The sequence below is a fragment of the Myotis nattereri genome, assembly GCF_964212035.1.
Source record: "Myotis nattereri genome assembly, chromosome: 1".
Taxonomy (NCBI): Eukaryota; Metazoa; Chordata; class Mammalia; order Chiroptera; family Vespertilionidae; genus Myotis; species Myotis nattereri.
In genome coordinates this window covers 21,841,986-21,912,822 of record NC_138075.1, presented here as the reverse complement: position 1 = coordinate 21,912,822, position 70,837 = coordinate 21,841,986, and the positions used below count along the sequence as shown (strand labels likewise).

The 70,837-nt window shown below is 49.8% G+C and overlaps 3 protein-coding genes across 3 annotated transcripts in view; 2 read left to right on the top strand and 1 right to left on the bottom strand.

The window, feature by feature from the left end:
• Positions 1–4,495, top strand: part of VASH1 (vasohibin 1) — a 14,858-nt gene extending 10,363 nt beyond the window's left edge. Inside the window, exons 5-7 of the mRNA XM_081093785.1 lie at positions 693–1,074; positions 2,963–3,075; positions 4,181–4,495. Of these exons, the coding sequence (XP_080949911.1) occupies positions 693–1,074; positions 2,963–3,075; positions 4,181–4,253 (568 nt within the window). The 3' untranslated portion in view covers positions 4,254–4,495. The remainder of the gene's footprint in view (positions 1–692; positions 1,075–2,962; positions 3,076–4,180) is intronic.
• A 6,896-nt stretch (positions 4,496–11,391) lies between these two features.
• ANGEL1 (angel homolog 1) lies at positions 11,392–34,311 on the bottom strand (the record flags this gene model as incomplete). Its single annotated transcript, XM_081091748.1, has 10 exons — positions 11,392–13,447; positions 14,193–14,356; positions 14,862–14,943; positions 23,506–23,616; positions 23,915–24,041; positions 26,195–26,628; positions 27,958–28,027; positions 28,447–28,673; positions 29,804–30,379; positions 34,236–34,311. The coding sequence occupies 10 exons, from the start codon at positions 34,309–34,311 to the stop codon at positions 13,287–13,289; spliced, it is 2,028 nt and encodes a 675-aa protein (XP_080947874.1). The 3' UTR covers positions 11,392–13,286.
• An 8,556-nt stretch (positions 34,312–42,867) lies between these two features.
• Positions 42,868–67,976, top strand: LRRC74A (leucine rich repeat containing 74A; the record flags this gene model as incomplete). The annotated part of the gene is made up of 14 exons (XM_081111358.1): positions 42,868–42,904; positions 44,340–44,468; positions 47,092–47,264; positions 49,677–49,784; positions 51,002–51,098; positions 55,123–55,172; positions 55,538–55,619; positions 58,986–59,071; positions 59,535–59,729; positions 60,521–60,616; positions 63,278–63,424; positions 65,422–65,529; positions 65,677–65,759; positions 67,111–67,976. The coding sequence occupies 14 exons, from the start codon at positions 42,868–42,870 to the stop codon at positions 67,133–67,135; spliced, it is 1,416 nt and encodes a 471-aa protein (XP_080967484.1). The 3' UTR covers positions 67,136–67,976.
• Between the last annotated feature and the right edge of the window lie 2,861 nt (positions 67,977–70,837).

The window sequence follows — 70,837 nt, the reverse complement described above, 5'->3', positions numbered from 1 at the left end:
CCATTTCCAAGGACCAAACAGCCTGGGAAAGCAGGCTGAATGCCAGCATGCTGGCATTTCCAGGGTATGGTGATTTGTGAGGTTGACGGGTGGGATCTTTGGAACGGAGCTTCCTTCCTTTAAAAAGCAAAGCAAATAGGGGTTCTCAGTCATTCCTCCCAAAGGGCAGAGCTGGGACCTATGGCTGGGCCCCAAGGTGGGCAGATAAGCCTCCAGTTAGGGCAGGGTGGGGAGGCAGGTGCATATGGCCAGTTCTCTGACCTGATTGGTTCATGCAGGAGCCTTGTCCCTTTTTTGTCATTTTCTTTTATTATAGAAAAATTTAAGCTGGTGTGAACATAGAACAATATAATAAATCCCATGTGCCCAGACTCATTAGAGAACCCTGAGGTTTGGAGTGAAGGACTTGCTATTAGCTATTATTCTGTGAACGGTGCTTGACGTCATAGCAGCAGCCACTAGTCACTGAGAGCCCTGCCCCTTAGAGATTCAGTTTAGTGAGCACCTACTGTATGCCAGGCTCAAGGCTGGACAACAGGATATGGAGGTGAGCAAGGCATGGTGTCAGGAAGGGGCGGGGGGAGGCTCACCCAGACCGCCCCTGGGGTGGAGGGCGTGCAGCCCCAGTCCTGCCCCCACGTGTTGGCCCTGCGCCTCACCGGGCCGTTCCTTAGCTGAGCTGACATGGCCAGTTACCTCACCAACAGCATGCCCACCCTGGAACGCTTCCCCATCAGCTTCAAGAGCTACTTCTCAGGGAACTACTTCCGCCACATTGTGCTGGGGGTGAACTTCGGGGGCCGCTACGGGGCCCTGGGCATGAGCCGGCGCGAGGACCTGATGTACAAGCCCCCCGCCTTCCGCACGCTCAGCGACCTCGTGCTGGACTACGAGGCCGCCTACGGCCGCTGCTGGCACGTGCTGAAGAAGGTGAAGCTGGGCCAGTGCGTGTCCCACGACCCGCACAGCGTGGAGCAGATCGAGTGGAAGCATTCGGTGCTGGACGTGGACAGGCTGGGCCGCGAGGACTTGCGCAAGGAGCTGGAGCGGCACGCCCGCGACATGCGGCTCAAGGTCAGTGTGGCGCCGCCCTGCCGCGCAAAAGGCCCTCTCCCCGGGGTGGAGATACAGGGGCCGCCGCTGCCTAGAGCAGTGGTTCCCAAACTTATTTGGCCTACCGCCCCCCTTCCAGAAAAAATATTACTCAGCGCCCCCTGGAAATTAATTTTTTTAAAATTTTAATAGCAATTAAACAGAAAGATATATGTATTAATGTTTCTACCTTTTTCGTAAAATATAGTAAAGAAAGGTGTAAATTAGAAACATTGAAGTTTGAAATTATGAAACTATTTATTGAACTCAGAATAGAAAGGTAATACAAAAAAAGTTAAAACAAATGCACCTGTGGCCATCACCACCACCACCACCACCCCCCCGCACCTCCACCCCCCCCCCCCCCCGCCCCCGGATCGCTGCAGCGCCCACCAGGGGGTGGTAGCGCCCACTTTGGGAATCACTGGCCTAGAGGGACACTCCTCCAAGGAATACCATCACCCCTCACCCACCCGGCTGTCACCCCAGCGGAGGTGGGAGGAGCTGGTGGGTGAGAAGTTTCAACAGTGTCTTCGCTCCGCTCAGAGGTCATTGTTGTTGACAGTCCCTCAGGCGGGCAGGCCGGGGAAGGCCCCAGGAGGCAGCGGCCTTGACACTTGGGGGGTGTGGGGTGCGCTCCAGGAGGAGGATAACGATCTCTGAGTAAAGATCCACTGGTGGGAAGTCAGGGCCTGTCTGGAGCGACTGGTGGGTTGGGTACAAGTGGCACCATCACCCCTGTGCATCCTCTTTTTTTTTTTCCTCCCCTACATTTTAAAAAATATATTTTTTTATTGATTTCAGAGAGGAATGGAGAGGGAGAGAGAAGTATCAATGATGAGAGAGAATCATTAACTAGCTGCCTCCTGCATGCTCCCTACTGGGGACTGAGCCCTCAACCCAGGCATGTGCCCTGACCGGGAATCGAACCCTGACCTCCTGGTTCATAGGTCGACACTCAACCACCGAGCCATCCTGACTCTTGACCCCTCGCACACACCCGCCCTCCAGAAAAGGACCAGGAGGAAGTCAGAAAAAGAAGGAAGTCAGACCATGGGAAGATAATGAGATAGTAGTTCCTTCTGCTCTCCCCGCAGTGAGCAGGAGTGGGAGGGGCTGCTGCCCCCTGAGCAGGGGGGCTGAGCTGCTGCGGAGTTTGCCCCCTGAGCTTGACAGTGGACAGAATCATGGCCTCTCCTTCGGTCCCCCTGGACTGAGGGTGCCTCGCCTGGGGCCTGCCAGGCCCTTCCTGGGGTTCAGCCCCTCCCCATTGCTCAGTCACTGCTGTGCTGTGATCTGCCCCTCCCCGCAGCCTGGTGCCAAAACCATGACCTCAGTGCTTTCACATCCACAGATGCTCCCCACAGCCCGCCCTGCCAGCCCGAGGCCATGACCTTATGGGTGACGGACCTTCCCCCAGGGCAGGAGCAGGCGGCAGCCAGCCTGCGGCTTCCTAGCGCTGGTTGCCCAGCTCCCTGGCTCCTGCTGCTGGAGGTCTTCACACCTTCAAGGGAGCAGTAGAATCCCAGCCCAAAGCTCAGACATGGGCTGCTTCCCCAGCTGGCATGTCTGCCTGGCATGGGTAAATGGCCCTTTTCTCGGGGTCTCTTACCACGAAAGCTCAGTGACACCCCCCCACATCCACACTATCTTAGGGGTAACTGGGATTGAGCAGCCGGCTGAGGACCCCCTGCCCTGGCAGCGTTAGTGCCCAGACAACAGGTTTGGGGAGACTGGGCAGAGTGGTGGTTTGAGCTTCCTGGGTCCACCCAGTGCAGCCTCGGGGCATGTGCTCCACAGAGCGGGCCAGGCCAGGCTCTGCGGCAGCCCTGGAACAAGTGTTGCTTCCCCCCCGCCCCCGCCCCCCCAGATCGGCAAAGGGACCGGCCCTCCCTCCCCGACCAAGGACCGGAAAAAGGATGTGTCGTCCCCACAGCGGGGCCAGTCCAGCCCCCTCCGCAGAAACAGCCGCAGTGAAAGGCGGTGAGTGACGGGGGCCAGGAAAAGGCTCTCTCCTTCCCTCTCATCTTCTGGATCCCACCTCTTTTCACCCCACTTTTCTCATTCCCACTGTTCTCTTTGCCCCCGCTGAAGAGAGATGATTTGGGGTGGTGGGTGGGTGTGTTTATGTGTTGACACCTCCCAGCAGCGATGCAGTCCCATTTCCCCAGAGAAAGCAGCACTCACTGGTCCACTGGTCACCCTGGCCCCTGGCGAGAGGTCTGAGGCCAGCGCCTGTGGGAGGGAGAAGAGGAGGGCTGGGCCCTGCCAGACAGAGGTTCTCCCAGAATATTGCTGGGAAAGGTGTGAACACCAGACAGCAGCGGCTTTGGACGTAACCTTTGCCCCTGTGAGCCTGTGGTTTTACCTCTCTCTAGATCAGTGATGGCGAACCTATGACACGCGTGTCAGAGGTGACACACGAACTCATTTTTTTGGTAGATTTTTCTTTGTTAAATGGCATTTAAATATATAAAATAAATATCAAAAAAGATAAGTCTTTGTTTTCCTATGGTTGCAAATATCAAAAAATTTCTATATGTGACATGGCACCAGAGTTAAGTTAGGGTTTTTCAAAATGCTGACACGCCGAGCTCAAAAGGTTCGCCATCACTGCTCTAATGGCAGAAATATCCCAGTAAAATGCCAGGCCACCACCTCTGATTTGTCTCCTACCTGTCAGACTGGTTCTTGCTTTCACTACCCTTGTCATTCAGGAGCCACCTGTCTGGTAGGATTTAGGGGCACCAAGCAGGCTTCCGATATCCAGCATCTTTCGTTTCCATCTAAAGAACTGGGTCCCCTCACAGAGGTTTACACATGAAGCTTTTACAGCCAACTGTGGCCGGATTAGCTGACCTCCAGCAAAGGGCAGCCGCCTGTAAGGGATCTCAGGGACCACACTCTGGACAGCACCGGCCGCCCGGGACTCCAGAAGCAACTCCCACGCGGACTCTGCTGCTGCATTCGGGCACCGTGAAGAACGGAGCAGGGCAGTCCCAGGGGCAGCCTCCACTTGCTCCCTCCTCCCCCACATCCCTGAGGGACCACTCACCCTTCTCCTTCCTCTGCTCTCTCCTCCCTGCAGGCCTTCGGGTGAGAAGAAGCCTTCCGAGCCCAAAGCCATGCCAGACCTCAATGGGTACCAGATCCGGGTGTGAAGTGGGTGGCAGCACCCGGCCTTGTGCACTCCGGGGGGCCAGGATCGCCTGCCAGAACCAGCCTGGCTCCTGGGGAAGGCAGGGCTGGTGATGGGGCAGGTGAGCAGCGGCAGGACGAGTGTGTTCCAGCTCAGCCACTCAGGCTGCTGCCCCTCCCACGGGGCCACGCTCCTAACTTTGGGCGAGAGGCAGTGTTCTATTTGGAGTTTTTAACTTGACAACTACAGCTTACGGTATTTGGGAAAAACTAAAAATGTGACGGACCTGCCACTGGCTGGCAGGCCTGTGCTTGGGAGAACTAACTGCCATGTGCCTGAGGGAGGGGGGTGGGGGTGCTGGCTCTGCTGGTTCCCCTGCCCCTGGCGACTCTGGGATGTGGGTCCATCCCACGTATGGGAAATCTCCCAGCCCACAAGGCCTGTGGCAGGACGGCAGAGGGTGGAGGTGTTTCTCCACGTCCGCCTGCCCTGGCAGCATCTTGACACAGGGAAAAGGAAGCAGGGTAGGAAGCATCCTGGGAGAGTTCTGTGGCCCATCTCATGACACAGGTGACATCTCCCCAAGGGTGCGAGTCCACGGCCCAGGAGAGCCTTCTGACCTTGCAGCCTAGACAGATGGTGCTCTGAGGACTGACACCACTGGCACGCCCCCTGCTGGGGGGCTGAGGGAGAGCCCAGGAGAGAACCACTGGGGGAAGAGTTCCCGAGCCCTCACCCCTTCTTGCTCAGCCCAGATCTGCCTCTTGCTGAAGCTGGGCTCCCTGCAGAGGGCTGGGCTGTGCCGAGGGCCCAGATCTGCACTGGGCTCAGAGTGATTGTGGGGACTGAACAGAGCTGGCAGGCCCAGGAGCTGTGGCTGGGGACAGGGTGGTACACTCAGGCCTGGGTCTGTCCCTTTTCCTCCCCCCTTCCATTACCTCAGCCCTTGTTGGGGAAATGAAGACCTGGTCAGAATGCTTGTGCCCAGGTCCACCTCCCCTCATCTAGCAGCCTGTTAGGGTTGGGGGTCCCAGTGATGATCAGGCCTGTTGTCAGGGAAGAACCTGAACAGCCGATTTGCACAGCCCTCCCATCTGGCATGAGAGAACTGGCGGGCAGGTGAGAGGTAGTAGAAAGAAGCTGGTAGCGTTGGGGGAAGGTTCTAGAGTTTTAAGCAACCAGGAGGTGGAGGGCAAGGGTGCATTGTGGCCCCTGAGGAGGGGCAGAGTCTGAGAACTGGGCGGTGTAAGTGAGAAAAGGATTTGGGGAGAATTTAGAGTCAGGCTGCCTTGGGGAGCAGTGAGTTCCCTATTGCTGGAGGGATTTAGGCAATGACTAGATGGCTACTTGTCTGAAAGCGGTTGAGAGGATTCAGGTTATGGAAAGGTAGCTGGATGGGAGGACCATTAAGGTTACTTTTAACTGAGAGGCTCTGATTCAGCTAGAGGCAGCTGTCATAAGGCTGCAGAGAGGCTGGGAGCCTGGAAAAGGGAGGACCAGAACTAGAGTTGTAAACTCAGATAACCTCACAGGGCCAGGCAGGTGATGAAAAGGAGGACTGCAGGGCTGGGTGGGGACTGTGGCAAACTAAAGAGGGCGTAGGCCCCATTAAAGCGGCCACTGCTGCTCAGTTGTTCTCAGAGTGCAGGCCCTGCATGGCCAGATTTTCTGAGATTTTCAGAGGCCAGAACTCTGAATTTTCATGTGAAATATCCTGATTTTTAAATGTTGGCAATCAGTTCGGGGAATTTTAAAAACCAACATGAAAGAGAATGCCTATTTGTAATCTCTGAAGAGGAGAGCTTGTGCTGGGAAGGAGTGCAGGGACGTGCTTTGAGGAGGGAAATGTGAAAGTCCTAGGCTCCCCAGGGCTGGCCAGGCCAGGGCAGGGGCCTCGCTGCTGCAGCTCCGGAGTGGGCAGCGTCCCATGTTCCTCACTCTCCCTGCAGACCAGACACTCACCAGAGACTCCATGGCTGCTGTGTCACCAGAGGGGGTGGAGGGGAGTAGGGGGAGTGCAGTTCTCAACCTGCTCCGGAAGCAAAGAAAGAAGAAGGGAGGGAGCAGATCTTTGCTAATGGGAGCATCCATCAGGAGTGGCACCAGGGGCTGGCAGCTCTTCAAACCAGCAGCTCTTAGCCCAGAGCCAGGCCCAGCAGGGAGGCCAGCTGGTCAGTCCCTGGGGTTCCTCGTGGATCACTGGTCCCTGGCGAGGTACTTAACCTGCCCCCTGGTTACACCTCAGCCAGAGCAAGTCAAGGGCTACTGTGACCCCTGGCTCACCGTCCCATCCCAACTCTCAGGGAGTGGGGTGGTGGTCCTAATGTCGCCACGTTCACCTGAGACGGGGACGGCTCACTCGGGAGGCATGAGGCTGAAAACGAGGCCATTTCCGGGTCTGGGTGTGAGTGCCTCGTGCAGGCCGCTCAGCAGAGAAGTGGCCCCACCTGCCCCAGTGGACCACTGGGCTTGAGACACACGAGAGGGAGCTGGGAGCTGGAAGCTTGGGTCAGGAAAACAGGGAAGCTGCTTCCAGCACAGAAGCCTAGAAGGATGCTCCAACCCACGGGTTCCACCACAGAGCCCTCTGGGAAGAAGGAAGCAGAATGAAATCCCTACCCAACTGCTGTCTGATCATTCTAGCTGACAATCCCCGGCACTCCCCCTCCTGGCTGAGGCCTGGGGCCTGTGGAGACCACCAGGGATACAGGGGATGTGGATACAGTGGTGCTTTTAATTTATTTTTACCTTTCTCATATGTAGCAACCCCTCCGGGCATGTTTACACAGGCTCTGCTTCCTGGGGCTGGCCTGGCTGCAGTTTCTGGCTGCAGAGGCAGGGACTTTGAGGCCTTAGTCACCATCCTCAGTATCACCTCATCTCACTTCCTGTGGGGACCAGCAGCCTGGCTCCCCCTGACTCAGGACTGCCTTCCAGCTCTCAGTGTGGGCTCCTCTGCCCCTGGGGTGTGGGCTGCTGGCTGAGGGGTCAAGGTGAGGTCAGAAAGAGCTGCTGGATGAAGGTGGGTCAGGTGGGGTGGGGGGTGATTGCTCCCCAAGCCTGGCTCCTTGTGTTTGGTGCCAGGAAACTGGGTTTAGAGAGCCTGCCCACCCCCCTAACTGCCAGTCCTCTCCCTCCCATGGCCTCGACACATAGTCACCCTCACCCATCACACCAGCCACCCCATCCTTCCCAGGCCTGGCTAAGTGGGGAGCGCAGTAGCCCCAGCCCCGGTACAGTGGTGAAGCCTAGGGCCAGGGGGCTGAGGAGCCGAGCCCAGAGGAGCCGTGTCTGCTTTCGGCCCTGTCATCTCACACCCCACCCCTCCCAGCTGGGACTGACTTCCTGGCTGGGGGACGGGTCTGAGTCAGGTCAGTAGCCTTCCCAGAGGCCTGTGCGCGCCGGGGCCTCTTGTCTGGGTGGTTTTCTGGCTTAGCCACAGAGCATCCCCGGCCCACCCTCTGGCCCCAGAGCGCAGGGAGGTGAGAGCCGGGCCGGCCTATTGACTGCGTGGTCAGCTCCGTGTGTTCACAGCCCCACTTCCCTGGCTCCCAGTGAGAAACGGGGAGGTCCTCCGAGGCGTGTGGGGAGGAGGGTGGGCCTGGGGCGGGGAGGGCTGCCCAGGCCGCCGGGCCCCGTGGTGCTAGCTGCAGGCCCGTCAGTATTGACCTTCTCGCCCGTCTCGGTGCTCCAGTGCCCCAGGCGCACTCTTCCATCAGACCTGATGAGAGGAAACCGGGTGTGCGTGGCCCGGGCCCGGAGATGGCGGCCGACCTTTTCCCTCGAGTTTGTGTTGCGCTGCGTGTTGTACTAGCTTTGTCTTTCTTCTCATATCAGTATTGCGCCTCCCCGTCCACTCTTACGCTTTGTCTCATTCCTGTTCTCATCCTCGCACCGAATGAATAAAGTCTCCCCAGCTCCGGCTGCATGGGCTGGGCGGAACCGGGACCTGCAAGCCTGTCTCCTTTCCTCTGGAGCCGGGGCTGGAGCCACCCGCCACCACTGTCGGCCTCGGCGTCTCCGGCAAGAACCTGACCAGAGGTGAGGGCAGCCCCACAGCCAGGATGAAACTTCAGGGTTCCTAGGCTGCCCCCTCAGCCTGCTGAAGCCACAGAGCTTGTCAATCCTAACTGGGGAGACCTTTCCCGCTGGCTGTAAGTGAACCCCTTCTCCTTGGCACAGCCAGCCTGGTCCCCGCAGGGAGGATACGCTCCATTCGAGCCCTGCTCTTCCTCTCCTCGTCCCCAGCAGTCAGTCCCTCCAGAACAGAGGAAGGGTGAATGTCCTCCTGGGAGATGAGGTTATTTCAGGAAACCATAGCAACAGGGGCCTGAAGTCCTTCTCATCACAGTTACCAGTGCAGACTCTCTGGCAGTTAAAGCCACAGCTTTGGAAGACACGCCTGGGTCCCTCCGTCACCCATGCCGCTGCATCGTCCCTCGGCTCTGGGCCTCTCCCCACGCTTTCAGATCAGCCCCAACAGTTGCAAGCAGCTTGCGCAGAAATATCTTTCAGACCCGGAAGCATTTTTACCGTTAACCCTTCCTGCTCTCCTTTCATTCAGCTTGAGAGTAAAACCTAGACTTATAAGGGGTGGAATGCTCCCTACTTCTTACCCCAGCCAATCCCCACAAAGTCCCAACTACAAGTGCAGTTGGGCACAGCAAGCGCCCTCCCTTGCAGCGTGTGCTGGTGAGGCATGGCAGCTGGGAAGAGGAGAGGCCGTCCATTGGAACCCACAAACGCCTCAGACACCACAGCATTAAATAGGCGCAGTGTTGTTACTTACAGGCTCAGATAAATCAGGTTAATACCAAAAGGTAACAGAACTTGGGACTAACGAGGACCATACACCTTTACCCAAAGGCAATGTCATTTACACATTCAATCCAGTAAAATACCTTTGAGTAAGGGCCTCGCGGGTGGGCTCCAGCGAGATGGACTCGCAGCGGGCCCTGGGCTGCTCTCTTGCAAATGAAAGCTGGGTAGGGGCTGGGGGAGCATGTCGAGTCGAGGCTCGTACTGGAGACGCTTGGCTGCTTAGAGCTGCTGCAGAGGTAAATGCCGCGGCTCCAGGAGGGTGAGAACCCAGCCTGCCGGGGGCTCGGCGTGGCCTGCCGCCCTGCTGCTGCCAGGCTCCCAGCAGGTGCCTGCCGGCTTTTGGCACACGATCTGGGGGGGCCTTTGGATGGAGGTAGCACTTCTCAGAGTCCTGAACGTGAGGAGGCTGAAGTTCTGCCACCCTATCTGCCAGGACCTGACATCTCGACCAATGTGCCGAGGGCAGGGATGATGACAGGCAGTGGTAGTCAGACCACAGAGTGGCCAGGTGCAGGCTGCCTGGCAATCCTTAGTGTTTGCCACGGGGGTGAGGGGACGTGCTGCTGGGGCCTGGCAGCTGGTAGAGATGGGCCACCTCAGGTCAGCGGAAGGGACAGCTCTCTGTGGGAGCGTGTCCTCTCGAACCTGCAGCCAGAAAGGACTTAGTCGTAGGAAAGACAAAACCTCCAAGAATTTAAGAGTAGAGGCTCCGTCCTCTCCACCGCTGGGTGAGGCCTCAGGCCTGAGGGGCAGAGGCAGGGTTCCCTTCAAAACACTAAGTTTACATTCTCCTAACCCAGGTGAGAGCGGCACCCCAAGCTCTCATCAGGCTGACCTTGTGCACATTTGCTCAGGAGGGGACGCAGACAGGAGGTGCACCAGGATGAGCCTAGAAGTGCAGGGCTATAGGTCAGCTCCCTGCCCTGGCTCCCTCCTACACCAGGAAGGAGAGAAGCCACACTTTGCATTAAGTAACCAATCAAAAAACAATCCGTTAGTAGCTACACTGGGGCAAGAACTGGAGAGAAAAACAAAACTTGAGTTTAAACATAAAAGCACACCAGTTGCAGCCTGGTGGGTGGTTTCCCTTCTCCCCCCACCAGCGGGTCTGCTCTGAAAGATAGCCTCTCCCCTACTCCTGGAAAGGCTGTGTGCTGAGGAGCACGGGGTGGCAAGAAATACAGCAAAGGAGACTCGCAATTTACCTCTTTGGGATTTCTGTTTCCTCGGGTGTAAAGGTAATACCTGAACACCTGAACTGCCCATCGCAGTGCTGTGATCTATGCATGGCGGGCATGAGTACTGGCTGACAAAGTGCGATAGGGAACCCTCTAGGCCAGGAAAGGGGTCTCTGGGATACACCCCAAAGCTGAGGAGGTATGAAACAATCCCAGCCCATGGGCCAATCGTCCAGCCTGGCTGGGGAGAACTACCCACCCGCACCTCCCACCAATACTCGGGAATCCTCAGCAGCCCTTGCTTGTCAACGCCCAAACAATACAATTTCAGATCTGAAAATTCCTCACAAGTGGAAAAGATTATTGCTTTAATTTTCATTTCACCAAGATATGTGACTGAAACACAAGTGTTAACTTACCCACAGTCACCAGGCCAAGATGACCAGCGGTGTTCCTAATCCCTCGTGCCCTCTCCACGGACTCCCAACCCAGGTGGTGCAACAGAAGCACCCTGGCAGCTTTAAGTAACTCAGATTCTCAGCGGCTGACTCACAGGTGTGGGGTCTGGGAATCTGGTCAGGTAAGGCAGAAAACCACCCCCGTTTCAGAGCTTCCCACGCGCATGCGGGCTTGGTGGGCTTGCGGCTTAAGGAGGCTGGAGACAAAAGCACCAGCGGAGTGCGGCCCAGGAAGAAGAGAAACCTTTCCAGCAACAGATGGCCCACAGCTCAGCTCTGGCTGCAGAACGCAAAAGGGATTATCAGAAATAGCAGCTCAGCAAGAGGCATCCGCCGCACGCACCAGGCCTCATGCAGCTGCCATAGGAAACATTTCTCGTCCCACTTTCCACACAGACCCTCTTGAAATGCAGTCTGGACGGGTGGGGGGCGGGGAGCAACGGATGGAACAGAACAACAGCGGCTGAGAGAGCTCTTCTCTCTGGCTGGGCGAGGATGGAGAAGGGAGCTGCCCACGGAAAGTCCCGGCAGAGGCTTCACCCCCGGCTTCAGTGATCAGAGGGAGAGTCCCTCACTTTTCTCCCCTGCAGATTTAGGACTTGAGACCCCACCACAAAGCCAGTCTCCTCCTCTCGGCCCACCTCGTTCTCCAGGCCTTCTCTCCCCCGTGCCCTGCAAGATCCTAATAAAATGACCAACCGGAGGGGGGGAAAGTAAACCTTTATTTGGAAAAGAGAATTTAAAGCCCCATTGTGTTTCCAAAACAGAAACAAATAACAAAACAAAAATGATTATCAGGCTACCTGCCCTCTGCCATCTTCAGCCATTTTTAAACTGCATTTCCTGGCAGAGAACAGGGAAGGGCAATCGTCTTAGAAAACAACAGGGCACTGTTATCTCCGGAGGTGCCCAGAGAGAGACAAACAGAGTGTACGGTGGGGATGGACAGGCAGACCTGGGGCTCAGACAGGCACATGCCCACTACCCAGGAAACACTGTTTAAGAATACACGCATATTTAAATTTCCGAGAACCTAGGTGTGGAAAGTTTATAACCATGAGCACAGCAGCAGAATTCAAGCTGGGTCTTTGGCTTTCAGAAGAAGGAGAGATCATTAAATTCACCTCTGGCTAACCGCCCATCTCCGGCTTCTCGCCATCCCTTCAGTCCTGTGCTGGAGGGCAAGTGGGCAACAGCAAGTCAAATCCACCAGGGCCAGCAGCCGTCTGAGTTAAGGGATATGAGGAACAGCTGACCTAGAACCCCCGGGGCCACCCCCAGCAACAGAAGATTAAGGCAGGCAGGTGACACGTATGGGCACGGAAGCCCCCTGGATGGGCCAGGTACCCAGCGCGAGGAGGGACAGCAGAGGCAATGAGCGCAAGGCCTTGCTGGCCTGAACAACTCCTCAAGCACTTGTGCCCAAGGCCACCTTTTCACTGAGAAGGTTTGGCCTGAGCTAAATAGCAGGCTTTTCTAGGGAGAAAACGGAAGGGGATGAGGGAGGCAGCAAACAGTAAAAGTGGTGGAGGGAAAAGAATAGGTCCCTGAGGTCCTGAGTCCCAGCTGAGGCAGCTGCAGAGCCCGCCTGCTCTCTCCCTACGGGACATGCCCACTTCGCCCTAGCTCTGTGGGCTACAGCAGCGGTCGCCAACCAGTGGTCCGTGAGGTCCGAAAGGTTGGCGACCGCTGGGCTACGGAATCCAGTGGGCCCACTGTTTCTTGAAGGTTCTTTCTCCTCACCCTTAAGGAGTTTTAAATCTCAAGTCACTATCCCAGCCCACAGACCCCACACAAGCTTGCACCCTCCTCGGGGACAAGCCTAGGGAAAGCACACCAGGCCTTGGGGAGCTCGGGGGTGGAGGCCCAGAGGCCTCTGGGGCAGGTACTGCGTCCCCCATTGTGCTGCTCCAGGCTGGGACCCTTTCATTCCCAGAGCTCAGTGATGAGTATGCCCTGGCTGGCATGATGAACACCTAATGAAACAGAGGATAAGAGGAGAAAGGCCCGTGCCCCCGCTGCCTGGCAGCACACAGGCACCAGGTGGTGCTCTCAACCTGCCCCTAGGCCGGCAGCCCCAGTGTGGACAGCAGGCTGATCGAGGCAGGTATGGCCGCACAGAGCAGTCCCACCTTGAGAGGATGCACACACACTATACACATTTCACACGTGTGTCCCTGGCAAGAGGGCTGGGCACAGAGGTTGTGAGGACGGGGAGGAGGTCGGATCAGAAAGTACCACCAAGAAACGGCCTGAAAGCAAATAACAAATGAGATCAATAGCTCCCACAACCCTGGTAATTAAAAATCAAGAGGAGCGCTGGATACATGGAAGGAAGGGGGAAGCCCCCCTTCCGCCTCTCCCAGGGCCACCAAGCATGTGGCACAAGAGGATTAGGAAGAGGTTGGGGCAGGGAAGGGACCACAGGCAGAGAGCCTGGACAGGCCCACAGAAAATCTAACCATGGGAAAAGGGAACAGGAGGGGAGGGGAGGGGCTGTAAGTTTCTTGGATCTAAGTTTCCAGAAGCATGGGATATTTCCAGTCTCTGACCCAGTGGGCTCTTCTAGAAGAGCGGCTCTCTTCCCTTGGGAGCCCATCATGGGGCGGTCACTTCCATCCCGAAGCTGGCCAGCAGGCAGAGGTGGTCTGAAGAGCAGAAGGGGTTGGGTAAGCCATTGGCAGCCCAGAGAATCTCTTCAGAGAGGAGGGAGAGACGGCCCAGGAGCTTGAGCGTTCCATCTTGATATAGCCTGTGATCTGGGGCACAAAGCGAAAGCCAGAGGGCAGAGGGTATGAGAGTCAGTCACACTGCATGCAGAGGGCGGGGCCTATGGAAGCTATGCCTTACGGAGGCTCCATCCCCTTGGCTGCCCACCCTCCTTCCCCTCCTGCTGCCTCTCGGAGAGGCCTTGTTTTTCTCAGATACTCCATGACATATCAAATGAGCAGGGTGGGTTCCAGGGAACTGTGGCAAAATGGAGAGCGTATGCCCAGGCCCAACATTACAAGATCTTGCTTTCCAAGAGAAACTGGAAATCCAGATTTTCTACACAAAAATCTGATTTTTAAACATAGGCAATCAATTTAAACATTTTAAAAGACATGCTTTAAACAAACTGACCCGGGGCTTAGAGACTGCGACACTGTGACCACCAGTGTGGGTGAGGAGATAGGACACAGGGTCTCTAACCCGACAAGTTCCTCACTAACCAGACCCACTGAACAGATGCAGTCATCTCCTGCATCTGTTCTCCAAACCAGGGAGGGACAGTGCTTGTTCTGCCCACCTCTCTCTAATGCTACGAGGATCAAAAGAGAAGTCAGACAAGTGGCCGAAGAGAAGGATGATGAGGATGAGCAGTGCTAGCTAGGCATGAAATCTGCTCTTTTGCTGGTCAAGTCCCAGCAGCCCCAGCCATGCCACCAAATGCCTGACCTACCATCAGCTGTCTCAGGGACTCATGTGGATGGCTCCTAGGAACCCAGGACCCACCAGGCTTACCAGTCCTGTTCCCATTCTCGCAGGACTCAGCTGAGAAGAAGATGTAATCCACTGTTGCTCCAATACCCAAGGGCATTGTGGTGACCTCTGGGCGGCAATGCTGGGGCAGGAAGTGAGTATATACCGAGGTCAGGTGGAGGCAGTGCTGGATGGTGCCTACGGTCCTACAGGGATGGAGAGGACAATTTCAGTCAGCAAACATTATTGAGCTTTTCTCAAGGTTACTTCCTCTGTGGGTTTTAAGAATTATTTTTAATGAATGATCCCAAATAACAGTCTCAACAAAAATTCCTCCCCATGCTAATAAGAGGCTGACAGTCTTAGCTAAAATTAGCCTAGAAACAGCACATGCATTCTCATGCCCCCTGACGTTCCTCACCCCCACCCCTCGCTTGCCCCCTGACGAAGCGAACCCTGTCCATGCGTCAGCAAGCTCTTCTGGGAGGCCTCCCTCCATTGAGGAAAAGTGTGTGGGCTTTTCCTCTGCAGGCACCTGGGTGGGTCACCTCTGGCCTCCGTTCACTTGTATGCCCTTCCATAAGCTTAGCAGGTATTGGGGGGAAGGAGAGCTCAATAAAAAATGCTCCCCCAAATTAGCCTTAGGAAGGCCAACAGGAATCTCTCTCCTATACTGGAATGCAAGCTGAAGGGCACTAGCAGGAGGATTACCTGGGGGAGACGGGCTCGGGCTCGGGCTCGGGCTCAGACATGTCTTCCTCAAGAACGGACTCGGCCCAGCCAGCAGGTCGTTCTGTAGAAGTCAGGAGAGAAAGATGTTTTTTCATTAGCAGACAGTGAACAGGGTCAGAACCTTGCACCCTGAAATCCTTCTCAGATCCATGATGGGACTGCTCCAAAAGGGAAAAAGGAAAAATAGTGAAGGGTGGGAAAAACAATGGACCGAAGTCAGGAACCGCAGAAAGGCAGACAGAGGCCTCTAGCATAGACATTTATCGTCCGTGACTCAGCAACTGTTCTTAAAATTTAAATTTATTTTTAAAAGGTGATATAGTCAGCTCAGGCTGGTGTTGCTCAATGGTTAGAGCATTGGCCCACACACCAAAGGGTCTTGGGTTCGATTCCCAGTCAAGGGCATGCACCTCACTGCAGGTTCCATTCCCAGCCCATTGGAGTAGGTGGGGGAAGCAACCGGCAATGTGTCTCTCTCACATTGATGTCTCTCTCTCTCTTTTCCCCTCACCCCCTCTACTCTCTCTCAAAAAATCAATGGAAAAAATATCCTCAAATGAGGATTAACAACAACAAAAAGTTTTGGGAAGGTAATATAGTCACATGGTAAAAAAAACCAAAATGTTGAAAAAAAAAAATCAGTGAAAAGTCTCCCTCCCATTTTAGGTCCCTTGCCACACAATTCTCTCCAGAGGCAACGAATGGTACCAAATTTCTGGTATATTCCTCCAGAGATTTTCTATCACACACCATCTAGTGTGTGTGTGTGTACACATATATGTGCATATACACATGTACACATATACATGCTTTTTTACACACGTTTATATAAACATACACACAAAGAAAAAGGCACATTATCAATATCAGGAAAGAAAGGGGATATTATTACAGATCCTATTGACATTAATGGGTGTTATGGACTGAATGTTTGTGTCACTCCAAAATATGTTGAAATCCTAAGACCCCAATGGGATGGCATTGGGAGCTGGGGCCTTTGGGAGTAATTAGGTCATGAGGGTGGAGACCTTATGAATGGAATTAATGTCCTGTGAAGGGATCCCAGAGAGCAAATATCATACTTAATAGTGAAAACAATAACTAAGTTACAGGTCTTACAGTTCTCTGTTTCAAACTTATACAGAGTTAAGATAATCAAGACAGTGTGGTACTGGCCTAAAGATAGACATATAGGTGAATGGAATATAATTTAGAGTCCAAAAACCCATATGTCCATGGTCAATTGATTTTTCCTGAGAGGGGTGAATGGAAAGTGACTGCTAATGGATATAGGGTTCCTTTTGGGGGTGATGATTTTGGTGTTGATTACACAACTCTGAATATACTAAAAGTCACTGAATTGTATACTTTAAGTGGGTGGATTTTATGGTATGTGTATTTAATCTCAATAAAGGTCTTTTAAAAAAAAGGACAAGGAAATGTTATAATTTCATACCAATAAATTTGATCATTCAGATGAAATGAAATATTCCTTTATATATCTTACATTTCCATGTTAATTTGTTTTTTATTTTTGTTGCTATTATAAAGAGTTTTTTCATTATACCTCTTTTGTTGTTGTTAATCCTCACCTGAAAATATTTTTTCCATTGATTTTTAGAGAGAGTAAAAGGAGGAGAAAAGAGAGGGAGAGAGAGAGAGAGAAACATTGATGTGAGAGACACACATTGCCTGGTTGCCTCCTATACATGCCCCAACTGGGCCCGGGGATCGAACCTACAACCCAGGTGCATGCCCTTGACTAGGAATCAAACCTCGACCCTTTGGTGCATGAGCCAGTACTAACCATTAGGCAACACCAGCCAGGGCTTCATTATATTTCTTAACAAATATGTAATTATTTTTATATATGACTACTATGGCTTTCTGTATATTAATATTGTACCCAGCTACTTTCCAGAATTATCTCAATGCTTATGACAGTTGTTAGTTGATTCTCTTAGGTCATCAGTTATATAAGATATTAACAGCAAATAATAATTTACCCCCTCCTTTCCATTTTTCACTTCTATTTTCTTACCTGTATTTCTATTTCCTACTTCTAATTATGGTATCTCTGAACTCAGTTGAATAATAGCGATCATACTTGTCTTGTTCCTGACTTTGCTACTAGAGTGTTTTCTTTAAGCAAGATCCTGATTTTTGGAGCAGAGATAAACTTCTTTTTCAGGCCCATGGCAAATCTATGCCCTCCTCCCACTCCTCACAGCCTCAGAGCCTAGTTCCTCACCGCCACAACATGTTCCGACTAAAATAAATGTATTTGAATGGTGTAAGGATTATCTACTTTTTCCTTAATTTAAGAGGGCTCTTTTTACAAGAATACAGAATAGATGCTGAATTTTAACAAAATGTCTCTGACATCTATAGGATGCTTTTCTTTTTTAAAATATATTTTTATTGATTTCAGAAAGGAAGGGAGAGGGAGAGATAGAAACAACGATGAGAGAGAATCATTGATTGGCTGCATCCTGCACGCCCTCTACTGGGGATTGATCCTGCAAACTGGGCATGTGTCCTGACTGGGAATGGATCCGTGCTGGTTTATATGTTGACACTCAACCACTGAGCCGCATCAGCTGACTAGGATGATATAGATGATAGATAGATAGATAGATAGATAGATAGATAAATAGATCTATATATATAAATTTTATTAAGAGACTTTGAATATCAAACTAACTTTATATTTCTGATCGACTCCATTTGGTCATGATCTATTGCTCTTTAAATATGCTGCTAGATTGTTTCCTGATCTTCTATTTAAATTTTTTTGTATCAATATTCATAAGGGAGAATATTAGTCTGTAGTTTTCCTTTTTTGTGTAATTGTCAGGTGTTGGTGTCAAAATACTTGCTTCATAAAATAACTTGGCCCCATTCTTCCTCTGTATTCTGTAACAATTTAAGTAGTAGTAGAATTATAAGTTCTTTAAAAGGTTTGATGACATTCTCCTATCAATCTGAGTCTGATGTTTTTCTGGGACTGCAACTCAGAAAACTTTTTAAACTTTTTTCCTTCTGTGGTAATTTATTTAGATTATCACTCTCCTGCAATCTCTTTTTAGTAAATTACTTTCTAAAATTAGTATTTGCAGCTAAGTTTTCAATTTGTTTGCACTTAGTTGAGCAAAGAACCCCCTTATAATCCTACTAGAGGTCGCTTGGCCTGGCCTGAGGGATCAGGCCGAAAACCAGCTCTCCGACATCTCCCGAGGGGCCAGATTGCGAGAGGGTGCAGGCCAGGTCGAGGGACCCAACCAGTGCGTGATTGGGTCCGGGGAAGGACGCTGGAGGTTGGCCAGCTGGGGAGGGACTGTGGGAGGGCTCCAGGGTGTGTCCAGCCCGTCTCACTCTGTCCCTATTGGCCAGACCCCAGCAGCAAGCTAATCTACTGGTCAGAGCGTCTTCCCCCTGGTGGTCAGTGCACGTCATAGCGAGCAGTTGAGCGGCCTTACCATGTCATTAGCATATTATGCTTTGATTGGTTGAATGATGAACACTGGACACTTAGCATATTAGACTTTTATTATATAGGATTAATTCCTGTGCACCTGGACACTTTTGCCTACTCCTTAAATAGGTCAGCAAATGGGCTTATCTAATTGACAGCTGTTTTTCACCCAAACCATCAACTCTTAGCATTTACTAGTTCTATTTTTCTGTTTTCTAAATTATTTTCATTTTTACCTTCTTTCCTTCTGCTTTCGTTCAGTTTGTTCTTTTTTCTAACTTCTTAAGTTGGATGCTTAATGTACTTACTTCCATCTTTTTTATTAATATAATTCTGTGATTCTAAATATTCTATATTCTTCTATGTTTTTTTTCATTGAATGGTTCCAGCTATAATCCTAAAAATATATGGTAGTTTCATTATTATTTTTAGATATTCTGCAGTTTCAGTTTAAATTTTACCTTTGACTTAAAAGTTTTTTAAATTTTTTAAATGTTCAAGCAGTAGTATTTTTTTTTCCATTTCTATTTTTATTGCATGTGTGATCAGAGAAAGTTGACAATACTATTTTACTGTTTAAAATTGATTAAGTTTTTTAGGTGGTCTAATACAGCGGTCGCCAACCTTTCGGACCTCATGGACCACCAGTGGTCCACAGACCACCAGTTGGCGACCGCTGGTCTAATATATGGTTAACTCTTAAGAATCTCCTATGGATACTCAAAAAGATGTCTTTGCTCTGCTTTCAGTGTTCAGAGTTTGATATGTACCAATCAGATTTACCTTATAACATGTTTATAAGTCTTCTATATTTTTAGTTATCTTTTATCTACTTCATCTGTTACAGAGTAAGAAAGATGAGTTAAAACCTTTTCCATTAGTTATCTTCTGACTATTATTCCTTGTTAAATCCTGAAGTTTCACGTTGTGATTGTGGATGTAATGTTCTTTGGAGCATAAATATTCACAACACTAATATCTTCATTTTGAGTCACATCCTTTATCATTATGATATGCCAGAAAAATCACTGACCAGCAGGACATTGAAAATGGTTTCCCTCAACACCAGGCTCTGTCCATGCAGCACTGTGCACAGGCAGCACTAGTACATGGGCCCGCCTCTACCTGTGCTGCAACATCTTCTAGGCCCATTCAGCACCAAGTAAGCAAGTGGAAGCCAAGCAAGTAAGTTCTTCTGCAAGTATCAGGGAAGGGGATAATAAATTGTGCCATGCATGGGCTAGAGGAGAAGCTGGATTCAGAACTTTCCTGGTTCGAAACTGATCAGACAGCTTTTGCTCTATGGCCCTCTGGTCAGTTTGTAAATAGTGGTTTATGAATATCACCTATTAATAATTGTTTTTTTTTCATATAATGCACTTAATTGGGCACATAGTTTGTGGTTAAGTGATAAAAGACCTGAAGAGTTCAATGTAAGTTCAAAGCTCCAGAGTTAATTTAATGCAAGCACTCGTTAGGAAGAAAACATAGTAACCCCTTTAAGTGTCTTTATGAACCACATTGGGAAGATAAATAATAATTCAAAAAATAAATAAGAGGGGAACTTAAAGTTTAGATTCCCTTCTTATTAATTACTCCCTCACAAAGGGAATCACAATGTTTTTTTGTTTTAAATATGTTTTTATTTATCTTAGAGAGAGAGGAAGAGAGAAACATTGATGTGAGAAATATGAATCAGCTGCCTCCTGCATGCACCCTGACCAGGGATGAAGCCCGCAACCCAGGCATGTGTCCTGACCGGAAATCGAACCCTTCAGGGCACAGGTTGACGTTCAATCAACCGAGCCACTTAGGGAAAGGCCACAATGTTTATTACACAACTTGGGTGATGTAGAACGCTCCAGTGCGACACAATGTCAACTTGTGGGTAAGTTACAGCATCACTACCTAGCACTGCAGTTCCTTTTGCAACTCAGATGCTTCTCATTAAAGTCAGTGTCAGAGCCAAGTTGACAAGTTTTGATGTGCACAGTGGGTTGGATGACTCGTATTGGACTGGAAACATTATTCAGTAGGATATTTAAACCAGTGGTCACCAACCTTTTGGGCCTCACGAACCACCAGTTGGCGACCGCTGATTTAAACATATCCTCTAAAAAAAAGATCACCCACTATGATCTCATTGTGCTGCACTTCAGTCTTTCTATTCATGGTCTAAAAATGGTTTTCAGATTTGGAGTCTTTAAAAGAGATTCAGGAGAAGCCCGTTCAGCCCTAGGTGGGGGCATGTTCACAGTATGTGGTGAATGGGTGTGTTTACCCAAATTTGATCTCAACTTTTTTAAATCCTCACCTGAGGATATTTTTCCATTTAGACTAAATTTTAGAGAGAGTGAAAGGGAGGGAGAGGGGGAAGAGAAAAACATCAATGTGAGAGAGATACATCAATTAGTTGCCTCCTGCACATGCCCAACCAGAAGTGGGGAGGGAATCACAACCCAGGTACCTGTCCTTGACTGGGAATCAAACCCACAACCCCTCAGTGTGCAGACCCATGTTCTAACCCAGCCGTGGGCAAACTACGGCCCGTCTGAAATGAATAAAACTATTGAAAAAAAAGACCGTACCCTTTTATGTAATGATGTTTACTTTGAATTTATATTAGTTCACACAAACACTCCATCCATGCTTTTGTTCCGGCCCTCTGGTCCAGTTTAAGAACCCATTGTGGCCCTCGAGTCAAAAAGTTTGCCCACCCCTGTTCTAACCACTGAACACACCAGCCAGGGCTAATCTCAATTTTGAAAATAAATACTGTTATTATTTTGCATTGTTAGTGAACTGGGTATTTCCCCCCTATATAATGATTCTACTTACGAAGTGATTGTATGTATTTTAAAAGATTCTTGGTTTTAATTTTGTTAAAACTGAAGTATTTATTTTATGCTTCAAGTATAGCATGATTTTTTTTTTTAAATAATAGCCTATTCTTAACATAAAATTGCCTATGTGGGATCCTACTACTGTTTAACCTTAGGATTTTATAATCTTAAAACACTGAGCCCCTGTTTCCCTGCCTGAGCTCAACTGATACAAGCCCTATCCCAGTTCCAACACACGCCATCATCATTATTATTATATGTTGCTACAGTTGTAATAATACATTTACCTTTGCAATTAAAATAACTGAGCCATTGAAATGTTTGCTGCTCTGTGCAAAATGCCAATTTAAATTAAATCCCAACAAGAAAAAAATAAATTCATTGCTTACCACCAGTCCTTTTACTACCGTTTTTTTCCAGTCGCTGCTTGGTTGTCATAAGTTAGTCTTCTGGCATCTCTTCAAGAAAGGCTTTCGGGGGAGTATAAAATTCATGAGCCATACCTTCTTTCCTTGAAGCTTTGCTCCCATCTTCTAGAGGTGAATGTTAAGAAATCAGACGCCAACCTCATTATTTTTATTCTTAAAAGTAGCCCGATCTTTTTGGTTCAACTGTCCAAAGGATTTTTTTTTCTTTGACTTCTGGTAACTTCACTAGGAAGTTAGTGTTGCTTCTCCTATATCATTTTTTTTTTTTTTTTTTTACTGAGACATGGCATATCCTCTCAATCTGAAGATTCAGATCTTTTCATCTTTGGGAAATCTTCCCTGAATCACACCTTTAAATATTCCTTTTGTGCCATTATATTGGTTTTCTTCTTTGTTAACTCCAATTATATGTTGCCTTGCCTTATCTTTCACTACTGCATTTCTCTCTAGTCCTTTTTATCCTTTTACTTTCTTGTTATTTTGCGGCCCCCCCCACACACTCCTCTTTGCCTGTCTCATCTTGTTTTCAAAATATCTATTCTTTCTTATGCTGCATCCAATTTTGTCTTCATTTTATGTGATTTTTAAATCTTTTATTCCATTTCTTTCCTCAGCTCTGCAGCTTATATTTCATCTTCTGATGTCTTGCCATGTGCCTGAACTTATGTCTAAAAGGCAATGGTTTTATTTTTGTGCTCTTATTTTATAAAGGCAATTGCTTCATATTTTTATTCATGGAAAAATAATTATAATTTTCATATGCTCCATGCAAGAATTTTTATCTTTGAAGTCAGGATTCTTTATCTGCCTTTCATTTTTCCTGTTCCTTCCACCTTTTTTTCTTTTAGTATTTTAGTGCAGATCTCATGCTGGTTTCTTCTGGGCAGCCCAGCTTTGAATTAGTTGAGGTTTCGCTACCAGTTATTTAGACAAAGTTTATATAAGAGAATTAAATATGCATCCCAAGTAAAAGAATTTTCCTTATGACACAGGGTGAGTATGAGTCCTTTTAATCTTTGCTTCTCCCTAGGCAAAAGATATGTAGCCCTGAGTACCCCTCTGCCATTTAGACTGCTTGATGCAAATATGCTTGATTCCTTAATCAGTCTTCCATCCACTGCCTCTTAGGACTAAAACAGGTTGAGATAATGTCCTATCACCGCCTGGGCATCCTATCCTTATTGATGAAACAAGGATTTTGGTCTCGTGCCTCAGGTACACGCCTCACCTTGGAGGAAGGCACTGTGCTGGTTCTTTTTGGAATCCATACGCCTCACAGGTAAGTCTCTCCACACCTCCTCCAATACCCCTGCATGATCTCTAGTGCTCTCGCAGCCATTCCACTGTGTGTGGTTTATGGTTTCAGATACCTTAGATCTTGTGTTCTTAAAGATGGAGTTTACGTTTCTTTATTCCATTTTCCTTGTTGCTTCAAAGTGGTTTCAGAGTCGAGAAGAGTAGAATGTCAAGTATGCTCTGCTACGTTCGGTCTGGAAGTTCCCAGTAGGACTAACTTTTTATTACAGCCAAGGCTACTGTCACCTTTTGATTCTCAAAGCCCTGGCATGTGAATCTTCTCTCCCATATATGCTGTCTACGTGCTAGTTAGTAGCAACTTTAGCCTAAAAAGGGTAACGGCTTCCTTAAGGTCTCAGAGCTGGTTAGAACCCAGGTCTGATTCCTGGTCCATGTTCTCATGACACTGCACATCAATGCATATGTCTGGCCACTCAACTCCACTGACCTTCCTGCTAAGCCTGCTTATAACCAGAAGCTGACCTCTAAGAATTATGCCGAGGAAAGACTGAGAAATCATATAAGTGACAAATATCAGGGGTAAAGAGGTTTTAAACATAAAACAACTTAGTTCCCATTACCTGGCTTGGTATCTGTCACTCCCTCCATAAGAACCAGTCCTACTGGTCGCTGACAGGCAATACTGCAGAAGCGGAAACGTAGCAGGAAGTCTCGGCTATATTTACGTCTCTCTGTAAGCCAGGAAAAGCCACATGGTAAAAGAAAAGAAGAGGAGCCACAGGCTGAGCCCTCCTTAATATCAAGAAGCTCCTAGCAACGGGACAGGGGAAATCTGGCTCAGAAGACAGGAGATGTTCCAACAGCTACGACTTGAAGTTGTAGAATCATTGGGTGACCATGAGGACAGTGAGGAAGACAAAGACCTTGCTAAGGGAACTGAGGGGATTAGGCTTTCTCGTCATGGAGGTGCCAGCTCTCTCTCAAAACGGGCATGAAGGCACAGCCACCAAGAACATGGCCCATGCTCACCTGATCTCTTGGGATGACAGAAGGTGACATACTGACAGCCATCAGTGATGCCCAGGGCACTGGGCCACAGTGGGGCCTGCAGCTTCCTCTGGTAAAGCTGATGGGAGAAGTCTTCCTGTCCAGACACCTGCAAGGAAAGAGCAGGTGGGAATGAGGAAACCAAGATGGAAAAAGGAACAGCCCATTTGGGGGACATGCAGACAAACATACACACACACAATATAAGCAAAACATAAGTCTTTGGGGAAGGTTAAAACTAAGGAGCTAATTAAAACCTTTTTTTTTTTTTTTTTTTTTTTACTAGAAACACTGAAATGTCCATGAGACAGGAATGAGAGCTAAGAGAATGAGGTGTGTGAGTGAAAGAGAACAGAACTGTATGAACATGTGATCCCCTAACTTTTACCTCAGGAAAATCTTCACAATTCTCCACAGAGAATATAAACTTTCGGCGGCTTTATTGTGCAAGGGGAAAAGGTTTATCCTGATCTTTGGCTCTTCTGGATCAAGGTCTAGCATCGTAAGCCTATTATTGGGAAACCACAGGGTGGAGCCAAGTGATACGTGCACCACAGCGCTTTACTTACGTCACCATCCTCAGTCAAAGCCTGGGGACGGGCAGAAGGTAGTAGGGGAAACACTTGGCAACATCAGCCATTTGCATGTCTCCAACGGCTGTAGCAAAATTCCCTTTATTTCATTTAACAACAAATATGTGAATGCCAACTATGTGCAGGACATGAGCTAAGTGCTAATAGGAAAGCAGTGATAGGCACAATCTCTTTGCACTTCAAGGACAGTAATTTCCGATATGCCACCTGAAGTAAAACAGGCCTGGAATTTAATGGCTGTGTGACTTTGGGCAAGTTAGCCAACTCTCTTGGGTTCAATATCCTGTGCTATAAAATGGGATAATGATACCACATGTAATTAAGGGTTGATAATAATAATCACTACCACAGTATGGCTGCTTCCTATGAAGTAGGCACTGGAAAACACTTCGTGTGCATTATTTTATTTAACCCATCAAACAAACAAACACCTCTGGAGAAGGTCCCATTATATCCCCCAATGTCTGGATCAGGCAAATGGGGCTTTCGGAAGTTAAGAAACTTGACCAAGGTGGGAGAGCGGGGATTCAAGATGAGTGCTCTGAATCTCCACACCTAACCGTGCCACACAAGGAGGCACTTGGTAAATTCTTCGCCTGTTTCCTGAGCGCCTTGATCACCGCAACCTTCTGGCAGGATAATGCCTTTCACACATGGCAACCAAGACACTGCTGGCACCTGAGTAACCTCATTAAAATAAAAGCCCAAAATGCTCAATAATAATTCAGTCGTTTTGTGTCCTTTCTCCACTGTGCCTTGCCAGAAGCTAAGCAATAAGTTGGATGGACCAGTCGAAGCAAAACAAAGGAACAGGGAGATGAAGTGACATTAAAAATTAGCTAAAAAATTAGCACAAGCTGAATGCCCACGAGCACAGCTAAATAAACTATGATAAACTATGAGATATCTGTGCTATCAACATTCAGCCATTAAGAGGAATAAGACAGATCCATATATACATTAAGTGGGGGGAAAAAGCTACAAAATAAAATATACAGTAATATATCATGTTTATAATCACACACGATTGATTATATACCAGCTGTTAGAAGCAATCACAGATAGTGCTGGAGGTTGAGAGCTCTGGGGCCAAACCACCCAACTACAAATCCTGGCTCCGCCACGAATGACTTGCATAATCTAGAGTAAGCAAATTACTAATTTCTCTGTGCCTTAAGTTTCCTTATTTATAAAATGGAGGCAATGATAGAAGTTATGAAAATTAATGCATACGTATAAAGTGCTTAAAATAGCACCTGGCACATAGTAATTGCTTAATAAATGTAAATTAGGACTATATTATCACGGGAACATCGATATCACTATAAATGCATAAAAACGATCTGGAAAAATGCCACTAAACTTCAGCTATTATTTGACTCTAAGGGGAGAGGCAGGGATTGTAGGTAATAAAAGGGGCTTTGACCTGATTTTATGACATTTGAATTCTTTCAAGGATGTACTTATGTATTATTTATAGACTCAAAATAAATTAATGATAAAAACTGAAAGGATTCCAATATGCCAAAGGCACTCGAGAGTTCCTAACTTCCAGGCTTTGGGTACAAGAAAGCAGGAGGGAGCCAGAACGGGGGCAACTGAAGTCCCTGCCACAGACGCAGCCTCTCCCTAGGCCGTGTTCCCACCCGCAGTGGTCTGCCCCTTTCACCTTCCAGGCCGGCATCCCATCGTATTGCAGCTCTCCGTCCCTGATGAAGTTGTAGAGAGGTGAATCAGGGACAGAATTCAGGTCCCCACACAAGATGATGGGGCAGTGGCTGCCATCTGACAACCTCGCCACCTTGTCCACTTCAGCCAAGAGAATGGCCATCTGGGCCAACTTGACATCACCCCGGCGTGGGTTGTACAGGATGTGGGTATTAGCCACACATAATGGGGCCACCGAGACTTGCCCCAGGCCTTCTGGGACCAGTGGCTGCAGCAGCAGCACTAAGCCCACGTTATCCCGATTGAGGAGCTCCAAGCCAGGCCGGAAGTACTCCACAGGGCTGGCGCAGAGCAGACGGAATCTCGTGGGCTTGTAGCAGACAGCACAGCCGTCCGTCTTACACCCGGTCCTCCTCTTGTAGAAACAGGTGAAGCCTGCAGGAACACCCCACCAAGGAGATGGATCAGAGTCCTTGAACCCTGAGTCCCTCCAACCAGTGGCAGTAACGCCGGTGGGTGTGCACAGGCATTGCTCCTGCGGCTCTGTAACGGGAGTCCTTGCCCTTGCCAATCCCCTGGCCCTGCAGAGGTTCCCTGACAGCTTTAACCAGACGAGAGAGGCTCTAACGGGAAAGGAGGAGAGAAGGGTTGAAGCAATATAAGTTGACGTGGACAGCATGGAATCTAAAGTCAGACAAGTTGGCCCTGGCCAGTGTGACTCAGTGGAGAGCGTTGGCCTGTGCACCAAAGGGTCTTGGGTTCCATTCCCAGTCAAGGGCACATACCTGGATTGCAGGCTTAATCCCCAGGGCATGTGTGGGAGGCAACCAATTGATGTGTCTCTCTCACATTGATGTTTCTCTCTCTCACTCACTCTTTCTCTCTTTCTTCCTCTCTAACTCACTTTCTCTCCCTCCCTCCTTTCTTCCTTCCTTTCTTTCTTTCTTTCTTTTTCTTTCTTTCTTTCTTTCTTTCATCTTTCTTTCTCTCTCTCTCTCTTTCTTTCTTCCTATCTCTATCTCTATCATCTCTATCTCTATCTCTATCTCTATCTCTATCTCCCTATCCCACTCCTCCCTCCCTTCCACTCTCTAAAAATCAATGGAGCCCTAGCTGGTTTGGCTCAGTGGATAGAGCATCGGCCTAGGGACTGAAGGGTCCCAGGTTCGATCCCGGTCAAGGGCCCATGCCCAGGTTGTGGGCTTGGTCCCCAGTAGGGGGAGTGCAGGAGGCAGCCAATTAATGATTCTCTCTCATCATTGATGTTTCTATCTCTCTCTCCCTCTCTCTTCCTCTCTGAAATCAATAAAAAAAATACATATTTTTTTTAAAAAAAGAATGAAAACATGTTAAAAACTAAAAATAAATGGAAAAAAATATCCTTGGGTGAGGATTAACAAATAATAATAATAATAATAAAATAAATAAAGTCACACAAGCTGGAGTTCTAGCTCCACAACCTACTAGCTTTGTAGTTTTGTGACCCTAAGCAAGTCACAGAAATTTTGAGAAACTCAGTTTCCTCGTTGTAAACTGGGGATAATACTCGGCCTCATAGGTGGTTACTTCAAGAATTAAAGGGCAACATGTCACAGTTACTTTAAAACTTCGAACTCTACTTTCTTTTTCACCCACATAAAGGAGGAGCTAGCTCACAGGTGAGACTGAAGGTTTCCTGGGACAAAGGAAACCATGGTGTCTTCGGAGAGAGCAGATAGGGCTGCAGGAACAAAGACTGGCACACATGCCAGGGAGCTACATTACCCATCATTCGCAGCGAGGGCTCCAGCTGCTCCCAGTAATGATCTTCCTGGACTTCCTGAAGACACAGGATCTGGGAAATGTACAAGGAAACCAATCACTCCAGAATGCCCAGAGTGCTGAATGGACTCCCACCCCAGGAGCAGGCAGTGGCCAGGTGGGAAGCTCCTGAGGGTCTCAGGACTGCACCTTCCCACAGGACTGACAGCCAGCCCCGGGAAGAACAGGCCAGAGTGACGCTGAGGAGACCAGACACATACGCTGGATTTTCCCTCAAGTCTCCCTCCCTGCACAAAGGTGCCAGAAAGTGCACCCAGGGAAAGTCTTCTCAGCATCTGCCAAAACTCACTGCTTCAGGCAGGCAAGCTCCAGCCCCAGGAAGGACTCCAATCATGTGAACAATGGGAATGAACTCATTTTCTAAGAGCATTGGGAAACAGCCCAGGCCCAAAACAAATGCAAGATGCACTGCCCTCCCCGCTCTTCACTCACATCAGGGTCCCAGTGCTGGAATTCCTGCATGAGATTTGCAAAGCGATAGTTCCAGTTGAGGATGTCCGGGTGGCAATGCAGATAGAGCTCGGAGCTCTGCTGCATCAGGTCCTGGGCCAGGATGTTATAGGACATCAGCGTGAACTGGAACTGCGGGCCATCCCCTGCCTCCAGGCCCTGCGCATCCAGCTGAGTGGAGAAATCCTCCCATTCTCGCCACAGGATTTCTGCAAAGGGGTTGGGAAGATGAGATCATGACAAGTACATGTTACCCACAGGCCCCACATCTCCACCCCTGACTCAGTGATACTGTGTCTCAAATTTTTTCACCTTCCATGTCACCCATCCCCCTGTGCCCATCTGAGCAGAACTCTAAGGACATTCTCACATTAGACAGTAAGCGCCATAAAGCCAGAGACAACCTGGGGCTGTTCACTACTGTATTCCTAGTACCTGGCATAATGCCTGGCACCTAGTGCATGCTCAATAAATACAGGCTCACACTCTTGACCAGGGGTCCTCAAACTACAGCCCGCGGGCCACATGCAAATACAAATATTGTATTTGTTCCCGTTTTGTTTTTTTACTTCAAAATAAGATATGTGCAGTGTGCATAGGAATTTGTTCATAGTTTTTTTTTTAAACTATAGTCCGGCCCTCCAATGGTCTGAGGGACAGTGAACTGGCCCCCTGTTTAAAAAGTTTGAGGACCCCTGCTCTTGACAAATCCAATGGTCTCTGGGGAATCACTCAGATGAATGTGCTTAATGGTCACCCGATGTTAAAGACTCTTCTCAGCCTTGGTTGTTTTCTAACCTCTAAATCTGGAAAAGTTTGTAGGGCTAGAAACCGCTTGTCCCCCATCTCCCTTAAAGCATGGAGCTGTGGAGTGGATTTCAAACCTATCTGACCCACAGAACTCAGTCTTCACATTTTAATGGAAGCCCAATATGTGCCAAAGATAAAACTGGTGTCATTCTGTTGAGGCACAGAGTGGAGGCTCCGAGGGCTCTCCGTCTCCTCCCAGGAAGCCCTTGGATCACCTCCAGAGAAACAGTCGCAGGGAGAATCAGAACTAGGATCTGCTGTGTTCTGCCATCACCGAGCTATGTAACTCTGGGCATGTCCCGCTACCTCTCTGCACCGGCGTTATATCCTCTGAGAGACCAGGGGGCTACGTGAGATGATTTCTAAGGCCCACCTAGATCTGACATTCCAAGAGTCTTAGAAAAAAGAATGCAGCGGCAGAGTTGACAGAGCTCCCCACCGAGAATCTTCTTTAGCAATGGCTCTGCCCACACCCACGACAACCTGGCAACCTGCTACCCTGGCTCTCTCAGCCAGCTGTCAGACTCACCATGATAAGGAATTTCTACGGGGGGAGGCTGCAACTGCCCCAGGTCCTCAAAGGACCAGATGGGAGCCTCTTCCTGGGGCATGGGCTCAGGCGCTAGGCTCCAGGCGACCACTGCGGGGTCCTCTTCCCACTCCTCTGCAGCCAGTGCACCCATTGGGAGGATGGTGCAGTCTGCATACTGAGGGCCTGCCTGCATGGGGACAGCTGCCCACATTGGGCCCTCGCCCTCTGGCAGTGACTCCTCTCCTAGGACCTCGGGGGAAGGCTCCTCTAGGTTCTCTGCTGCCTGCAGGTCACTCAGCTGCCTGCTGCACCACTTGTCCTCGGAAGCAGCATCCTGTTCTCCAGGATAATCCATCAGGAGTGCCAAGCTGCTCTGGGCTAGTCCCTTATCTACTAGGGGACCCTCGCTCACGGCCGAGAACACCTGGCTCGACCCTTCTTCTCGCCACTGCTGCAGCAGGCCCTCACACTCTTCCTGGTCCAGGCCCTGAGGGGCCATGGCAAAGTCACCCTCTACCTGGGGGGACGAGCTCTTCGCCAGGAGAGCATTTTTTCGACACGTGAAGAAAGCATCTAAGGAGAAAGCCAAAATACCGTTATAAGATGACAGCATCACCCCACCCACACTCTTTTCCCAACTAGAATGTGAATCCCATACAAGTAAGAATCATATTCACGAGACCCTTCCCCCCCAACCCCGAAGTGGGAGTCCGTTCTGGGGGACTCTTTCCCCCTCCCCATGTGGGAGTCTGTACTTGTTCTTTAATAAATTTCCACCTTTGCTATAAAAAAAAAAAAAAGAAGAAGAAGCCCTAAATGGTTTGGCTTTTGGATAGAGCATCGGCCTGCGAACTCAAGGGTCCCGGGTTCGATTCCGGTCAAGGGCATGTACCTTGGTTGCAAGCACATGCCCAGTGGGGAGTGTGCAGGAGGCAGCTGATCGATGTTTCTCTCTCATCAGTGTTTCTAACTCTCTATCCCTTTCCCTTCCTCTCTGTAAAAAATCAATAAAATATATATTAAAAAAAGAATCATATTCACTTTGCTCATCATTGTTCCATCACTGAGCCTACCCATCTTAGTGCCTGGAACTTCATCATCATCACAGCAAAATGCTTACCATGTGCCAGGCACTATTCTAAGTGCTTTGCAAGTACTGACTAATCTATATGGTAGGGATCTGATAAATATTCAGTGTGGGAATAAATGCAGTGGTTCTCAACCTTCCTAATGCCGTGACCCTTTAATAAAGTTCCTCATGTTGTGGTGACCCCCAACCATAAAATTATTTTCGTTGCTACTTCATACTGTAATTTTGCTACTGTTATGAATTGCAATGTAAATATCTGATATGCAGGCACATCTGATATGTAGGATGTATTTTCAGGGGTCGCAACCCACAGGTTGAGAACCGCTGGAATAAAGAATGGTTGACCCGCATAATCTAGGACAGAGATGGTCACATATAAACACACCTCTTTATCTCGAGATTGAGACGCCTATGAAACATCAACTCTCTAGTTCTAAGAGCCACTTAATCTACACAATTTACTTCTTTTTTACTGTTGTGAATCCTCACCGGAGGACATTTTTTCCATTGTTTTTAGAGCGAGTGGGAGGGAAGGAGGGAAAGAGGAAGGGAAGAGGAAAGAAACTTCGATATGAGAGACACATCGATTGGCTGCCTCCCGCACATGCCCCACTCAGAACCTGAAACCCAGGTAGTGCCCTTGACCAGGAATTGAATCCGAGACCCTTTGGTACATGGGCCAATACCCTAACCACTGAGCAACACCAGGAGAGCTAAAATTTACTTAATAAAGACCCTTGGTCTCTTGTCAAAGTTAGTTATTCTACTCACAAATTTTCACAAACTTCATTAGCTTTCCCATTCCATAACGCAACAGAGGCTGTAAATCAGGTGCCAACAAGTGACAGCAAGAGACAGCTGTCACCTTTCTGCTACAGCAGCCACAAATGACGGCCAACAGGCAAGAAAGCAAGTGGGAAAAACTTTAAAATTAGGGCTCCCAAACTCCAGGCTCAGTACTTTGGTCCAAACAAACCCTCCTTACACACTAAGTCCCTTATTTGTGGCACAGGACAAGTGAAATGCATGATGCTGACCCTCAGCTGTGTTGTTTTTTTAAGGCAAGAAAAACATCAGAGTGGTTCAAACATTGACGCTATCTTAAGGCCCATGTGAATAAAACAGTGGTTTTCAACCAGTGATGGTTTTGCTCTTGGGGGACTTTTGGCCTTGTCTGGAGACACTGTGGTTGTCACAGCTGTGGGGATGCTACTGGCATCTAGTGGTTAGAGACGAAGGATACTGCTGAACATAATACAGCACAAAGGACAGCCCTACAGCAAATGGTCCAGGCCCAAATGGCAAGAGTGCTGAGACTGGAAAACGCTGCTTCAAACCCATGGGCTGAGTTGCTGGCTTTAGTCTCAGGGACTTGATCGTTCCCTGTCTCTTGAAACATCCCCCATGCATAACAGATGGCGGGGGTTCTTTGATTTACTGTGTGCTATTACTAGTTTCCAAATTTAGCAGGTTTTTGTTGATGGTGGTGGTTTGTGTTTCAGCAGCAGAATCCTTTTATTTAAAAACTTAAAAAAATATGTAGAAACCATATAACTAAGTTAAACCCATTGGGCTACTTTAGTGGGGGTGGGAGGGGTGGACCCTCCTCTGAGATCCCTTCAAACCTCTGTCTAGACCAGTGGTTCTCAACCTTGGCTGCACATTAGAATCACCTGGGAATCTCTTTAAAATCCTGATTTCTGGGCCTCATCCTCCGGAAATTCTGTTTCTTTGTTATGGGGTGGGGCCACAACATTAGTAACAAAGAAACAGAATTTCCGGAGGATGAGGCCCAGAAATCAGGATTTTAAAAAGATTCCCAGGTGATTCTAATGTGCAGCCAAGGTTGAGAGCCACTGGTCTAGAATAGAGCATGGCTGAAGGAATATCCTCTGGCTCCCTGAAAACAATGACTTCTGTGGAGAGTCTCATTCCTCAGAAGTGCCTACACCTGGGAACATCCCTAAATTGCGTGCCCACTACACTGAGTGGCCAGATGATTATGACCACCCTGTCGGTACAGTGGGGCCTTGACTTACGAGTTTAATTCGTTCCGTGACGGAGCTCCTAACTCAAATTACTCGTTTGTCAAATCAACAGTGAACGAGTGAGACACGTGATGCTGGGCTGATGTTGTGGCGTTCACGGTGACCTTCGCTGCGCCAACTAGCGGTGGGGTATCTGAAGCTGGCTCGTAACCTGAATTTTAGTTCGCAACTCAAAGCAAAAAATCGGTGGAGAGACGGCTCGTATCTCGAAAAACTCGTAAGTCAAGTGGGACACTCGTCAGTCAAGGCCCCACTGTACTTCATTGACACTTCCAAAAATACTGAATACTGAAAACGTCCTAAGCAAATACTCTCAAGGTTTTAATATTATTATTGTTTGCATAACTAACTCACTTCATTACACTGATGGGGTGGTCATGATAATCTGGCCACTCAGTGTATATGCTGAGGCGTGCACGAGGCACTAGGGACACAGCTAGCAAAACAGGTGTGAGCCCACCCTCCCTCCCTCCTGGTGCTTGCATTCTAAAAGCAGACAGAAACAAACATCTCATACGAAATACACATAATGTCACGTAATATAAATCTCACACACACACACTGCGGAAGGTTCCAGAAAGGGGAGGCACAGCATGCACAGTCCGACCCTTATCTCTAAGAACATGCTTGCTGGCCTGTCCCGCCCCGCAACTGGCAGAGACACCTTCGGGAATTTAACGACCAGGAATGAAAAGGGGCGGGCGGGCCGTGGAAAGTGAGAGCCTCCCTCCCGAGTGTCGGCGGGACACTCAGCTCTGGTGCTCAGAGCTCAGGTGCACATGCAGCTCTGGGTTCCGAGCACGTCTTTCACCCGGAGCCTCCACGGGGAGCAGAGCTGCGAGGAGCTGGGGAAAGTGAGTGCGGCCTGAACCCGGGACCACAGGTGCGTCCAGGTCTCCAGCCGCTGACCCAGGCCGACAGGCGCCCACCCAGAGAAGTCGGGCATTCGCCCAGGCCCGGAGCTGCCAACCCTTTCCGACCCCCCAGAGCAGCGATCGGCGGGCCCCGGAACCGCCTGCACCCCGCCGCCTGGGAGGGGCGGTTCTGCCCTGCCCCGGCCCGCCTCCGGGTGAACTGCGGCCCAACGCAACAGCGTGAGTAGCGGCCGCCCGCGAGGGTCGCCGGCCCGGCCTGCGCCGCCTGGAGTCCGGGACTGGCTCCGGGGGGAGGGCCGCCCGCACACCTGGCCACTGCCTGGGAAGGTGGCCGTGAGGCCCGACTCGCCGCAAGCCCCTCGGCCCGCGGCGCCTGCCCGGCCCGGCTCCCGCCTGCAAGGACGCGGGGCCAGTACCTGAGAGGGCGCGGGAGAGGGCGCGGCAGAGGCGCGCGGCCGGCAGCAGCAGGTAGCACAGGCACGACGCTATCATGGCCGGCCGCCCCGCGGCGTCCGCCTCCCTCCTCCTGCAGCCGCCGGTCGCCTCAGCTCGGCCCCGCCCCCGCCTCGCCCCGCCTCAGGCTCCGCCCCCAGCCCCGCCCCCGGGCGGCTCACGTGGTCCCGCTGAGCTTCAACAACAACTTTATTGGGGCCGTGGAACACGCGGAGGCGGGGCGGGGGCGGGGCCTGTACCCATGGCAATGGACGCAACCTGGCTCCGGGAAGCCGGCGAAGCGCAGGAGTTTCAGATGAGCGCCACGCTGGAGGCTCCCTAGTATTACCCAGAGGACACGATTTTATTCCCACTCCCGCCGCCTAACTTGGGGTCCACCCTGTAACCTCTCCGCCCTTCAGTTTTCTCATCTGTAAACGGAGGGGCTGGGCTTCCCGAAGGCCGCACCCAGTCCTGGCTTCTGTAATCTCACCCTTCTCAGCCCAGAGAGAGGAAAGAGCGATTCTCCATGTTTCTCTTTTTCCTGACCCTACCGTCTTCTCCAGCTCACATTCTAGGTCACAAGCCAGTTCAAAACCTTATCTCCTTCCTCATCTTGTTTCAAATGGATCCTCTTTATACCTGATCTAGATAAAAGGGGGTGTCCCATTGGTAAGGGAGTCAAGAAAGGGGGAGAGGGGCTTCCGCAAGGGCAGGCAGGGACCAAGTCTGGTTGGTTGGTTGGCTGGTTTTCATTGAGGTATTTCTCTACTGTGTGCAACAGTGTCAGGCACATAGTAGGGCTAAATACATCTTTGTTGACTGAACAAAGCACTTATCATGAAAGGAAGGCCAGGTCCCCTAGCAAGTCTATGCTACCCAAAGACCTCTGTGCGTCTCTCTTCCCCATTCTGCAACCGCAGCCTTCTGCCCCAACCAACTGAAGAAGGAAGGACTGTATGTACTACCAATTTCAGTACCCAGTGTCTGAGCTGTGCAGTTTCCAATTTGTGGCTGCAGCCTCGGTTGTTCTGGGAAGCCTTCTGGGGAGTCACCAGATCCAGGACCAGCTGGATACATCATAACACTGAAAGGCTAGAAGGAGGAAGCAGGAAAGAGTCAGTATTGTGACTTTCTGGCTGTTTTCCCTTAGCTCCCGAGAAGTGTGTGCCTTCAGGTAACAGCACTCCTGCCTTGGCCTCCCATGAAGCAGAAGCCCCAGGAGCAATCTGAAGGTTTAGAAACTAGTACACAAATGTTACCTAAGAGCCCCCCAAAGTCAGGCCCAGGCCTTTGAGTGGCTTAAATAGCCCTTTCTTGTACCTTCCTGCCATTTTGCCCCGATAGTTACCCAGAAATCCAAGTTCCAAACCAGGCCCTAAAAGTATTTATCTAGAGACTATTTTTATCATTTTGTGAAATTAGGGTTTCCTTATCCACTTGGAAAATCTCTTAAAAATAAAAACTCCTAGGTCCTACTCAGGTCTGAGGTGGAGCTCTTAAAAACTGACCGAGTTATTCTGGTTACATTTTGGGAACCTCTGCAGAAGGACCTAGCCTCAGCTGGACTATTCATTGCAGGTGTGGGTAAAGGGTGTCAGGCTAATTGATGCCATGTTCTTTCAGAGGCTTTTCCTGAGGCCAATGGAGAATGGCTGGCCTCCTTTTGTTTCCTGATCCATAATCCGATCTGTTGGGAAGAGTAGGATGATGTAAGGATCACAAGCTTTGGAGTTGGACCATCTGCGCCTAGACCCTGGCTCTGCCACTTTCTACCCTTGGAACTTTCTACCCTGAGAACTTACCCTAACCTCTTGGAGCCTTAGTTACCTCACTGTGCTCAGCCCAGGGTAAGCTCTCAATGTTTACTATTATATTTTTTAAATTTAAGCCAAGAACACCTCTGGCTACTGATAATGGAGGGTCATCTTCTACAATCCCTGGCAGAAATAAGGGCCCTTCAGACTGCAATATGGCATTGCTAAGCAAGCCATGACTACAGGTTCCAAGGAGACTTGGCCTAGAGAAGTGCAGACACAGGCTTCCCCAACAAAGGAAAATTACAGGTATAACCTACACCATCTGCAGCCTCATGATGTCAGAAATATTCTGAGAGAGACCGATGAGCCCCTCAGTCCACGCCCTCCCCCCCCCCCCGATTACAGTGGAAGCAATGATAAGCATCTGTGTCCACCACTAAGTGGTTTCAAGGGTGCAGACCTATCTAATGGGGCAAGTGGAAGGTTTTGCAATACTTTGAGGAATTTAAAATGTTCTTTCAGAGGCAAATTTCCTGTATATAAGAAATTTATGCTTTGAGCTTTCAAATTTTACTCTGCCAACACATATTTGTGGAAATTTGATATGAGAGCTGCCTTTATTAATCCATTGGTTGACTACACAAGGTGGCATAATGCTTCCCTTGGGATTTCAGAGGCTATTGCCCGAGGCCTAGAATAGTGTTGTCCAAGAGAAATATAATGTGAAGCACATATGTAATTTAAAATTTTCTAGTAGCCTCACATAAAAAGAAAAAAGTAGGTGACATTAATTTTAATATATGTAACCCCATATATCCAAAAAATTTAACATGAAGCTCATGTCATCAGCATTTTTAAATGAGATATTTTATGCTCTGAAAATATTTTTTTGGCACAACTGGTGTTGCTCAGTGGTTGAGAGTCAACCTATGAACCAGGAGGTCACATTTCAATTCCTGGTCAGGACACATGTCCAGGTTGCAGGCTTGATCCCCAGTGGGGAGGTGTGCAGGAGACAAGCAATCAATGGTTCTCTCTCATCATTGATGTTTCTATTTATCGCTCCCTCTCCCTTCCTCTGTCTGAAATCAATCCTATATAATAAAACCCTAATATGCAAATCAACAGAACAGCGGAAAGACCGGTCACTGTGACACACACTGACCACCAGGGAGCAGACATTCAATGCAGGAGCTGCCCCCTGGACGTCAGTGCGCTCCCACAGGGGGAGCACCGCTCAGCCAGAAGCTGGGCTCATGGCTGGTGAGCGCAGCAGTGGTGGTGGGAGCCTCTCCTGCCTCCGTGGCAGCGCTAAGGATGTCTGACTGTGAGAGGGTGCAGGCTGGATTGAGGGACCCTCCCCCCAGACCCCCCCCCAAGTGCACAAATTTTGTGCACTGGGCCTCTAGTAAAAACATATTAAAAGTAGTTTTTTAAAAAGTTCTTTCTGCTAAGTTTTTGAAATCCAACATGTGTTTCAGGTGAACAGCACATCTTAATTCAGACTAGCCATATTTCAAGTAGTTACAGTAAGTGACTATCATATTGAACCTGTGCAGGTCTAGAGGAATCAACACAGCCTCTTAAATAGGATAGGTAGAAAAGAATTGTCTATGTTTAACTCTATGATAACTTGAGACTGATTCACTCCCAGTAACTTGCCTTCTCTGAGCCCAGTGTTTCCTCTGGCATCTCAGGATTTATGTCTAGATATTCCCAGAATATACCAGATCGGTCTAAGCTGATGATTTAATTAACTCCCTTACTCACTGATTCATGTGTCATGTGTTCGTTAGAGATTTCTCAAGTACTCATCAATGTTTACCTCACCCTTGTCTTTTCTTGACCTCATTCCTCCTCTCTCATTAAAGACACTACTATTAGACTCACAGTATTCCCTGCCTTCAGTCCTCCCTCCATTACTAATGTGGATGAGCCATCTCAAATCCAAGAAGCTCATTGTCACCACCTCCTTACTGACCTCATTCCCACCGTACTTTAGACACCCATGATGTGTCATTACTGGGTACTGCTCCACCTCTGAAATCATAAATTCACAAACCCCCTCTGATGGGTCACCCCTTGGCTTTCTGCCTTTCCCAGTTTCACTTCTGCACACTGTTCTTTAACCCTTGAGTTCTCTGTTCTGCCCTCAAGCTTCCCCTTAGTCACCTTTCAATCCCCCTCAGGCATCCTTTAAAACGCCCTCATCCCAATATCAATTTTCTTGCCCACCATTCCTTGATTACACCTGCCCAGGTTCAGTAAAGCCATTCTTCTCCTTGGCTCTTACACCTGGGCTGCTGAGCACTGGTGTGTAAAATTACCAACAGATTGGACCTATTAGTGGGCTGGTCTCCAACCTCACTCAGCCCTCAGCCCACCCCAGCAATCTGTGTTCTTAATTCGTTTTCTCTCCCATTTCCACAAACTTGCTGTCATATTGCCTCCCTTCTTGCTCTCTGGAGATCATCTCCCTACCAACTTTAGAGAAAAAGTAGACCCACCAAGTGAAGTCCCTCTACTCCCGGTTGCCACACCAACACACTGACTAGCAGGCACAGCCAACTTTTCTTCCTTCCCTCCCAACACAGTGGCTGAAACCCCCACCAGGCTTGGAGTCCCCTGCTTCCTGCCTTCTCAGAGGTTGTGCTCCTTCTGTTTACCCCTCTCCTGCTCTTCCCTGACTTCTTTCCATCAACATTTAAACTTGTCAAATTGCTCTGATATTACGAAACCCTCCTTCAGCCCCTGTCGCCCTCCAGCCACCCCTCCATCTCCTCACTTCTCCTCCACAGCCAAGCTTCTTCGAAGAGTTTTCGGTTCCTGCTGTCTATACTTCCTCACCTCTCATTCACCTTCATTCCATTAAATACAGCTTCCACGCTCATCACTCCGCTAAAACGTCCCAATGCCTTCCTTGTTGCTAAATGCTATGGACATTCTCCGGGCTTTATTATTTCTTGACTATTCTGTAATTTTGCATTTCTTCCCCCCCCCCCCACCTCCTTTTTGTCAGATTCTCTTCCCTTCGCTTCTGTGACATTGTTTTCCTTCTAATTCTCTGGACATTTTGTCCTAGTGTCTTTTATTTCTGTTCCTCTGACCCCAGCCCTCCTCCTTTCAATGATGGTGTTCCTAGGATTTTATCCGTGGCCTCTCTCCTCTTCTTACTTTAAAGTTCTTCCTGGAGAAGTTTTCACCACTCCAGTGGCTTCAAGTACCAGCCGCATACTGACAACTCACACATCCACATTTTTAACCTTTTCCTGAGCTACTGACACATGAATCCTCTTGCCTATGGATCTCCCATAGGACTTCCCAGGGACACATCCAAGATTCAACACACCCAAAGTAGTACTCATGACCTTCCCCCACGACCCCCCAAAAAACCGCTGCCCTGGCTCCTCTGTCCTTTTCTTAAGGAGTGGCACAGTCATCCATCTGGCCTCCTGCGTTTACATCTCCCCTTTCACTTTCAAATCTGGTCTGCCACCAAGTCCAAGTACTTTGGCCTTTATATTCATTCAGTCCACTTCATCCCTGCAGCCACTCCTAACTGACGTTGCTCCTCTTCCTGTCTTCAATCCACTCTTGACCCTGCAGTCAGAGCAGTCTCCCTGCTATGCGAGTTATGTCAGGTCACACTGCTGCGTAAAGCCTCCCCTCCACCCCCCGCTCCCCAATTCTCAAATACAGGCCAGACTCTTCAGCATAGCATTAACGGCCCTTCATTGTTGGCCTCTGCTCACCTCCCATCTCATCTCTTTTTTTCTTTCCCACCACCACTGCCCCCCATGAGAATCACACTCCAGCCTCATTAAACAACTTGAGACTCCCTCAACATGCCATAGGGACTTGGTATATATTTCTCTCACCCTCAAATACCTTTCCTCCCCCAGTGAGCCTACCCCATCTCTCTGCCTTCACCTGGTTACTGCCTGATGGAGCTTCCGGTCTCAGCCTAGAGTCCTTCCTCAAGGTTAACAGTAGCCTAATGCCTATGTCATTCACCTCACTTCATCTAATGTAGGCACTGTATCATCTCACGTCATCATGAGAAGGTAAGTACAGTACAAGAAGACATTTTGAGAGAGAGACCACATTCACATAAGTTTTACTATAGTATATTGTTATAATTGTTCTATTATTAGTTACTAGAGGCCTGGTGCATGACATTCGTGCACTGGGGAAGGGGGGGGATCCCTCAGCCCAGCCTGCGCCCTCTCGCAGTCCAGGACCCAGAGAGTGGGCATAAGCCGGCAGGCAGACATCCCCTGAGGGGTCCTTAGCACTGCTGCGGAGTTGGAAGAGGCTCCCGCCACCTCTGCTGCGCTTGCCAGCCGTGAACCCGGCTTCTGGCTGAGTGGCACTCCCCCTGTGGGAGCGCACTGACCACCAGGCGGCAGCTCCTGCATTGAGCATCTGCCCCCTGGTGGTCAGTGTGTGTCATAGCGACCGGTCGTTCTGCCATTCAGTCAATTTGCATATTAGCCTTTTATTACATAGGATTGTTGTTAATCTCTTACTGTACCTAATTTATAAATTAAATGTCATCATAGATATGTATGTATGTATGTATGTATGTATGTATATGTGGGAGAAAACAGTATGTAGGGTTCGGTACCATCCACGATTTCAGGCATCCACTGGGGATCTTGAACTAAGCCCTTGTGGATAAGAGGAACCACGGTACAATATTTTGATAGATAATGCATCACATTGCTGGTTATATGGTTTCTGAAGTGCTAGCCCCACAAAAAACTGAAAGAATGCCTATAGTCAACTGATTTTTAACAGTGGTGAAAAAAACAATTCAATGGAGAAAGGACAGTCTTTTCAACAAATGGTGCTGGAGCACTTGAATATCCACATGCAAAATGAATCTCAACCTAAGCCTCATACCTTATACAAAAAGTAACTCAAAATGGATCATAGGAAATGTTCTGGAAATGGGTAGTGGTGATGGTTGTACAACATTGTGCATATACTTAATGCCACTGAATTGTACACTTTAATAGGGTCAAATTAAAGATTTTATGTTAGTACCCTGATAAAAAAAAAATTTAATGGATCATAGACCTAATATAAAAGTCTTTCCCTCAGACTCTACTTGTCCAAAAGCCTTTCCCCCAAACTATCCTTGTCCAGAGCCCATGAATGCTCCCCAGCATAAAGAAGCCTCACCCTCCTTGAAGTCCTGGAGAATATCCCCTTTATCAATTCCCAGTACTGCTCTTAGGTCCAGGCAAGCAGTGCCTGTACCCAGTGGCTATTTGGAATGCCTTCCTCCAAATTTTCTAATGTCCCTTTTGTACCTAAGATCTGTCCAGAGGTTAGACTAAGACCTACATACTCTCGAGTCCCAATTTCTCTCCTTCCAGGACAATTTCTTATCCTTTCCATCAATGTGGGGTTGACCAGATGATCCGAGGGTCTCCATGACTGGTGTCTACCACAGTATGCCAAGAGTTGATCACTCCCTTGGCCTGTTTGATCTATCTTTCAAGAAACCACATGAGATTGGACCGCTAGAATGGTATTACAATGCTTATTTAAGGTGACTCGAGTTGTTTATATGAACAGGAGCTCTGCCAGAAATATTTGCCCAGAATCCTCACACTCTAGAGGTGGCCCTGTCAATTTCTCTCTTGTTATGTAATGTACCCTGAAAGCTCCATGTTAATCATGTCTGCATCCCCTCCCCACAATGGTGCTTATCTTAGTGCCTTGCTCTATATTTTTCAGACTGAATGCCTCTTGAAGAAATGACTAACATCTCATATTTACATATTTCTTTTGATCCAAGGATCTATGTTTTCCCCACACAAATTCCTAGATCTTCATCATTCTTCTGAGTGGCAAAGAGGCATTTTCATGTCCCTGAGCCCTGTAGTCACTGACCTGAACGTTGATGTGCTGAAAGCTTATCAAGAAGGAACAAACATGCCTCCAGAGTCTCTTGACAGTAAATGGCAAGTGAACTTCAACTTCAACGAACGTGAAAACAGCCACGCGTGGGAATGATGGTTGAGTGGTTTCAAGTTAGGCAGCCCAGTAGTTTGGATTGAACAAAGGTTTGGCTGCAACAGATTGTAGTGATAGAACATATGTTTGTTGTGCTTTGCTTTAGATCTTCTGCTTCAAGATTGAGGATACTCTCCCAAGGGGGAAAAGAACAAAAGAAGGAGAACTGGGTAGAAGAAAACAGACTTCACCCATCACTGAAATATTTCGTACCTGAAGCACAACCACCTTGAGAGAAGAACATGGTGGCAGCTCTTCACAGTCACCTGATCGAGGGGCTTGGGTTTGGTCCTGACTCAGAGGGAAATACACCACCACTGAGAGGCACCCCCACAGCACCTTCGTAATCACAGCCAAGCCTTAGCTTGGTCCCAGCAGACATATGAAAAAAGATGACTGTCAGAGCCACCAAGAGGGTGGCAGACTTGCTGTTACCAGGTCCACTCACATGGATCACAATGTCTGCATGAGGTCATGGAATGTTGCCGATGAAATGAAAGTGGCTCCTAAGTCATAAAGTTGCAGGCAGATGGACATCCTTTTGACAGGGCTCCTAGGAACTGAGCTGTGCCACTCTCCCTGATGATTCTGGGAAGTACATATCTCTTCCAGAGTTGGGATCAAATCCATACATGCCCAATTCCCACCAAAGCCCACTCTCCCCAGGGCTTGCAGGGATAGAAAGATAACCACACGCCTCCAGATTTGTCTATGTGAGAGCAGAGAGCACAAAGTTTGAGACCGAGGTGAATGGACAGGTGTGCTTCTTAGGGAAGCAGCAGAAAGGTGACAAGAAGCTGGCAGCAGCCCCCAAGAGGCCCCTGGCACCATGGACAATGATGAACCTCTTGAGCCTGAGACAACAGGTGAAAAGGCATCCCATCTCTCACCACTCCAGCCCTTCCAGGCCGCCTCAGTGCAATACCCAGTGATCACATGGACCCAGAAACCTAGTGCCCTTCTTACCTGGGACCCTCTAGATTTGGGAGGATGTATTACATTGACTTGGCTTTGGGACTCGCCAAACAGGGAGTGAGAGCGTTGAATGCATGTTGTGCTAGAATTGGCTCCTACCAGTTCTAGCTGACTTTGAATTTCATTTTTTGAGCTGCTCTACATCATGTTGGCAGTTTGAAATCACCCATGTCGGGAACATTTATACCACTGGAATTGGCCATGACACATCAGAATTTTTTTTTCTGGAGAGCCGGTTAGACATTTACCAGCATTCCACAGATTGGATGGAATTCTAAAATTGTTTGACTACTGAGGAAATTAAGGCTCAGAAAGTCATCACTTCTTGATAGCTAAATTTTCTGGCTAATCTGCTGTATGTCTTCTAACTACCAGGCCACTAGCTACTCCCACCCCTTAGTACACAGACCTTACCTTACAGGCTGGGAAATAAATGTTGGGGCTTGGGTCCATAGACAAGGACTAAGAAAGACACAGACGTGTGTGGACTCATTAGGAACTCCCGCCTTAGAACAAGGGTGTTCAAAGCTTAGGACCCCTACCACCAATGCTCAGGCCACCCGAAGGATAGGCTGGCCACGTTCTGACAGGCCACCCGGCAGGGCAGCCTGGCTTCCCCAAACCACTGCTTCCCGCTGATACAGGACGAGCTCTGGACACCTGTGTGTAGCTGTCAGGAACCCTCAGCTGGTCCCCGATCACTGGCCCGGGGGCAGAAAATCCATGTCTAGCAAGCGAGGGAAGCTCAGGACACGTGTATTTAATTATAGCAATGACTTTAACCCCAGGGGGATTTTGCAAGCCCTGCCTTCTTCGTGGTCATAAAATAGATGTAGGGTTGGAAGGAGGAGAAGCTAGGTCAAATTCTTAGGAATCCAGTTATCCCTCTCGATTCCTGAGACGCTCCTGTTCCGGTTTATTTTACCTTTGACTGAGTCGCCTGCCCTGCCCGTGGCCTTCACCATCATTCAGAGCAAAGCAACTCTGAACCCCACCCAAACCAGTAAGAAAGAGAAGAGGGAGCAAGAAGCCAATGTCCGAGTCAGGCCCAAAGCGGGGAATAGATCAGCAAGTCTCCAGAGAACACGAGGAGGGGTAGCATGCGACCCCACAGATGCTGGGGGCAGGAGGCAGCAGTGCTGGGGAGGAAGGGCTTGCAGAATGGAGTCCCTGGTGTCTGGAGCCACATGCAGCTGGGGGACAAAGGCTGCAGCCCGGACCTGGGAGACAGAGGAGGAAGCCGAGGTGGAGGGAAGTGGAAGTGGCTCCACCTGAAAGGCTGGCGGGTTTCATTTCCAACATCACGGAGATGCGTTTTTCTTCTAGAGGAGACTGGAACCCAGGCAACACCACACAGCAGTGATGAAACGCTCTACTGTGAGGCTGAAACCGCCCCGGCCTCGGATAAAGGGAAACCCACCCGGGAGAGTTCAGAAACAGACCTCGAGATCGAAGGTGAAAGTGGCTTTCGGAGGGGTGGGGGGACAGACCTGGCTTCCCCAGTTGGCCATGGCTCTGCCCCAGGCGTGGGGCCTGGCGGGTGAGCCGCGTGGGCACATCAGCTTGTTGAATGCTGGACCAGTCAGTGAGCGGGGATTTCAGGAAACTGAGGCTTAAAGAGATTGTGTGAGTTGCCCAAGGCCACCGAGAGCTTACCAAGGCTTGCTGACGCCAAGTTCACCCCACCCTGCCAATCTGCCTCCAGCATTCCATATCCCAGGGCCCGCTGGCGTGTTTGTGGCCCGACCTGCATCCTGGTGACGTTCCTCTCCTCACACTGGAGTTTGTGTTCCCCTGAGTGAGAGCCCCTGACAAATCCAAGTGCATGGCCCTGGGGGGTGAGGGCGGGGGACTGTCTCAGCTGCAGCAAAGACTCTGTTACTGCAAACAGCCCCTCCACCTTCCTCTTCCTCTTCCTCTTCCTCTTCCTCTTCCTCCCAGTCTCCCCAACAAGGGAAGTGCCACAAAGAGCACATGTGAAGCAAGGCGAGAACAATGCCAGCCCCTCCTGCTGGGCCAGCCTCACACCTCCCAGCTGAGGCCGGCCCAGGGGCCCTTTCTCTCCTGTGTCCTGATGGCTGGGTGGTGGGCGGTGATCAGAGGCGGTAGAAACACAGGCGAGGCTGTTCTGCCAAAGTCAACCGTCAAATTTCTCTATACAGTCAGTTCCTAACCCCCGCCAAGGTCAACATACTGTTCACCCCGCACACAGACCTGCTCCCTGCCCCCCTGGGCACCTTGTGGCTCTGTTTTCTTTCTCTCTCTCTCTCTCTCTCTCTCTCTCTCTCTCTCTCTCTCTCTCTCTTTCATTCTCTCTTTCTTTCCTTCTTTTCTTTCTTTCTTTCTTTCTTTCTTTCTTTCTCTCTTTCTTTATTCTTTTTTCCTTTTCTTTCTTTTTTTAAATTTATGTATAGGTTGTTGCTCTTTTTTCTACTTTTCCACTTCAAGTCCGTTGTGAATGTTGCTTTCAACACTGAATGTTTCACGGTTGGAAGATGCGGAACCCCTGCTTCTACTCATTCCTCTCCTCACCCCCACCCCCTGCAAGTGGTAATAGCGTTGCAAGCTGCCCCTACAATACAACCACAGTGAATACAGCTGGAAGGGGTCAGCAGAATCAGACAGAGCAGAATCAGTGCCAGGGACACAGCTGGGAGTTCCCTATGCTGCTTTGGCAATGGAGAACCCCTAATGATTACATTTGGTGCCAGCTCTGTGCTGAGAGGGGCTTCACTCCTGGTGCCCCTGCAGCTGGGGCTGAGAAGCTGGGACCGGGGCAGGGAGGGCTTCCCGGGACAGCCTGAGACAGGAGCCCGTGGGAATATAAGCTGGTGTGAGGCAGCAAAAGAGGGAGAGAAGGGAGCGGAAGTTGCTCAGCCACCTCATGCTGTTTCTCCTATGCAGCGAGCATGGTTCTCCCTCAGAGGTGACTTTGCACCCCAGGGAATACTTGGCAAACTGGGCTGGGGGATGCTACTGGCCAGGGATTCTGCTATATCTCCTGCACTGCACACGACAGCCCCTCACAGCGGGGAACGCCCAACACTGAGTGTCGGTCAGTCGGTCGGTCAGTAGTGCCCAGGTTGAGAAACCCTGCTCTATAACCATCACAGAGGGAAGGCCAGTGTGAAGCTGTGCCTGCAAAAGTACCTTCCTTGTCAAGCTATTGTCTGATCACCAACAAAGCTCTCTCTGTCCGCCTTAAAAACGTTTGGGGTGGCTTGGCCAAAGGCCCTGGGATCTGAAGAAAAAACAGACACAGGCTTAGACCCCAGCTGGCCTGGGACATCTTGCCAGTGGGACATCGGCATCCAGGCAGGCCCACTGCCCACTGCCCGCTGCCCACGGGCCAGGCTGTCTAAAGCCTACAGACAAAGGCTCCAGGAGGTTGGAATGGAGATGTGAAGGCCTCGTCTGTCAGCTGGCTTGAGCACTGTGTGTAATCTGGGCTAGCTTTGTCATTGGGAAAGTAGGGATCACAGATCTTTTTAGAGAAAAACATGACATGCAAGTCTATGAAAGAGGAAAGCCGGCTCACATGCAAGTTTCCTTGTTTCTGGATGGTTTGGGGGTCTCTCCATCTTGCCTTGATTTGCCCCTGTGGGAAGCCTACTGGGCCCTACGTGGGGTTTTTAAGTTGGTATTTCTCTAAGTCATCAGTAATGCTGGTTATGGCTCACATCTTAGCAGTGGTAGCAAAACTAAAAGGGAAATGGAGACTCCTTCAACTATCACAGATCGCCAGCTTCTCACCTGGCTTTTCAGAGCTGCCCCAAGGGGAGACTAGGCCTTCATACACCCCAGGTGATCAGTTCCTGGACAGGGCCAAGCCAGGAAGCCTGTGTGGGGCTCCTTTTCCTAGGGGAGCCTGGGGCCTAACCCCAGGGGCTTGTGTCATCCCAAAGGGAGATGCCCATTTGAGGCTTTCTGGACGTGAGTCTCCCTCCCACTGCTGGCTGACTTCCCAATTGGAGCTGCCCTCTTAACTGACACCCAAGGGACAGATCAGAAGGGAACATGGCCTGGTGTCAGAGGAGATAAGGCAAAGGCAGAAGAGAATTCACATCTTTTTCTGCAGATACTGAGAAATATTTCACCACCGGGCAAAAGGAGCTGTACATGGAGGCCTGCAAACTGGTGGGCGTAGTGCCTGTCTCCTACTTCATCCGGAACATGGAGGAGTCCTACATGAACCTCAACCACCACGGGCTGGGCCCCCACGGTACTAAGGCCATTGCGATCGCCCTGGTGGTGAGCATGCCCATGGAGGCACATGAAGCCTGGCAAGGTGGGGGTGGGGTAGGGGGGTTGACATGGTGATGGGACCCTAAATTGCATCTGGAATGCCCACCCTGCCATAGGCTCAGCTGGACTGCCCATTTTCCCAACAGTCAGGGATTCCCCAATAGGTCCTGGGAAGGAGGCTGCTAGAGACCTGGGCCTTGGAAGTTTGAGCTCTTTCCTCTTTGGGAAACAAAGGCACCAGCCCGGAAAAGTGGCCGGGCTGGGTGCTAATTCGAGAGCATGGTACACAAGGTCAGCCCGGGTCTCAATCCCAGAGCTCACCTTTGCTATAAGTGGGTTCACTCCTGAGCCATTCCATCAGGGTCTGCCTTTCACAACGTTGTCATCCTTAAGGCTCACACCGCAGAGTGGGTCAGGTTTTCCCATAGGAATAATGTTCTCTCCGGGCTTGGCATGGGCGAACAAGCGCTTGCCCTTGAATTCATCATAGCTCTCTATAATCCTAACTGATTATGTACGGAGCTGATTCCCGTCCCAGGAAATCAGAGAATGTAACAGCCGTACGTGAGCGCTACACTGTTTGTTCACTTAGGACAGTAAAGGGCAAGTTCGATTAATAAAAGAAAAAGCACTCGCTCGTCTTTGGAAATGCAAGAGCATTTGCATTTAGCTCATGCCCACTAAGAAGTTACATAAAATGTGAGGCTGTGCTGCTTTCTGGGGAGGGGGCGGAAAGGAAGGGAAGAGCAGAGAGAGAACAAAGCCATCTTGAAATTTATTGAGCATTAAAAGACTGATTCATGTCGTGTTAGGAATGCACCATAACCTCCTGAGCTTCATGGCGGGGGTGGGGGGTGAGGAGGGGGCAGAGGATAATAATGAAATCCTCTCGGGACTCGGGCCATGTGTTTCTCAGAGACAGTAGTTCCTGTTTGGGGGGAGTTTTGTCTTCCTTGATTCTCTGTATAACTCACTTGACAATTACTGTGACATTCTGGTGGACTCAAGTTTTATTTATCTTTTGTGCTGTTTAACTTTGCGCATGTTGGATTTGCCTGGTGTAGATCAAAGGCATCCCGCTAGGAAGGGTCCTATTTCACGCTGCTTCACTTCTATTCCCCAACCGCCTGGCCCCATGCCCTTGCACTCGGTGCCCTGGAGAGCAGCGATGTCCTCTGCTCGTCTTGTTCCCCCAACACTCAGCACAGAGGGTGGGATGACTGGATGGACTTGGGATCCGGCTGCCGGCTGTCGCACACGCTGTGCTAGCCCCAGGGTGACTCCGGCAGCGGTCCTTTAACCCGTTTCTGGATACTGCTAGATGATACCTAGACTGGGCGGCCACCTGAGCCATCTCCCTTGACCTTGAGCACGAAGGAATTCTTCCCCTCCCAGAGAGCTGGGACCACAGACATCGCAGGAAGGCCCTGCGTGGACTGTCCCTCCTTGTAGCAATGTGCGACCGTCCCTCACTCCAGCACCTTCTCCCTTTGGCTGAAGCTACAGCTCCTTGCCGCCTGCTCCTTCTCTCGCTGCCTGGCCTGCTTTGAACACGCGCACGTCCAGAGATGTGTCTGCTCTCGGTGCTTTTCTGCACCGGGCACACGTGGGGAAGGGAGGAATGCAGTGCCGGTCAGCGCCAACCCCATCCCTCAGGCTTCAATGCCAGTCATTGCCTCCCTGTGGGGATGCAGACTAGCTTGGATCTAGATATTTATTTAAGTCCAACTCCTTCCAAATAGCCCGAGGCAGGGTCCTAACTACAAGAGGGTACCAGCTGTGCCCGGAGCCTACCCTGCGAGAAAGGCTTCTCAAGGCAGCAGGCACTGCAACGCTTCCTGCTTCAGGCCTTGTGCTAAAATATTCGTATTATATGTATCAAGTTCTCCTTCCTCTTGGGGCAGGCCACCGGCCTCTCTCCTTGAAGCTAAGTAAATAATTAAAATGGGTTCTGCTCATCCTCGGACCTCTTACTTTCCAGGGCTTTGTTTTCATGTTCCTCTTACAAATTCCCCCGTAGGGCCCCTTTGGGTCAAGGGGCCCAGGATAAGCATATTGCCCTAGAAAATATGCATCTAAAATGTAAATATAAAATATCAGCCTGCAGGGGTGGACAAAAGCAGGTTGACAGCTGTAATAGAAATAAATGAGCCAATCGTTAATAAATAACAAGAACAAACTGTTTCGAGTGCTCACAACTGTAAACCCACTTTGCCCATCTGTACCGTCCTAGCCTCGGTGGGGTGGCTCATCTCCTGCCCCATTCTCCGGTTCCTGCCTACTCCTCCAAAACTGCTGGCCTGCATCTCCATACCCTTTGGCATGGCTGGGAGGTTCTGGGCAAAGTCAGGGACCTGCCTCGGTCACCAACCACCTCTGTCTCCCCCCCCCCCCCGCCCCCACCCCTCGTGGCTGAAGTCCAACACGACTCTGATCACCCTGGAGCTGGCAGACAACAGTGTCATGGAGGACGGCATCCTGAGCCTGGTGGAGATGCTACAAGAGAACTACTACCTCCAGGAGCTGGTACTGTGCCTGCTCTGCTGGCTCCCACCACCACACCCTGGGCCCCAGAGCCCCCTGGAGACAAGCCGAGGCCCCTGCCCGAGCCCAGGCCAGCCTCCAGGCGTTCTGCAATGCATCTGGGGGCCCCTCTTCTGTAGAAGTGACTTCTCAGAGGAGGGTCACACCTCAGAGGCTGGCCAGGGGGACCTGTGCTCCTGGTGGCTGTAGGAAACCCTAAGAAACCATTTCTATTTGGACCTCATAAACCCCTAAATAGACGAACTCACTTCTGTGTAGTTGCCTTACAGTAAAATTTTTTTTTAAAAAAAAAGACATGAAATAATTTCATAAAATACAATGTGCCTGGAGATAGATGATGGTGATGGTCACACAATATGAATATACTAAAGACCACTGAACTGTACACCGAAAAATGGTTATGATGCTTAACATGGTGTTATATCTATTTTACCACAATAAAAAGATGCAAAAATTAAGATAATAATGGCTAATATATATAAAATCCCTCCCACTAGCATGAGAGGACTATGACCATATTTTGTTTAAATTTTTATTGACTTCAGAGAGGAATGGAGAGGGAGAGTTAGATAGAAACATCAATGATGAGAGAGAATCATCGATCAGCTGCCTCCTGCACACCCCCTGCTGAGGATCAAGCCCGCAACCCATGCATGTGCCCTTGACCGGAATCAAACCCTCGACCTTCTGGTCCACAGGCTGATGCTCTATCCTTTAGCCAAACCAGCTAGGGCAAGGACTATATCCATTTATCTCCCCACTTCTTCCCAGTACAGCGATTCATGCTTCATGAATCAGTGAATGAATTGGCAAGTGATTATTTACTCTAATCTCATTTTTTTCCCAATTATTTTATGCCAAACTCTTCAAATATAGCTGACTTGGGTTTTAAAAAAGTTGTCATGTGCTATCTAAAGTACTAGAGCTCAGCTGGGGAGGTGGGGCATGATTGAAGCTAAGTTCAGAAACTACGACCAGCTCGGGGCCTCACAGTGAGGCAACAGAAAAGCTGGCCTCCTATTGTTCTTCTCTCCTCGGGAACACACCGATCCTTCCCATCCTTTCACCCCAGTCCCCTCTCCCCACCGAGAACCTACTCCCTTAGCGTAGGTCTCCGGTCAGCCCCACTCGGACATCATTTGTTAATGAGGGCCCTTTATTGGGGTTTGTACATACACAACTGTTTTCTTGTATTTTAGAATATTTCCGACAATGCTCTTGGTTTTGAGGGGGCCAAAGTCATCGCAGAGTTTCTCCAGAAAAATTCCTCTTCACTCTTGAGCCTTCAGCTATCAGGTATGCCCAGGGAAAGGAAAGGGGGGAGAAGGGGAGGACATTGGGGAAGGAAAGGAGAAAGGAAGAAGGTGAAAGGCAGAGGGAATCAAAGTTGAGCTGAACTGGACCTGGCCCTTCTGATTGTAGAGACCAGAACCCTGTATCTACACCCTGCCAAACCCCTCCAGCCACCCTTGCCCCCTATCCATGGCTACACTGGCTTCCTGGCTTTCCTGAACCATGTACTTCTGATTCACTTTGCAACATTCCTTCCTCTGCTTTAAAGTCTCTTCCCCCAGACATCTCTCCATGACTCGCGCTTTCTCGCTTCATCCACTCAGATGTCATCTCCTTGGGGGATGACTCTGATGCCTTGCCTCAAAGCAGCCCCTCTCCCTTCCCACTTTCTATCCATTTCCCTGCTTGGTTTTCCTTAATGGCATTTGTTACTACCTGACCCCCTGTTTTTAATTAGTTTAGCATCTGTCTCATAGAAAACAAAAAGCCAATTGAGAATTCTAGGATTTACAGAACTGTCCTCAGATTTGTGGTTTGAATTTATACCACTTGCAGGGTCCTGGAATCCCTAAGGCAAGAAATTAACATACAAAGTGATCCTCTGCTGGTAATACCCTGAAGCATGCAACAGAAACAAACATAAAACCTCTTGGAAGAGCCACCCTTTGACCCATACTCCTTGTCGCCTGGTGTTCCCAGAGATAAAGCTTTCCCAAAGATGCGTTCACAGTCCCAAATTGCAAAACAAGAAACAAAACACCATGAGAGTTGTCAAGTGGCAGCATCGGACTCTCAAGAACTTGAGAAATATAATTATCAGATATACACTATACATTGAGTTACCATATGATTTATCCACTAAATAATAGCAGCATTATTAATTAAGTGAAACTGCAAGCAGATATCTTGCACCCAAATATAAACTATCCTATCTAATAAAAGAGTAATATGCAAATTAACCATCACTCCGCCACAAAGATGGCAGTGCCCATAGTGGCTGGGGCGGGACGCTGGCAGCGTCACCCTGGCAACGCAAGCCCAACATCTGCGCCTCAGCCACTCAGAGGGAGGGGAGGAGCCTCACACCAGAGGCCAGGGCGAGGGACGCTGCTGTCATCACAGGCCGGGCTGAAGCTGCTCCCCTCACCCCCCCGTGCAAGAATTTTGTGCACTGTGCCTCTAGTGTTTATTATGATTAAGAAAACCCCAAAAATGCAAGAACAAATCACTGTTTTTTAAAAAAATATATATTTTATTGATTTTTTACAGAGAGGAAGGGAGAGAGATAGAGAGTTAGAAACATCAATGAGAAACATCAATAAGCTGCCTCCTGCATACCCCCTACTGGGGATGTGCCCACAGCCAAGGTACATGCCCCTGACTGGAATCAAACCTAGGACCCTTCAGTCCGCAGGCTGATGCTCTATCTACTGAGCCAAACCGGCTAGGGCTCACCGTTTGTTTTTTTTTAAAAGATCTCCCCCAAAATAGAACTTCTAGAAAAAAGAGTTATTGAGCCCTAACCGGTTTGGCTCAGTGGATAGAGCATCAGCCTGCGGACTGAAGGGTCCCAGGTTTGATTCCAGTCAAGGGCATGTACCTTGGTTGCAAGCACATCCCCAGCGGGAGGTGTGCAGGAGGCAGCTGATCGATGTTTCTCTCTCATAGATGTTTCTAACTCTCTATCCCTCTCCCTTCCTTTCTGTAAAAACTCAATAAAATATATATTTTTAAAAAGAGTTATTGAAATTAAAGACTCAATGGATAAATATAGTTATTGAAATTAAAGACTCAGTGGATAAATTCAACAGCAAAGTAGCTATGGGTGAATAAAATTAGTGACCTGGAAGACAGATAAAAGGATATTTTACCTATCATTGCAGTATAGAAGATAAAGAGATAGAGAATATGAAAGATAAAAGAATATAAAAGGAAGAATAGACTCACTATAATAGCTAATCAGCGTTCCAGAAGAACAGGTGAGCAACAATATTTGAACAAATTATAGCTGATGTGTTCCTTGAATTGCTGAGTTATAAAATTACCTGATTTTATACATTGACTAGCTTGTTATGTCATTTTATTGCACAGCCAAAGAAATATTTGTATTTCAGTAGGTATATTCATTTGTGCATTCATAAAGTCAGTCGGTCAGGAAGCATTTATGTGCCAGGCACAGTTTAGGTCAGTGATGGCGAACCTTTTGAGCTCGGCGTGTCAGCATTTTGAAAAACCCTAACTTAACTCTGGTGCCGTGTCACATATAGAAATTTTTTGATATTTGCAACCATAGTAAAACAAAGACTTATCTTTTTGATATTTATTTTATATATTTAAATGCCATTTAACAAAGAAAAATCAACCAAAAAAATGAGTTTTCGTGTCACCTCTGACACATGTGTCATAGGTTCACCATCACTGGTTTAGGTGCTAGAGATACAAAAGTTCAAAGAAGAAATTTGGGTATAAGCCATTTATTCCCCAGAAATCTTTTAGATTGCTTAGCAGGGCAGGGACTAGAGCAAAGTAAGGGAGGCATTCGCCTCAGTCACACAACTTAAGGGGCATCAAAAAGCTCAGCAACTAAGTCAATAACATCTTGATGCAATATTTTTTAAAGTCAAAGTCAATACAAAAATAATCTGAGATTAAATAAAATATCAACCCTTTAAATAAAGAAGCACAGTACAAAAGGAACAATCTCGGAGAGAAGGATGGGGAGGAGAGGAGGTAATCAACCAAGGACCTTGTATGCATAAATGCATGACCCATGGACACAGACAAGGGGCCAGTGAGGTCCTGGGGTGGAGGCAGGCTGTGGGGAGGTGAATGGGAGGAAAAGGGAGACATATATAATACTTTCAACTCTAAAGAATTATATTACAAAAATAATAAAGTCAATGGAGTCTTATAAAATAAAATAATAAAATTAAAAAAAGGGACAGAGTGAGGCAAGATGAGTGAGGCTTGGCTCTACAAGTGCAGGGTCAGGTCCTGCCTTATTTAACATTTAAAAATTTTGTTTATCATAGACTAGAGGCCCGGTGCACAAAATTTGTGCGCAAGTATGGTCCCTAGGCCTGGCCTGAGATCAGGGCCATCTTCCCTGGCTGCCGGCAGTCGCCGCCCCCCCCCCTCCCCCCGCCCCACTGCTACCCACCCCCGGTTCTCCATCCACCATCAGGCGATCAGAGCCTGCCAGCCAGGGGGAAGGGACTGAGAGGTTGGCTGGCAGGCCCTGATCAGGCAATTGGGGCCTGCGGGCTGGGGGCAGCTCCTGCATTGAGTATCTGCCCCCTGGTTGTCTGTGCGCGTCATAGTGACTGTCATTCCGCCATTTGGTCCATTTGCATATTACCCTTTTATTATATAGGATGGTTCTGCATTGGTTTTGGACTTTTTCAAATGTTAAAATATTATTCATTGAAATTACTGAGCCTTTCAGTGCCGTTTAGATTTTGCACACAAAGGCAAGTGCCCCGCTCGTCCCCTTCGGGCATGTCTCTGCTGCTTAGACTATATCAGCATTTTTTATGAATTTCAAAGAGGAAGGGAGAGGGAGAGAGAGATAGAAACATCAATGATGAGAGAGAATCATTGATCGGCTGCCTCCTGCACGCCCCACACTGGGGATCCAGCCTGCAACCTGGGCATGTGACCTCTTGGCTCATAGGTCAATGTTCAACCACTGAGCCATGCCGGCTGGGCTATCGTAGCATGTTTTATACTGTTACAGACTTTAGGCACTAGGCTAGGGGTTGATGCTGCCAGCAATGCACAGGGTATAGTGTTCCTGCTCCTGGAACTCCCCTGACAGTCACAGCCGAGCAAGAAGAGAATGTCAAACGGGATGGTAAATAGTTTCCCTTTTCCTCCTGTTTTCTTCTGTGTCCATATTTTTGCTTTGAGTACTTGCCACTTTTTCTACATCTGATTGTTCCGAGGGGAAGAGACTGGCAGAGCTAGGCTATGGGAGGGCAAGGGAGCCCTGCCTGGAGAGCACTGATCATGCCCTCCTTCCTGACAGGAAATAAGTTCAAGGACCAATCTGCAGAGCTGCTCTGCCAGGCCCTGTCGGTAAGAAGCAGGGGGTGGGTACCGCTGAGCCAGGTGGGAGATGTCCCTGGAGGCCTGGGGGGGCTGGGGAGCCTCTGGGTCTAGGGAAATGCATGGTATAGGGCGCTGGGGAATGTTTGGACTCTGTCCATCCTGGCCAAAGCCACAGCAGGTGGTAGGACTGTTTTTGGATGGCAATAAACTCGCCCAGGTGTCATCAACAGTCACACAAAAAGATGAACACAAAATTGTCTTCAGTGTAAGAACCCTAGTCCCCCTCGTTCTGGGTATGTGGGAGCCCCCATCCCACTGACCTAGGATACGGGAGGCATTTGCAGTCCCATGGAAGCCCCACAGTACCTCTCTGTCCACTGCTTTTTCCCCAGGCCAATTACAGAATTAAGGAAATGGATCTCAGCCACAACGAATTCTCTGACAAGGACGGGGAGTTCCTGGGAAGCATGCTGGGTGAGTCCCCACGGAGGGAGGGGCTGGCAAAGGAGAGGGACCTGGCAAACAATCTCTTGTCAGAGCTGCATCTCCTGTTGTTGTCGCTATTGAGTGTTCTCATTGTAGAAGAGACCACACCCAAAATACATTGTAAATGTGGGAGGTAAAACTTTAACATGATTAGGAGAACATCTAGAGCAGCGGTTCTCAACCTGTGGGTCGTGACCCCTTTGGCGGTCGAACGACCCTTTCACAGGGGTCGCCTAAGACCATCCTGCATATCAGATATTTACATGACGATTCATAACAGTAGCAACATTAGTTATGAAGTAGCAACGAAAATAATTTTATGGTTGGGTCACAACATGAGGAATTGTATTTAAAGGGCCAGAAGGTTGAGAACCACTGATCTAGAGAAAGAGTTTGCTGATCTCAGAGAGGTTAACGCCTATTACATAGGCACAGTGACTATAAACCATAACAAAAATTATCTGTATATTTGACAATAGGTTTAAAACGGGGGATGAGCAAAGACATTGTGGGCAATGTTACAAGACAAGTAATAGTCAGAAGTAGATATTTGCAGCATTTGTAGAATATTAAAGGTTAGTGTTCAAAATGTTGATAAAAGATCCTACAGGTCAATTGGATGATGATAAACACTCCAAAAAAACACACAAAACAAAACAGTGTCAGGCCCGGCCAGTGTGGCTCAGTGGTTGAGTGTCAACCTATGAACCAGGAGGTCACGGTTCCATTCCCGGTCAGGGCACATGCCTGGGTTGCAGGCTCAATCGCCAATAGAGGGCGTGCAGGAGGCAGCTGATCAATGATTCTCTCTCACCATCGATGTTTCTCTCTCCCTCTCCCTTCCTCTCTGAAATCAATAAAAATAAAAATTTAAAAATAAACAGTGGTCAAGGCATATGGACAATGAAAAATCAAAGCCAAATGCCCAACCTCTTTGATAATTAGAGAAATGCCATTAATAGAACAACAAAAAGATTCTCCCTTATCATCTATCAAAGCTGCAAAACGTTCAAGTCAGAGAATTCACAGTGCAGGGAACACAGGGATAAATAACCCTCAGAAGCTGCCAGGTAAAGGCGCTTTGGAGAGCAATTTGACAGTATTTAGTAAATTGAAAATGTGTATATTCTAGGATGCAGCAATTCACTTCTCCATGTCTCAGAGCGCTCTCTCTCTCTCTCTCTCTCTCTCTCTCTCTCTCTCTCTCTCTCACACACACACACACACACACACACACACACACAGATGTCTAAGGAGTTTCCTTGCAAACTTGTTATAAAAGAAAAAAATAATAGCTCCTAAATGTTCGGAGTAGACGGGGGAGGGCACTGAGGGCGGGGGTGGAGGTGGGGTGACGAGAGAAAGGCCCACAGGGAAGGTGGCTTTCTGTTGAAGCCTAAAGATGATAAATAAGAAACAGCCGTGCTAGGTTCTAGACGCTCAGCATTCCGGGCAGAAAGAACAGAACGTGGCATATTCGAGGACCGTGGGCGGGGGGAGGGGGACAGGGCGGCTGGAGCAGAGTGGACAGCGGAGGGGAATGGAAGGACAAGAGGTCATCGAGGTGGCCTGCAGCCACTGGCGTCAGTTTTGTGGGACTTGGGCATGCACGACGGCTGGACTTTGTTCTCCTGCGATGAGACGTCGGTGAAGGATGTGACCGTGGGGAATGATGCGGTCTGATTTGCAGTTGTAGAACTTCTGTTGAAGGCAACCGAGGAGAACAAGAACGGGAGGAGGGAGGCCCACGAGGAGGCCCGAGGATGATGCGTGGGCTAAGGGAGCAGGCGATGGAGAGGGGGTGGAGTCAGAGTATATTTTGGCAGCGAAGCCAAAAGGACATGTTGACCTGAAGAATGAGGGAAAGAAAGAGATAGACTGGTGATTATTTTGTTTCAGATACTGGTTTGAATGGGTGTCATTTACCCAAATGGGGAAAACTCAGGGAGTCACAGGGCTAGAAGAGCAGGAGTTAGGAGGCAAGATTTCCATTCGGGCCACGTAATGTTTGTAATGGAGACATCAGGTAGGCAGTTTGCTATGTGAGTTTAGAGCGTGGTTGGGGCTGGACAAATACATTTGGGATCCAAAGGCATGTAGATGTATTTAAAACCATGGGACAAGGGTGTGACCCAGGAATCAGAGTGATGCCCATGTACGCAACTCTATCTACACTCGCCTCTATCTCACCTCGTCCCAAACAAAACTAACAATGATCAGGTGTTTAAATAGGATGTTTTCCCAACCCCATGGATAGGGTGTCCCAAAATTCACACAAGAAGTAATTTTGATAGAAAACACAGGTTTATAATTAAAAATTGTAAAATTTTTATTGATTCATAGAGTATACAGTATAGGGTTATGTATGGACTAGCACATCAGGTAAATGGCCTCCACGGCTTTGCTGGCACATACGCAAAACCGTGGTCTTCATTGGTCTTCATTGTCCCTGCTCCTGGGCCATAATTGGTACTTGGAAATGCTTATCAAATTGAAGGGATTGAAATCAAAGGGCAACAGATATTAGAATCTGATTCAATAAACCAAGTAAAATTAGGCTTTTATTTTTTGTTGTTGTTAACGCTCACGCAAAATTCAAATCTTGCGTGAATTTTGGGACACCCTATAGCATTTAAACAAAATAATCTCTAAGTTTTAAAAAACTAGTGCAAGTTCCATGCAAACCTGGCAGCTAGACAAGCCTGATGCCTCGCTACTTCCAAGGGGTTTTGTCCCTAAAACTGAACGAAATAGAAAGTCTGGACCCACCACTGCCCCCTGCAGGTCTCCATGTGAACGACATCGCAGGATGTAGTGCTCCATGCGATCACAACCTCCTTCTGTGCACAGGGCTCCTGTTTTCCAGGCTGTCTCCCTCTACTTTAATGCACACCATCCCACCAGGTGGATATTTATGCTGCACTTGACCCGTTCCCTCTGAGTCACGAGCCTTACTTGTAAAAGTGATGCCATGGCAAACAGCTACAAGCATGCCGCCCTTCTCACAGCCTGTCCTTGGGAGGAGTCACAGAGGTGATTCCGCTGTGTGCCAGGGTGCACACACGTTTATAGGAACATACTTGGGACCAGATGATATTTGCCAAATAGATGGCATTAACTTGCTTGCCACCTGCAATACCTGAGTAAGATTATTTTACGTCATCGTTGGCAGCATTGGAAATCATCTCACGATGTTGTGTTTAAATGAATCACTGAACAAATGTTTCCTCTGCGTTTTACTTTTTCTGAGCACTGAGCTCTCCTTATTCCCAATGGCATCGCTCTCTGCCAACCCTGAGAGTGGGTCCCCTGAAAGGCAGGGGATGCTAAGTTGATCCCCCACCCCCTCTCCAGCCCTCAACGTAGGGCTCCAGACACTGGACCTGAGCTGGAATCACTTAAGCTCACGGGCAGCTGTGTCCTTGAGCAACGGTCTCCGGGTAAGGTCTCCCTGGGAGTGGTGTGCTGAGCGGGGGGTGAGGGGTGAAGGGTGAGGGGGTAAAGGTGGGAGGGTGGGGGTGCGAGGGAGGTCCCGCCCCGCCCCGCCATCTTGAACTCTTCCTCATGGTCGCCGCTGATGCGGATATACTGAGCTCTTCCCATTGTTGGCCTCCCTCCCACAATTCCTGGATGCACGTTATTCTTTAGCATAAATCCTGTCCAGGAGAATCCACCCTGCTAGGGCCTGGTGGCATCTTTGGGAGTACTTCATGGGAGCAGTTTAATGATGGAGTAGGGAATGACCAGAACCCAACAGGAATGTATTGTTGAGACTGCTTGCAGCTGGGAGGTCGGGGGTGAGCTGGCCGAGACCTCTCTCCAGGGACTACTGAGTCCCCAGCCTGGATGCCGACCGGGGATAGATGCCCCTTGATACCGGTGCTCTTCTCCCCCTCCCTGGAGTCCAACGTGACCCTGAAGACACTAGATATCTCCATGAATGGCTTTGGGAACGAGGGGGCTGCGGCCCTAGGGGAGGTCCTCAAATCCAACAGCTCCCTGGCCTACCTAGATGTCAGCAACAATGACATCAGCAACGAAGGGATCATCAAACTCAGCAAAGGACTGGAGTTCAACGAGTGCCTCCGAACTCTGAAGGTAGAGCCTTTACCTGGCTGGGAACGGGCCGTTTTGTGTGTGCGTCTGTGTGTGTGCGTCCATGGGTGCGCATCCAGGTATGTCTCAGTGCATCGTATGTAGGTGTGCGTGTGTCATGTGTGGGGATGGGTGCAGCAGGGTGATGGGGCTGGATATTGCCCGGGAGAATCACTGTGAAATGTGCTTCACATGTGCATATATTCTCGGCTGCCTCACTGCTACAAACCCAGGATCCCCCGCTGCTCTCAGCTGGTGCGTGTACAGTAGTCATCCCCTAACTGGTCTCCCTTCCTCCCTTGTGGGTCTCCTGCAGGTTCTGGAGCATAAATGATTCCACCACCTCCCCCGACACCTACTCCCCTGTGGCTTAGACCCCTTCTGTGGCCACCTGCTACGCAAATCCAGGTCTCTCGGCCCTGTGTGCTTCTCCAACCTCAGTTCACCCCATGCTGTCCCTTGCTCCCCCCAAGGCCTCAGGGTCTCCTTTCATCTCCGTGGTCCTGCCAGGGCCTTGCTCACGGCCGTGCTGGGCCTGCAGGACTCTTTCCCCGGCTGATGTCCCCCCCTGGCCTTCACTGCTTCCTGCCTCAGAGCGTAGCTCGAGCAGCAATTCCCCAGGTGGGTGGGTGGGCGGAAGATCGGACAAAAAGACAGGCAGGGAGAAAGTGCTTACAGAGACGTCTGGGTGGAACAGAGACTGCGATTTGATGGAAAGAAATGGGAGCCGGGCCCTGAGCCAGCCCCTCCTGTCCCCGCCTCCGCCTTTTCCTGTGTCGCCCCCCTTCCCACAGCTTTTCCTGAACCCTATGAACATGGAGGGAGCTGTGTCACTTATCATGTCCATCAAGAAGAACCCCAAATCCAAGATGGAAAACCTTGACATTTCCGTGAGTAATCAGATGGTAGTCGCTTGCACCCGCTTCCGCAGGTACCAATAGCCATGCCCCTCAGAGGCCCTCACACAAAAGCTCCCTGCAAAGGTCCCTCCTTTTGGGGCACAACTCTGCCCCCTCCAGCGGTCCTTTCAATAGAGCAGCTGTCAGTCAGTGGCCGGGAGTGAGAAATCATCTACCCGGCCCTGGACCAGGGCCCTGCACACCTGAGAGCAGGCCGAGCTCAGGTGCAGAAACGGCGGGAAAGGGCAGGAGGACCCAGGGCAGAGCGTCTGTCAGCCATGCTGATGGATGGCCCCGCATCCCAGAAAGGCTCCAGAATCACAGGGCTTTGAACATCTGAGTAATAGAGCGTGGACAGACTCGCATTTTCATTTCATAGCGTAGCCTACTCTACTCAGAGCAGTGTTTGAGGCTAACGTTAAGAAATCCCTTGATGGACAGGGAAAGCCTGAGGAAGTGACTTCACTCTGCCAGGTTCTCCCGCCTGAACCATCCCAGAGGTGGGAGCTGAGAATAACCGTATCCTGCACTCGTCTATCACTTTATACTCTTTTCCCCCAAAGTGATGTTATACCTGCCAGCTCATTGGCTCCTACTGCGGGAGGCGGGTCCAGAGCTGCTGTAGCAAAGGTCTGCGAGCTGGGTGGTTAAACAATAGAAATCCATTCTCTCGCAATTGTGGGAGCTAGAAGGCAGGGTTGGTGCCATCTGAGGGTTAGAGGGAGAATCTGTTCTGTGCCCCTCTCCTAACACCCAATGGTTGTTGGCGATATCAGAGTAGGTCCACCCTAAGGACCTCATCTTAACTCAAAGACCCTATTTCTAAATACAGTCACATGCGCAGGTACGGAGGGTTAGTATATATATATATATATATATATATATATATATATATATATATATATGGAATATAATTCAACCCATAACAAGAACTTTCCCTCATTTTCCCATTTTACATATAATTAAACTAAAACAGAGAGGCTGGGTCACTTGCCTAGGACCGCACAGCAAGTGAGAATCACAGCAGGGAGGAAAGCCAGGGCTTCTGCCTCCTACTCTGGAGTTCTAAGAAGGCACAGAGGGACATTTTTTAATGCCACACAAATACGTTTTGCTAAGCCATTGACGCCTTGCAATGATAGCCGTGATGACATTTTGAATATTTAAACCCAAGTTCCTTGGAACTGAATAATAAGTTTATGTTTGCCACAGATTATGAAACACTATCAACACGTCCCTACTCTCTTTCTCTTTTCCTCACCCCTGCCTCCTGCCCCAGGCTCCTGGGCTCTGCTCCCTCACCCCTTTCTCCTCGGAGGCCCGCTCTCCACCCTCACCCCACAGCTCTGACCTTGCGTCCACTCCACCCTGCCTCTGAGTCCCAGCCGCGGGTTCAGATTTTGTGGATATTTGGTTTTCTCTCCCACAGAGCTGGTTGGAGAGGATGGAGCCAGGCCTGGCCTTGGTGTGTCTGAGGGAATGTCAGACATGGTGCTGTTTCGGCTCCAGACGACATATAGCCCATGAACTCGGATCACTTTGCCACTAAACAAGCCTCCCAGGAGGGAGCACACCTGTGCCATTCCCTTCCCTCCCCCCCCCCCAAACACGCATCTCCTAAACCCCAGGGGACCTCAAGGAACCCCATGAGACTTGCAACCAGGGCAGCAATGGGCAGCGGCAGCTCATCCAGGCTCCCCCCGAACTTGTCTCCAAGGCCCCCTTTTCTCTGACTTCCCGGTGAGCCAAAGTAGCCAGCCTAGGCTCTCCTGTAGCTTCTTCCAGGCCCTTCTTTGTTTCACTGTCCTCAGTGGTTTTGGGGGGGAGTTTTTGTTGTTGTTTTTTTCGGGGGGGTTGCTGTGGTCAATAAATTCTAGCTTGCTTTACTAAAACAAACAAACAAAACCCCACAATCCTACCAGAACCAGAAGGTCTGAATTAGCCTTTCTCTTCCCTGTCGTCACCTATGCTGCCATAACTCTGTGGTGTTGGAATTCCTTCACTGTAGATGCTTCTAGACCTTTCTCTAGAATACCTATAAAAAGAGTAAATCTTCAGCCCTTAAGCATGGATTTAAGTCTTTGAAAGGCAGGAGATACTCAGAACCAACCCTGAGGAATGAAGCAGGTTAATCTCCCCCAGGGCGGCCAGGTTTGCTCCAACGCTATTTCACCTATTTCACGGAACACACCTCCTCCTGCGGCCTGTAACCCCCGGGTCTCGGGGACTTCCTTCGGGGAGTTCCCAGTATGGGCTGAGCCAGGCCCAGGGGGTGGGCATGAGGGGTCCTCTTCCAGGGCATCTGCTCTGAAGACCAGCACTGGCACAGGGATGGGCCTGTCTGCAGCCCCATCGCTGCATCACATGGCCGCACGCAGACGGTTAGGCTTGCCGTCTGAGAGCGTTGAGATGGCCCGGCGTGGTGAGCCCCCAGCACAGACAGAACATCCGATCCATCACCCGGGAATCGCACGAGTTAAACCACAAGCTCTAAACTACATGAACCACCCCCTCTAGGAGCTGTATTGCAGGACGAACTAGAAGACACAAGGCCGGCCCTCTGGCTGGCTCGGGTGGGACCCTGGTCTGGGCAGGAGGATGGCGCAGTGGCGGCCCCCTCCCCACGATGGGTCCCCTCTCTCCCTGCCCCAGAACGTGACGGTGTCCGAGCAATTTGTGAAGTTCTTAGATGGGGTGTATGCCATCCACCCCCAGCTGGACGTGGCCTACAAGGCAATCCAAGGCCTCTCTGCCAAGAAGTCCGTCATCCAGTACCAGAGCCCCATGAAGCTGATCCAGGTGAGCCCTGCTTTCCTCAGCCCCACGGGGACCCCGCAGAGAGCTGTCCTCCACCCCGTCAGCTACGCAGAGCCCCCTCCCCGCCAAGGCGTCTGCACAATCCTCTCTGACAAGGACCCTCAGAGGAAGCCTATTCCCTGTGGATTCCCAGAGCCCTCCGCTGGAGGGGACAGCTGAGAGCTGGCTCAAGTGGGAGGGGCGTGGACCAGGGTGGTTTCTACCAGCCAGGCTCCTCCCCTGGCTGTTGTAGGGCCAAAGGCAGGTCACTGAAGCTCTCTGTGCCTCAATCTCTTCACCTGTAAAATGGGCACAACGAAAGCACACACCCTCGCAGGGATGCTGTGAAGATTAAATTCTAGAATGTGCGTGAAGTGTTTAGAACGACGCCTGGCACATCATAAGCACCCAGTAAATGTGGGCTCTTTCCATCAGCTGGTAAGAACGCCAAGACCCCTGTGGTCAGGACAGCCATGTGGTGGCTTCAGCGAAAGAGGGACCCTCAAGGCCTTTACATCTAGTGGTAACCTGGCTTGAGTCTTAGATCGTCTCTGGCAATCACAAGAGGCAGATGTAACAGTGAAAATAAAAAATCAGAGCCTGCTCGAGCTACTAGGGGTATTAGACTATTAGAGCCATTGAGGATAGTAGAGCTCCTCAGGTCTGACCCCCTCAGAGCAGCATCCAGCCCCAGGCCTGGTTGTCCTCCGCTGGCTATCACCCCAAAGTTCTAAAAGGCAAAGGGGTATCAAGTATCTTTCTAGGTCAGAGGACCTCGGGTGGCACCGAGGGGAAACCTGTCTTGCAAGGGAAGCAGGATGTCCAGTGAGCAGGAGTGGCGTTATCTGATGCAAAGTGGGGGCCTGCCCCTTGTTTCCAACAGCACAGAGAAGGAATCTAGTCAAGATCAAGCCCCACACGCAGCGTGAGATGCAGTCCTTTCCCTCAGGGGCCAACAAGCGGGTTTGGGAAATGGGACAGATACAGTAACTGCTAATAGAAAGGGTCAGATGGTAGACTAGAGGCCCGATGCATGAAATTTGTGCAAGAGTAGGCCTTCCTTCCCCCGGCTGCCAGTACCGGCTTCCCTTACAGCCCCGGCTTCATCCGGAAGGTCGTCTGGAAGGACGTCCGGAAGGATGTCTGGTCTAATTAGCTTATTATGCTTTTATTATTATAGATAATAAGTGGCAAAGCAGCAAAGATAATCAGAGCCCAGATTAGAGGGTATGTAGGGTTGGTAAACAGAAAAGGATGCTTCCTGGCAGAGATAGGGTTGGGAAGGGCCTTGATGATCAAGGATTCAGGTGAGCAAAGATACTAAAGAAGGACCCCAAAAGAATATTTTAATGGTATTGAAAGGGTGTTCACAGTGTATTGGCCCAGTGCATTTCATAAACCAGTATGTACAGTAGAAAAACGATGGGTGGCTGGGTGGATGGTAGATAGATAGACAGACAGACAGGTGAAAGGATACACATCAAGATGTTACCTCTGGATAGTGGGATTGGATTTATGACTTATTTTTTCATTTTCTTCTTTCTACTAATCTAAAATCACCTTACAATGTGAGTAGCTAATATTTTTTTTTAATTAAACATTATTTTTAAAATACTCTAACACAGTGTAAGCATCTGTGTGAAATGATGAGAATTAAGTGAATTCTGAGAACCAGACCTGCCCGTCACACAGCGTGGCTGTGGTTGGCTTCTGGACTCTAAGCCAACACCAGCTCGCCCACTGCCCACAGTGCACCATCTACACGAGTCTTAGCAGAGGCAACTTCAGAACTAAATAATGCACACGAACAGTCACTGCCCCATTCCTTCGGTGCCCTGTGCAGACAGGACTCTTGGTGTTAAATGACGCACATGCAGGAGACTCGAGCTCCTGGGACTGCCTCGTCACACGCCCCCGTGGCCTGCTGGGTCTGGGCGGGGAGGGGAGTGTTAGAGATGTTACATGGGCAAGCATCCGCTCCTGGTGTCTCCCTCCCTCAGAGCTATGCCGACCAGAACAAGATCAAGGTCCTGGACTTCTTCAAGAGCTTGACCCCTACTGGGATGATGAAGATGCCTGTGAGCGAGTTCTTGAAAGCCATGATACAGGTGCGCTTATCCCTGTGCCCCTGGCACTGTGTGTGTGCCTGCACATGGGTGCATGTGCATGTGTGTGCACATGCATGTATGTAGGGGGCTGGAGAGCAGGTAAGCTGAGAGCTCCATTAACCTCACATGTTCCACCCACCTCCTCAGCAAAACAAGATCCCCCTAAACCGGTTCCAAATCAGGGAGCTGATCAAGCGGCTGGATGACAAGAATGGCAACGTGAACTTCAGGTCAGCACAGGCCCGTGGCGGGCCCCAACCAGCCTCTGTCCCAGGGGCCCTCGGCTCTCTAGAACGGCAGTCTCCAGCCGGTGGGCCGCAGACCATTGGTGGTCCGTGAGGTCCGAAAGGTTGGCGACCGCTGCTCTAGAAGGCACCCCTGAGCTCCAGGGGCCACCCCGTCCGCATGGCATTAGGTCTGGTCTCCCCTGCATAGCAGGCTGCCTTTGCCCCCTCCCACGGCTGCCCCCTGGGTACCCTCCTTCTCATGTTCCACTGGCTCCCTTGGCCAAGCTTCGGGCTCATCTGCACACGGCAGGCTGCGAGCCTGATTCTGGGGACACAGTGCTCACAGCTGATAGGAGGTGACAGGGAGCAGTGATTAGGCCCTGGCATGGTGAGGGGGGTGTCCCACGGACATAGAGGAGAGGGCAGAGGGACGTCAGGTCCATGCCCTGGCGTGTGAGCCGGGCAGGGGAACTGCGGGCCGTCCCAAGCTGCTGTGGCTTAGGGAGTGACGCAGGCTGTGACTCAGGCTGGAGGCCTTGAAGAGATAGGAAAGGGCTGCGACAACAGTAATAACGATAACCGACGCCCGTGAGTCCCAGCCAGGTGCCAGCCTCTGCCAGTCACCAAACAGGCACAGGTGCCTGAATTCCCACGCACCCCGTGCTAGTGACGATGGCCTTTATTTTCTGTGTTGTGACTACGGGTGACACTGTCACCAATGTCCTTTTGTATGCAGTGTGCGCACACGTGTGTTCTCAGACACACGCTCGGTGGTGCAGGCCTGGTGTGATTGCTGGCCAAAGGGTGTGCACATTCCTTATTGCTGTTATTGTTCATGCTTACCCAAGATAATTTTTCCATTGATTTTTAGAGAGAGTGGAAGGAAGGGGGGAAGGGAGGGAAGGAGAGAGAAAGAGAGAGAGAGAGAGAGAGAGAGAGAGAGAGAGAGAGAGAGAAACATCAATGTGAGAGAGACACCTCAATTGGTTGCCAGCCTCCTGCACCACCCCGACTGGGGCCAGGCATTGAACTTGCAACCCAGGTACATGCCCTTGACTGGGAATCGAACCTGTGGGCCTTTGGTGTGCAGGCCAATGCTCTAACCACTTAACCACATCAGCCAGGGTGGGGTGTGCACATCCTAAACTTCAATCTACTGCCAAACCCTGGCCAACAACGGAACCCAGCTCTCTGCTCCTCCCCCGTGCCCACCCCGAACCTCACCCATGTGCAGTGCTCTGGCAAGCCGAGAGATGGGTTCCCAGTGGGCTCGCTTGGAGCTGAGCCTAAACGTTCTCTCCGTCAGCCGGGAGGCTGCATTGGCGCAACATTATCCCCTTACCTTTCAAACCAGTGTCTTGGAAGTGGTGAAGCCATAGCAACAAGTCTGTCCTGGAAAGAAGTTTCTGTGAAAGAGAAGTCCTGGCAAATCGGTCAGCGGCAAGGAGGAGGAGGAGGAGGAGGAGGAGGAGGAGGAGGAGAGCTGGCTGAGACTCCAGTGGACAAACACCGAAGCCAGGACTGGGAGAGAGCCAATAAAGTCTGGCTTGATCTCCGCGTCACTGGGCTGCTGCTGGTGCACCCTTCCCAGGGGAGCGCCCTCTGGTTTCAGGGAGCGTGTCCTTGAGGGCCTCTTTAAGAACCAGGAAGACACACTGGGGATGCAGTGGGGTTGCTAGGCGGCAGGGAAAGAGCCGTGCGGAGGAGGCCAATGCATAGAGACGTCGTGTGGTCATAGTGATTGTGAACTGTGTCGAGGGGAGAGATTTCGAGGTGCGGGAAGCAATGGCAGAGGGAACAGACGCCCAGGAGATGCGGACAGGGGCCTTCAGGAGCAAATGCCGAGGGGTCACGTGAAGAGAAGCCAGGCTGGGAGGCGGAGAGACCTGGCTTCTCGGTGAGGCCCGGCACTACCCGGCCACCTGGCCTCGGAGCCTCATGGTTCCACCTGCGAAGTGAGACAGCTGCAACCGGTTGTAGGGACCTCCCACTCCACGTTTTTTGGGAAACTGGGGAGACACGAGGAGCTGAGCAAAATAGCCAAGTACAGCACAGGCCGAGCAGGGGAGGCGGGGTGAGGCGGGGGGTAACTTAAAGGGTCTCGGTTAACCTCCTCAGTTACCTTTGTGGATGAAGAATGGCAGAGACTGTCTCTGACATCCCTGTAGCTCCGCATGGTGCCTGGCAGGTAGTAGATGCTCAATAAATACCTGTGGCGTGAACAGACACATTCACCTGGCAATTGTTTCTGGCGAGTGGGGGGAAACTGGGGAAGTCGGGGGTGTCCAGGAGTTGGCACTTCAGGGCAGCAGAGGTGTGCCGGGCGGCACCCAGGAATCAAGCCCCGGCCGCCGGTGTCACTCTGCTGCAAGGTGGGGGCGGTGCCCAGGCCTCTCCACATCTGCGGCAGAATCGTGACTGAAACGACGGATGTCCCCCTACCACAGCATGCTTTCCCCTTTCCGTCCTTATTCAGAGTCTTCCCCTGAAGTTGATGGTACAGGGCCGTGGTCGGCACACTGCGGCTCGCGAGCCACATGCGGCTCTTTGGCCCCTTGAGTGTGGCTCTCCCACAAAATACCGACTTCTGCGCATGGGCCACGAAGTTTCAATTGCACTGTACGTGTGCGCCCGCACGTGGTATTTTGTGGAAGAGCCGCACTCAAGGGGCCAAAGAGCCGCATGTGGCTCGCCAGCTGCAGTTTGCCGACCACTGGTGGGGCTCGAGTCAGAATTAGGAGGATGAAAAGAAAAGAAAGAAATACAAGGAAGTCGTGGGCTGAAACTCGCACTGGCCATACCCAGCAGGACCTGTAGATGTCTTTGCTCCAGCTCCCCGGATAAATCAAATCCGCTTGAAGCCAGGGACCACGTCTGCTACGATCCATAAAATTCTCCACCAATTCCCCTGCCTGTGAGTGAGCATCGAGTCACTGCTGGTGTCTGGGTAGAACCCTGAGGACAACGAGGCCATAAAGCATCAAAACGTGTTAGCAACTGTGGGTTATAGATCAGAAAAAAACACCGTTTGCTCAAGATGCTTTTATTTATCTTTTGCATAAAAATGAAAAGGCAGCAATTTTTTTGACCAAATGTTATTATCTGCTTGGGTAGCTATTGGAGATTGATGGAGATACAGGAAAGCGGAAATCTACCCCCGCCAACCCTGACCCACCCCCACCCCCCACCCCCCAGACCTCCCACAGACACTGTCATCACCTAGTAAGTGAAGGACGCCCAGCCCCAAACCTGCCTGCAACATCAGCCCTGGAGCCTTCCCAGAGGTGGAGTAATTCCCACTTGTGGCCACTGGGTGTCAGGTCAGCCCCAAAAGTCCTTCTGAGGGCTGTGCTCAGCCAGCTTTGCAGGCTTTGCCATGCACTTCTCTGATGGCCCAAACTTCCGCTCCTGAGGAGACTGGCATGACATCTGATACCTGGGGAGGCCTCTCCAAGGCTCGGCGTCCTCAGTGCGGACCATGGTAACTAACAGCGACCTTGCATCTTTGTTGTGAGGAAGAAAACCAGGCACCCAGCGAAAGCTCCCTAAACATCCCCCTCCCCCAGTCAGCCCACCCTGGAGCTGGGCACCACCACAGAGAAGACGTGCTCCATTTGGGGGGCGGCACAAGGCACACGCCCTCTGACAATGGCCCGGCTGGCGCTTTGTCAGCTTGCCAAGTCGGGAGGACTTCCAGCAGGAGGGCCCCTGCAGGAGCTCAAGCACAGGGTGTTGGTAGAGGGCCTCGCAGGAGTAGGAGAGGCCAGCGGGTCAAAGACGGCGCTGGCTCACACGCCCAGCCCTGAGAGGGGTCAGGCTGCAGCCTGGGAGAGGACACCCTGGGCATGCCCCTCCTTCCATGCCCAGCTCAATGTGCCTTCAGGCACTAACTCTTTGCATCCTGTCCTCACAGCGACCCTGTGCAATGAAGTCTATGATCTCCGTTCTATAGCTGGGGAAACGGAGGCAGGGAGAAGCTAAGCTTCTTGCCCAAGGCCTCCTGCTAGTAAGCGGCCGGCTAGTAGGCGGAGAGTCAGACCTTGGAAATATGGCTCTGGCTCCTTGCGGCTTAACCACTGTGCGTGCCTCCCTTTCCCTCAGCTTCATATCAGCACAGGGAAATACAGACGCACCTGCTCTGTTTACATCCTTTCTAACACCAAGTGAAGAATAACTCAGTTGAGGAGAAGGCATGACTTCCAGGCCAGGCTGGGCTGGCCAATGGAAAGGCAGGTGGGGATGCTCTATGGTGGCCGCTTTCTCAAGGTCGGGAGGATATGCCCTCCCTGGCATTGCTCAGAAACTGCACCAGGGGAGGCAGGGTGGGAGAAGAGAAGGAAGCACGTGGAATATCTCGGGGTACCAGAATCGTGAAGTGGTTAAGCATGCACAGTCTGGCATTTGACAGTTCTGGGTTTGAATTCTGCCTGGCTTCGCCAATTAGCGGCTTTGTGACCTTGAGTAAGTCACTCAGCCTCTCTGAATCTCAATCTCCTCAGCTGTAAATAGAGAGAATAATGGCACCCCTCCCCCCTACGGTGGGTGTGAAGATTTGCTGAAATCCTGCGTGTGAAACCCTGAGCCCAAAGCCTGGTACACATAAGTGCCTAATATAATCATGACCTCATTACCGTGGCGTTCCACCCCTAAGAGGGAGGGGTGCAGGGAGCTGTGGGTGCAGCAGGGCTCATGAGGGGCCAAACCCAGCAGCCACCTGTGGAACACTTAAGTACCTAAGTACTGGGGTCTTTGGTGTCTTTTTTTTTTTAAATCCTCACCCTAGGATATGTTTTTATTGATGAGAGAGAGAGAGAGAGAGAGAGAGAGAGAGAGAGAGAGAGAGAGAAAGGACGGAGAGCAAGCAAGGGAGAGAAACCGATCAGTTGCCTCCTGAATGTCAGGGATTGAACCCGAAACCTAGGTATGTGCCCTGAGCGCCCTGACCGGGAATTGAACCAGCAACCTTTCGCTGCCTGGGACGACACTCCAACCAACTGAACCACGCCAGCCAGGGCCGTACTTGGGTCTTTGAAGACCATGGGAATCGTGCCAGTCTCGGGTTTCGGTTTAAGGCTTGCATA